Raw genomic sequence first — 72,089 nt, forward strand, 5'->3', positions numbered from 1 at the left:
TTTCGCGACTGTTCTTGAGTCCGAGCATTGTTTATTTTACAGCCAAAGATCAAGAACTCCAATTGGTCTAAAACGTTTACATGATATCTTTCTATAAATTAGCTTTCTTGTGCCTAAAGTAGAGCCTCAACCGACCTACGGTCTCTCCATAAGAACCCATGGCACAAGTGGGCCCTAGGCCACGGCCCTAGGCCTTGTGGGGCCCACGAGTACCACCTTGATTTGATTCTTTAGCCAGAAATTTAGATATATTCCAGAAAAAAATTTAAAAAAATTCCAGGTCATTCCGACTCCATGAATTTTCGACCTATATTTCCAAAACACTAGAAAATAGGAACTGACCTTTGACACTGGATTAATATGTCAGCCAAATACAAATAATATAAATTGTTGCTAAAAATATATAAAGGTGATATGATAATAGAATTAAACAATAAAAAATTATAGATATGTTTGAGGTGTTTAGGATAAAAATAAAAAATTGACATCGATATGAATAATAAATAAATAATTTGTATATAGATAAGTGGGTGATGTTTCCTTGTGACACCATGATCAACTATCTCCGAATCAAAAACTGAATTTTCCAACCTTGTCCCTAATCCATCTTGCGGGGTTATATCGTTTATTAAGGAAATACCAGACTAATGTGTTTAGTTAATGTATCGTTGTCCCCCAAAGAATTGGTTTCAGCTACCATACTAGCCTTACTGTCATTGGTGTTTGGCATAATCTTCCACTCTTCCTTGCACGTTGCCTCTCCTTGTGCCATTCTTTAATTAGTGCCCCGGGTAATGATGAATCCTAGGATCAAGGAGGCAAGAGACACACCATTGTGCAAACATATAAAGGAAATCATACTGTCGATCCCTGAAGTGCGAGTATACGGGGTTACCAAGCTAAGCCTCGACCCTTGGCCCAAGGGGATTACTCATAGATCACAATTCAATCACAAGCATAATACACTGTACAATGGCTAACTTGAAGATGGATGCTTGATAGTCTTAGAATGTTGCTGGCTGCGATGTGATCTCGATTATAAGTGGAATCTAATGTAGTATGGAGATGGTGGCTATGGCGGCGGTGGTGAATATGACGGCTGCTAACAGTGGATGCAAGATAAAGATTATGAGAGCCCTTATCCTTTATATAATGTAGATGGGTAGGATAGGGTTTCAGATACCTTCTTATGCAAATTGGAGCTGGGCCCCCTTCACGGAAGTCCTTTTGCGTATGTCACATACGTGGTGGTGCCACTGTTGGTCGTCTTCTGCTTTGTTAACTTTGTTGATGCCCAATTTTATATGGAATCATTCCTCTTCTTGGGTACATTCCATATATGCTTTTATTTACACCTAAATATGTCCATATATGTAAGAAATAGAATAAACAAGGAGAGTTGCCCATCTTTGCAGTTATAAGTGATTAGCAAACAAGTTGCAGAGATAAACATAAAATATATGATAATGTGCAGTTAAAATGAGGGTAAAATGAATGTAAAATCCACTCATCAACCGCCTAATCTGGCCCACATCCACCTCTATGCAGCTACTAGTGGCATTAGCGTGTGTGTCCCATAGATGTGGAAGGGAGCAGCCACCTTGCCTGCCAGATCTAACTCACCACTTCACCTCCAGTAGGACGACGTCGGAGCTACCGCTTGGCCAAGATAGAGGTGGAGCACCCACCCACTAGAGACGTCGTTAGGACATTGCCACCACAATCTGCACTGCTAGGGGAGGAGTGAGCCTCCCTCCACAATGAAGGTGTACTGCTACACGAGGCCACCAACCACCACGTAATTAGGGACACACGAGGGCGCTGCACTGACAGCCCCTGCAACATCGAGAGACACCAGCTGCAATCTTCAAGACCTCACTACTCCGTGGGCCATGCCTCGAGAGAAAAACCACACCGTCGCAGACACCGCACAACCTTCACCAAGTCATGGCCTCTGGTGTTGGTGAGGGGTGGAGAAAAAAGTGGTGGCGCGATGAGCGTAGTCACCCATGTGGTTTGATGTTAAAGGAGAGAATGCGCCTCACCATGATTCAGACTGGACCATGTAGTGCCCTTTTCTCTCTTTTTTCTTGTTCTTGGAAGCCTGATTGGTCCTTTTCGGTGCTGTTACAGTCTCTATAATCTGGACACGATTTTTCCTCTTCTACAATGCATCAGCAGTACAACTGATGCATTCCTGGAAACAAAACAAATAAACTATGCCTAGTTGAAGCTAATTTTAGTTTCTTATGTCCTACCTTGTGCCTCATCAATTTATAATGAAAATATGTGGGTTCCAAGGCGGTATCCCAAGTATATTGGAAGCCTAGGGGTTCTCACTTTTGGGCTGGTCTAATGGCTACAAAGAAATATTTCTTCCGCTGTGGACCCTTCTCGATTAAGGAGACTCAGAAATTATATTGTGGGAGGATAAGTGGCTAGGCAATGCTACACTCCAGGAACAATATTCAGCTCTATGCAATATTATGAGTCACAAGGGTGATACTATCACCACGGTTTTGGAATATTTTCCACCAAATGTGACGTTCAAAAGAGATTTAATTGGACCCAGACTCCAATCGTGTAATATCCTGCTCCAATGATTGTCCATGGTGCAATTGTCACATGAGTCTGATGTATTTCGTTGGAACCTACATGAAAATGGACAATTCTCAGTGGTGTCGGCTTTGCTCCAGTATGATGTGCCAGTTGATAATAACAAGCAGATCTGCAAGATAAACATACATCTTAAGAATAAAATCTTAGCATGGTATCTTCATCGCGGAGCCATTCTTACTAAAGATAACCTTCTTAAGAGTAATTGTCATGGAAGTACACAATGTGTCTTTCGTCGGCATGATGAGACAATAAAACATTTGTTCTTCAAATGCAAATTGCCTCGTTCTATATATCAGCCATCCAAATAGTTTCTGACTTGTATCCTCCTTGTACTGTTGCTAATATATTTGGCAACTGATTACATGGGATTGATCGCAGGTTTAGAACTCTTCTCAGGGTGGGACCGCTTGTCGTTATTTGGTTGCTTTGGCTATGTAAAAATGATAAGGTTTATAATGATAAAATTACTTCTCTTATGCAGGTTATCTACAGATGAATGTTTTAATGATAAAAGTGAATTGTTTTGTTTTGGGAGAGCCAAAGATGAACACGATGCTTATAATCAAATGTTCGGATGTGAACTGGGTACCCTACCGTTTAGTTATCTGGGCATACCAATTCACTATCGCAAGCTCTCTAACAGGGAGTGGAAGAGTATTGAAGATTGATTTGAAAAGAAACTAAACTGCTGGAAGGGTAAGCTTATGTCATATGCATGTCGGCTAGTACTAATAAATTCAGTACTCACGAGTATGCCGTTGTTCCTTTTGTCCTTCTTTGAAGTATCTGTAGGGGTACATAAAAGGTTGGGCTTTTATTGATCATGATTCTTTTGGCAGAGTGATGAAATAAAGAGGAAATGTAGGCTTACTAAACGGGGCATCATTTGTAGGCCGAAGGAGCAGGGTGGTCTTGGGATTGAGAATTTAGAGGTGAAGAACAGATGTATGCTCAATAAATGGCTGTACAGGCTTTCTGTTGAGACCAAAGGCACGTGGGTACAAATTTTACATAATAAGTTCCTACAATCTAAGACCTTGGCCCAAGTTGCCATTAGATCCAATGATTCACCTTTTTGGGAGGGGTTGATGAGAACGAAGACAACTTTATTCCATAGAACTAAATTCATCATTGGAAACAGTAATTCGACGAGATTATGGAAGGATATATGGTTAGGGGAGATGCCTTTAGCCACTTAATATCCATATAATATTGTAAAACATAAGGAGGCTTATGTTGCTGCAGTATTACAGTCCAATCCTCTAAATATTCAATTCAGAGATCTTTAGTAGGAGACCGATGGGAAGCATGGCTACAGCTTGTCAGAAGGTTGATGGATGTTAACATCTCTGATGAGTCGGATAGTATTCACTGGAGATTAACTATGAATGGCATCTTCTCAATGAAACATATGTATATGGACCTAATTGATTCTGGTCCAATTCCGATATCAATACATATTTGGAAGATCAAAGTCCCACTAAAAATCAAAGTCTTCATGTGGTTTGTTCACAAGGAGGTGGTTTTGACTAAGGATAACTTTGCAAAATATAATTGGGAGGGTAGTCAACGATGTACCTTTTGTGATCAACCATCAAACACTTCTTTCTTGATTGTCAGCTGGCCAAGCTTTTATGGCATTCAGTTCATATAGCCTTTAATATCACCCCTTCAAATAGTATTCACACGTTATTTGGTACGTGGCTAAATGGAGTAGAGACATATTTAGATAGAAGTATTTGCACTACTTTGGGTTATATGGAACTGTAGAAATGATATTGTTTTGAACAGACAAACCCGCATAATTTTTTTACAGGTTATCTTCATGGCCACTGCTTGGATCCATGCGTGTATTGATTCTTTTGGAAGCTAGGGAGCCTTTGGTTACTGGGTCTACCCATGGGAGATGGTATTTTGGGATATCTAGAACCGGTTTGGGTAGCGGTCCAGTAATAGGATAGGAGGTTAGTCATCTCGTCGTATTTTCGCCGATTGTGGCAGATTTTACTTTGTTTTTTATATTATTTCAGCTCTATTTGAGCTTGTTCTGAATCACGGATTTTTCAGATACTTTGCTTAATAAAGGGGCCGCATGCGTCATTCTGATGCAAAGGCCGGGGGTAATCCTCTTTAAAAAAGGTTATCTACATATGTATCGGGACTCTTCGTTTATGTCCTTGTCTACAACATGTGGAGAATAGAGACTTGTTTACAGAGGTGTGTAAACGATTGAAGACTATGGCAAGGGATACTTTTACCCAATATGGGTGACAGCATGGTCTTAGGATTGGCCCCCCTCTAGTTTAGGCGTTATACAGACTCTACATGTTTCTTCGTATTTCGCCTCCTTTTTATTTTTGATTTTGTGAGAGGACTTTGTTTGGTTGTGTGCATCTTAGTAATATAGAGTCCGGGTGTAATGCATAAACTTTTTAATTAATAAAACGCCCCTTATCGAAAAAATATTTGAAGCACTTAATATGGCTAGTATACAATACATTATTTTTCGTGTAATTTTAAGTTTGAAGTTTTAACAAAATCGAGGGTTGACATGAACTTGCTAGTGCTGCACGGTATATGTTTTTTTAGAGCCGAGGCTCAAGACAAAACCCTTCTTTGAAACATAGCCATCAATCGACTAGAATTACAACTAACCACAACTTATAAACCAAAGAAAACCAAGGATGCAACCCAAAACGACTGATTAAAACTGCTGAAGGAAAGCTAACAGGCAACGAACAAAGAAGCAAAAGCTACAACATCGATTGCCCTGTCCACCATCGTAATCGTACTAGAGGGAGGGGCAAAGTCTCGAGTAAAAGTTATGGCACAATGAAAATATCCCACCCTTGTTGTCTCCTAGTTGGCGAGACCACATCACAATGCCATTCGCCACCACCGCCGAAGAATGCCCCTGCTTTCTTGCGCTGGATCAAAGGGTGCCGCATTGTCGGCAAGGTAGAGCTGCTCACCCGAGAGCAAGCACGGACACAGATTGGCTGCCAAGGACACACAACAATGAGCACGACCACCTCACCAAACAAAAGCTCGCGGACAAACATCGTCGCCCACAACACGAATCACGCAGAAGACTCAAGCAACCATCGTCGGCCAAATCAGGAGGACCCCGATCCGCCGCACGCTCCGCCAAATGGACCTCTTAGAGACTCGGGGAAAGGGTCGCCACGTCGCGGCTGGGGTTAACTGCCGCCCCCACCAAGGAATATCCTGAATGCTACTAGTGACCCATGTAGTTTCGATGGTTAGATTTGTTGTGGTGGAACCAACCATCGGTGTTCAAATTCTAGGCCTGGCGCTGGTTCTTGTATTTTTTTGAATTTATTCCGGACGTTTTGATGATGTCCATTTAGTGAAACGAGAGGTTTCCATCGACTACGAGGCACCTGACTTTGTCAATCACAAGATATTGTACCGGCTCAGTATCTCAAAGATGTATGTGTGCTTTCATATAATGATTGTATGTGCATGTATGTGAGCATTTGCCTTTTTTGAAAAGGGTTTATATTAATATCAAAAAGAGACCTATTACACCCAATATTTGCACCACCAAGATGCCTAAAAATATCTGGAATGCACACAGCCAAAAAAGAAAAAAAAACTGCCCGATCAATTACCCTTAGTAGCAGCATTCTAACCACCATCAAAGACAGCACCCGGGCAAGAAGTAAGGTTTTCCAAAAGCAACTCCTCTAGAAAGAAAACAATGTACAAGCATTGTCGTTGCCCGATCAAAAATCGTAGGTTTTCACCCTAAAGAAATACCGCGTTCCCAAAACAACGCCTTCAATAAGGTCACTGTCAGGGACAACCAATAAAGACCAGACCTTGGGTTTTCACCCTGAAAATCACGCCTCGTTACTCAAACGAGTATCACCAACAAAGAAGTCCTCCAATGTTGTCACCCCATCTTGCGGAGGCTACTACTGCAAGTCATGTGAGCATTTGCGGATGTATAGTGTTAAAAAAAACTATCATACTAGGTACACATGTATACATGACTGTTTACTTTTCAAAAGAGTCAATTACACCACTGGTGCCACAACTTGGCGTGAAAAGTCTTTAGTGCTAAAACTTGCAGCATACATTGAACTGGTGCCACAACTTGGCTTTCGCGCGCATATATGGTGCAAATTACGTTTCTATATGAAGAGGGTGTTGATTAGGCGCGCCAATGTGGCCTGAGGCCCAGCGAGGCAAACATGACGTGTGGCCTGCTATTTTGCACAAAAAAGACCTCGGAATTTTTTCCTCACCAAAAAGCTCTTGCCACGGCCGTAAGGTTCCACTTGTGAGCGTCTCAAAAATAATTGAAAAAATGGCACCGGCAAGGATTCAAACCGCTGTCCTGTAGCTCATAGCTGCGCGCGCCTTTACTGCCTAAGCGAGAACAAATTCATGTAAGAGCATCTTTAATAGGTGCATAAAAATTTCGCACCCAATAAAAGTTATAGCGCATCACTATAGCATTTTTAATGCGCCCGGACTAACATTGCTTTAGCAGACGTCCAAAAACGTGCGTCCAAAAAAGCCCGCAATGCAAATTGTGAAGCGCGCAATCCAGAGCCCAAAATATACTACACGCGATAGCGTTTTTCAGCGCGTGCCCAAAACTTTGTAGCGCGCACAGTATTTTACAGCATCTGTTAGAGCTATTCGGCGCCCAAAAAACGAATTTTTAGCGCCCGGAGCTCTTTTTGGGCGCGTGTTGGAGATGCTCTAACAACTGGATGCTGCCCCTATATATTCTTTGAATATCATGCAGGCTACAGTCCCTACAACACATTTTACACTGTTCTTTTACGAATTTATAGGATATATGTAAATTATAATCATGGGTTATAAATAATATACATATTCATAAATAAAATTATAAAATAATCATGTGTTAATTTAACATTATCCAAATAATAATCAATTCATAGAAAAAATGTTCATGTAATAATTTGCATAGTGAATAAAAACATATATTCAACAAATGCTTATATAAGTTTAATTTTGGTTACAGTTTTAAAGAAATATTAATTTAATATACAAATGTGTTAATGCTTTCAGAAAGTGTTTATTTTTTATACTCCCTCCGTTCAAAAATATAGTGTACCCGCGCTATCCGAGGTTTGGCTTTGACCATAAATTGAACTAACAAGACCGACTGTGATGGGAGCAAAAATTATACTAATGAATTCGTATTTGAAAGAAGTTTTCAATTTTAATTTTTTTTCTCCCGCCGCAGTTTGGCTCGTTGGTCCAATTTACGGTCAAACTTGAAGCACCGGAACCGAGGACGCACTATATTTTGGAATGGAGGAAGTATATTTTAGTGATATAAGTTTAAAAATGTTCACAGTTTAAAAGAAATCATGTAAGTATATAAAAGTATTCATGCTTTAAGAAAGTTTTTAGTTTTCTATATATTTTCATAAATTCTTATATAAAATTTAAATATTCACAGTTTTAACAAACTATTCATGCAGTATATGGAAGTGTTCATGCTTTAAAAAATATATATCCGTATAGTGTAAATTTTTTTACACGTATATATAGTATAAAAATAGTTGGCTGGGATTCGAAGCGGCAATATCTGGGCATCAGGTGTGAGTGGCCACCGCACCACCCAGCCGTGTTACTTTTTGTAGGAATTTATAAAATATATGTAAATTATTTTTATGTGATAAATAATAATAATAATATAGAATAATATTATGTTATAAAAATATTTATGTAATATATAAAAGTGTTCATTGTTACTTTGAAATTATTTTATTTATAGCACATGGTTACAAGATTCATGTATTTATAAAGTTTTCTTAAATAACAGTGCAAAATGGGCTGGTGTGACTCCATTCCTCTTAAGATAGAAAGTTTATATATGTTACGTATCAATTTTATCATAAGGAACGTTGACGATTTTACTGGTGTGGCATTTGCTCCTGCAAGTCACGGGATCGAATCCCAATTTTTGCAAAATGCTGTGCGTTGCTGACAGATGGACCCCGCACAGCTCCATCTGTGAGAAAAATAAAAAAGAATTCTGAGTTTTTTATTTTTGCAAGATAAGCAGGCACACCTCCTTCACGTCACGCTGTCCCTGATAGTGGGCCCATGCCACGTTGGCGTGCTTAATCAGCACTGTGTTCGTATAGAAACGTGATTTGCATCGTATATGCACGTGAAAGCAAGTTGTGCCACCAGTTCAATGTATGCCTTGTGACACCATTGGTGTAATTGACTCTTTTTTTTTAAAAAAAAGCCACGTGACACGCAAAGACTTCGATTCCTAGTAGACTAGTATCTCTAGTCACGATCAGTCTAAACAGTGTGCTCTCGCGCATTCTATCCTTCGATCCTAAGCCTGAAACCCAACGGTTCTCACCTTGTCCTGTTATGTGGTTTGGGGTAGACTGATAAATAGGATTTTAAGTTGAGGAGAACTCTGCAGACGAGAGAAACGCAAGGAGGCTGCCACAAGTTCGAAATTCCTAAAAGGGTAGCTTCAACATCGAAGAAACCAGGTGACTCCTTTCAATTTCATGGCGATCCTCATATCTTGTGTTACTTCCAAAGCCTTGGCTCTACACACATCAGAGGATTTTCGGCAACAGCGGAGCACTGGTATATCTGTATCATCTGTTCGCCGGCCAATCCATATCGGCTTAACCACGAAGCCTCGGGGTATCAGCCTGCCGATAAGAAGAGCAACCCAGTATGTGGATACCGATGTTCTCTCCCTCTCTAATCTTCTTGTTCTTGGATGCATGAACATATCATTTTCCCATCCTCTCCTCTCTAACCATCTCGTTCTTGTCACGCATGAACTAGCATATAGCATTTGCCCATCTTATTAACTTGTAGTACATCGATGATAGCATGCGTGATTGAGAAGTATCAACAAACTTCATGCTAATCTACAGTACAAGGTTGTTAAGATCACATATTTACATGTTTTTTTAAGAATCCCAGCGGTCGGTGGAGACCCCGGAGAACTGCTAGTGCTAGGAGCCAATCTCCCAACACCCGACTTTTCTTCATGGTAAGTGCAGACAAGTCGCACCTTTGCCCGTGTTTCATCAATTTCCTTTTCTCGCGTTCACAAGCTGTGAGCTTCTCAGGGTCACGTGGCTTGTTGGTGCCTTCTTCCTTGCAGCGCCTGCTTACTGGCGATTCAGAGCACTGGAAGGTAAACCCAAATCAGATAATATTCCTACTTGTAACAAGTTAATCTTAGCGCCCGTATTTTGTTTCAACTTCTCTCCTTGTGCATAAATCACACACGATAGATAAGGCGGAGCAAACAGCAGAGGCGACAATCGAGATGGTCGAGAAGGTGGCGGAGGCGGCGGAGAGAATCGCCGACGACGTCTCTGAAGCGTTTCCCGGTAATGAAAGACTCAAGAAGGCAGCATCCAGTGTCAAAGCCGTGGCAGATGAGATCGAAAAGGATGTGGACAAAGCCGAGGCACTACTCCATAAGGTTAGGCCAAGTCAACTGCCAACTAGTAGTAATTTGTTACTTGCACGTTTGTCCTTCCGTTATTCCGTGGTACCTCCGCGCTCAAATTATGGCAGTTAATGGTGTCACTGTACTGGCTTAACTAGCTCATGGTACACGTTGCCTGTTGTTCATTGCTTTATGCAAGAATGGCAGGCCAAGCATGTCAGTATCATAGAGCTAGAGATAGGCATGTTAGGGCATCTCCAACGCCGACCCCAAATCGAACATCGTATATGTCCACGGACCAATAAAGATCTGTCCGCAGACACTGATGTAGGAGCCGGTCATCCAAAACTTGCCACAAACACCCACCTCTTTTTTTAAAGTCTGCAAGCTCAAAATAACCGCCGCATACCAAATCGTAGTTTATCTATAAATGCTCAAATACGGCAGTACTTCTAATTTAAATATTACAATCCAACAAAATTTTCAAATTAAAGTAGTTTAAACTTGAATTCAATTAGCACATATGTATTAGTTGTCCCCTTTAACTGCCTACCCATGTCCAATCAAATATTCCTTCGGATGCTCATGAATTACTCGATGTCGAATTTATTGATGCATTTAAACAAACTCATCAAACGTGTCTGGATTCTGCTATGAAAGTTCGATAGGATCACCCATATTATCAAATTCAAGAGTTGCGTCAGCTCCTTCATGATCATGCCGTGCATGATCACACAACATGTCATCATCTCCCACAAGGTCTCTGGATCCAATTATTTAGCAGGTTCATGAACACTGGCAAAACGAGTCTGGAGAACTCCAAATGCTCTCTCAACATCCTTTCTAGTTGCTTCTTGTCTTTGGGCAAAGTGAGACCTTTTTGACCAAGTGGGTCATTGATAGTCTTAACAAAGATAGCCCACGAAGGATAGATACCATCAACCAGATAGTAGTTCATGTTGTATTCATGTCAAATGACAGTATAGTTACAAGGAGAAGCTTTTCCTTCAGTCAGCCTAGCAAACAATGGATATGGTTGCAGCACATTGATGTCATTGTCAGACCCGGGCATGCCAAAGAAAGCGTGCCAAATTTAGAGACCATGTGATGCACCTGCTTCAAAACTGATGGTGGGCTTCTTAACATGGCCCTAATATTGCCCTTCTACAGCTTTTGGGTAGTTCTTCCATCTCCAATGCATGCAGTCAAGAGATCCGAGCAAACCTAGTCACCTTCTTGCTTCGGACATTGCCAAGAGCCTCTCGGTGTCTGCAACAGTTGTTTCTCTCAAGTAATGAGGTCCAAACACTGAGATCACGGTAGTAGCAAACCTGACCATGGCATTTCTACATGTGCTCTTATACATCAGTAGGTATTTGTCCCATGAACCAAAGGCCGTGCCATATGCAAGCATTCGCAATGCGGTCGTGCACTTCTGGTAACCAGAGAATCCAATCCTTCTTATAACATCCTTCTTCAAGATGAAGTAGTCATCAAAGGACCGAACACCATGGTAGAGACGGTCAAAGACATTTATTCGCATCCAAAAGCACCAGCAATTTTTTGTGTGAATAGGGCATCGGGGGAAAAGTAGTCATCCATCAGTGTCAAATGGCCACGTTCCCTATTTCGATTGAGCACTCAATGACTTTCAATCGATCCCTTGAAATTGAGAACATGCTCTTCTGCATGCTCCGCGTCTGCAAGGACCGCCTACATCATTGTCGTCTCATCCATGTAGTCCTCCACGTCGGACGAATTGTCGAGCAATTCAGTGTATTGCTCGTATATGTACTCCATATCTGAATCCATTGCCCCCAAAGAAGAAGGGGCATTTCACCAAACACTTGTCGGGCGTGGTGACTACCGTAGGGACGGCTGGTACCTACGCCATAGACGAATGAAAGGTGAGCACTGGTGGCGGAGGACAAGCAACATGGAGTCCGGTGTAGCGGTGGATGTCACGGAGGTCCGAGAAGGGTTTGGCGGGCGACCAGGGTGGTGGAGTAGCGGCAGTGGCGAGAGAGAAAATTGATGCAGAGAAAGAGGGAAGGATGGAGATGCGGGTCCAAGAGGGGTTTTGGGTGGGACTTTGGGTGGCCCAGGGGTGTCGGAGTTCTGCGTTGCTGCTATCCGAACACCTGCAAAGCCCCCTAGTTTGCTCCCGATTTGCGGGAAAAAGAACGTCTGGATCAGTCGACAGACGGATGCAGGGCCGTATTGGATGGCAAAAGATGTCTAGACTGCGTGGCCCAGATAGATGTGAGTGGTTTGAGGGTCCGCTTTGGAGGTGCCCTTAAACCGTATCGCTACTTGTGTAGGACACAAACAATGTAAAAAAAATGAACCCTTGCAATACCAGTGACGAGTGATGACTAGACCGATGTTTCATCCTTTCTACAACCCAAATACCTTTCCCAACATTGCATGGTCTACGGGCCACCATCGACCGACCTACTCCGCCATAGACACTACCGCCATCACTGCCACAATCGATGTCGTCGTCACAATCTACATCGTCCTTGATTCTCCATTGTTGTCTTTAGAAGGAGACTATCTCCTTGACAAGTGTGCCCCATATGTCATGTTGAGAATTGAGGGTGGTTTTATTGGGAGCTACAAAATCATCCCACCTAAAACCCCACATTTTCTTTGCGAGAATGCTAGGGTCATATATTAAAATTGTCCAATCCTTACAAGGCCATCCTTATAAAAATAGAAAATAACATATTGGTCCTTGGATATATCGATGTCGCTTTCCTCCTGCACTCGGTAATGGCGTGTCGTGAGCAAGGCTTGATGACCCTCTAGATCTATGAAACACCTTCAGATATAGGGTAACACTTGATGCAATGACTAGTAATTAAGTCGCCAGTCGGAGCTCGAAGAAGACGATGACACCGAACTAAGGATAAAATCATCGTTCCAGAGAAGAAAGCGGCAAGGAGGGTTGGACAACTATACATGACCTATCCAGACAGAACTTGGGAGGCATAACCTTGAAGACCACCTAGAAAAAGATAAACGGAAAGAGGGGCCCCAATCTGGCGCAGACCAAAGCACAACACACCCTCTGTTGGTGTCCTAGATTAGGGGGTGCTTGCCACGTCAGCCTGCCAATTATGGGTCGGGCCGATGACGCACCGAAGACTGATGAACGGGCCATGCTAGCCCTGGTCCACGGCGTAATCAAGATGAAGATCTCCTGGAGGCTTGTCGTACACTTCAAGCATATTTAGATGATCGTCATGCTTATCCCTAGATTGTAACTGACCATGTGTAAACCCTAGGTAACCCTGTCATCTATATAAGCCATGGGTTTAGTCTATAGAGGCACACTTACGCAATTTTAGAGATTAGAACATCTTCATACAATCTCGAGGTAGATCATCCTATACTTTGTACTCCATCACAATCAATATATAAGAAGTGGGGCTTAGGGTTTTACCTCATCAAGAGGGCCTAAACCTGGGTAAAACATTACCATGTAGCTCAGATCACAAACTTGGGACCCCCTACCCAAGATCTGCCGGTTTTAGAAGAGACACCCTCAACGGATGCCAATCGGCATCGTCGGAACGATTTCAAGATGGACATAACCTATTTCATGCCGCTAATGACGACATTGCCTCGCCACCACCGACAAGACACATAGAATGAACCCTAGCCAGGGCTAGAGCGACCCAGACTCCAAGATCAACGAGATCGGGGTTCCGCCACCTCGACGATGATGTAAGTCACCTAGAGACGATGATGGCTACATGGGACACCCTAGCTGCATATTTTTTATGAGGGGGATGAAAGAGTTCCCCAAGAAAATATCGGTAGAGCTCCACTAAGCACTTATTGGTGAACGGATGGAGATGTTCTAAGTGCTAACCTCTACCAAACACACGTCGCACCACACCTTAAGCCCCTCCACAACAACCCCACCCCAAACCCCCACCCAAAGCTCACCTAACCCCTCTATTTCACTCACTCTTTGACCCTCCTATCGCACTTCTCTCTATTATATCTCTGACTTAGATGCCCTACTTCTCTCCATCACCTCTTTAACCCTGTCGGCTTCTTTCCCTCAACTTTCTTCCATCTCAGCCGCAAACATTGTCCCCCTCATCTTATATTTTGTATGTAATCACCTTCCTCCTCACATGTCCAAACCGCCACCCTCATACATGTAGTAGTGGAGTAGAGCCCCATCGAAGATAAATCTATCTATGGCATGGGATCTTCTCGGGGGATCTTCCCTATCAAATAAGAGCATCTCTAGCCCTTCCCCTATAATCCTTTAATCCCCTAAAAATATTAGGGAAGTAACTGATGTCTGCTAGACTACGTCGATATTTTCCCAAAGAGGACGGATGATGCAGCACAGCGACGGTAGGTATTTCCCTCAGTGATGAGACCAAGGTTATCGAACCAGTAGGAGAACCAAGCAACACTACGTAAACAACACCTGCACACAAATAAAAAATACTCGCAACCTGACGTGTTAAAGGGGTTGTCAATCCCTTTCGGGTAATGATGCCAGAAATTGGCAAACGGACGTGAGAGAGTTGTAATAATTTGATAGGTTGAACGCCAAATAAAATAAAGTGCAGCAAGGTATTTTGTATTTTTGGTTTCATTAGTGGCTTCTCTTGAGAAAAATAGCAGACGGTGGGTGAACAAATTACTGTTGGGCAATTGATAGAACTTCAAATAATCATGATGATATCCAGGCAATGATCATTATATAGGCATCACGTCCAATATTAGTAGACCGACTCCTGCCTGCATCTGCTACTATTACTCCACACATCGACCACTATCCAACATGCATCTAGTGTATTAAGTTCATGGAGAAATGGAGTAATGCAATAAGAACGATGACATGATGTAGACAAGATCTATTTATGTAGAAATAGACCCCATCTTGTTATCCTTAATAGCAATGATACATACGTGTCGGTCCCCCTTCTGTCACTGGAATCAAGCACCGTAAGATCGAACCCATCACAAAGCACCTCTTCCCATTACAAGATAAATAGATCAAGTTGGCCAAACAAAACCCAAATATCGGAGAAGAAATACGAGGCTATAAGTAATCATGCATATAAGAGATCAAAGAAGACTCAAATAACTTTCATCGATAAAAACATAGATCTGATCATAAACTCAAAGTTTATCTGATCCCAACAAACACACTGCAAAAAGAGTTACATCATATGGATCTGCAAGAGACCATTGTATTGAGAATCAAATGAGAGAGAGAAAGCCATCTAGCTACTAACTACGGACCCGTAGGTCTACAAAGAACTGCTCACGCATTATCGGAGAGGCACCAATGGACATGATGAACCCCTCCGTGATGGTGTCTAGATTGGATCTGGTGGTTCTAGAACTTGCGGTGGCTGGAATTGATTTTCGTCGACTCTCCTAGGGTTTCTGGAATATTGGGGTATTTATAGAGCAAAGAGTTAGTTCGAGAGGCACCCGAGGTGGGCACAACCCTCCAGGCGCGCCCTGGTGGGTTGTGCTCCCCTCGGAGCACTCCCTCCAGGCGCTTCTCCGACCCACTGGATGTCTTCTGGTCCATAAAAAATCCACAAAAAGTTTCGCTGCGTTTGGACTCCGTTTGGTATTGATTTCCTGCGATGTAAAAACATGCAAAAAAACAGCAACTGGCACTTGGCACTATGTCAATAGGTTAGTACCAAAAAATGATATAAAATGATTATAAAACATCCAAGAATGATAATATAACAACATGGGACAATCAAAAATTATAGATACATTGGAGACGTATCAGTAACCCTCACCTAGTCCTTCTCATGTACCTTTAGTTCCTCAAAATTCTAGCTTTTCATCCCTCAAAACATACCTCTTCATCCTGATTTTGCTCTGAGAAGAGGAACTCTCAGTAAAAATAGAGCCAACCTCCTCGCCCCCAACACACATGCCAAAAAATAACCCCTCACCTGTTGGGGAACGTAGTAATTTCAAAAAAAAAATCCAACGCACACACAGGATCATGGTGATGCATAGCAATGAGAGGAGAAGAGTGTTGTCCATGTACCCTCGTAGACCGTAAGCGGAAGCGTTATGACAACGCGGTTGATGTAGTCGTACATCTTCATGATCGACCGATCCTAGTACCGAAAGTACGACACCTCCGCGATCTGCACATGTTCAGCTCGGTGACGTCTCACGAACTCACGATCCAACTAAGTGTCGAGGGAGAGCTTCGTCAGCACGACGGCGTGATGAAGGTGATGATGATGCTACCGGAACAGGGCTTCGTCTAAGCACCGCTATGATATGACTGAGGTGGATTATGGTGGAGGGGGGCACCGCACACGGCTGGAAACAATCAACTTGTGTGTTCTAGGGTGCCCCCTGCCCCCGTATATAAAGGAGCAAGGGGGGAGGTCGGTCGGCCCTTGGGGCGCGCTAGGAGAGGAGGAGTCCTCCTAGTAGGAGTAGGACTCCCCTTTCCTACTCCTACTAGGGGGAGGAAGAAGGAGAGTGAGAAGGAAAGGGGGGCACCCCCCCCCCTCCTTCCCTAGTCCAATTTAGACTAGAGGGGAAGGGGGCGCGTGGCCTGCCCTGGCCGGCCCTCTCTCTCTCTCCACTAAGGCCCATGTGGCCCATTAGTTCTCCTGGGGGGTTCCGGTAACCCTCCGGCACTCAGGTTTTCTCCAAAATCATCCAGAACACTTCCGATGTCTGAATATAGCCGTCCAATATATCAATATTTATGTCTCGACCATTTAGAAACTCCTCGTCATGTCCGTGATCAAATCCGGGACTCCGAACTACCTTCGGTACATCAAAACACAAAAACTCATAATACCGATCGTCACCGAACGTTAAGCATGCGGACCCTATGGGCTCGAGAACTATGTAGACATGACTGAGACGCGTCTCCGGTCAATAACCAATAGCGGAACCTGGATGTTCATATTGGCTCCCACATATTCTATTAAGATCTTTATTGGTCAAACCGCATAACAACATATGTTGTTCCCTTTGTCATCGGTATGTTACTTGCCCGAGATTCGATCGTCGGTATCTCAATACCTAGTTCAATCTCGTTACTGGCAAGTCTCTTTACTCATTCTGTAATGCATCATCCCACAACTAACTCATTAGTCACATTGCTTGCAAGGCTTATAGTGATGTGCATTATCGAGAGGGCCCAGAGATACCTCTCCGACAATCGGAGTGACAAATCCTAATCTCGATCTATGCCAACTCAACAAACACCATCGGAGACACCTGTATAGCACCTTTATAATCACCTAGTTACATTGTGATGTTTGGCAGCACACAAAGTGTTCCCCAGGTATTCAGGAGTTGCATGATCTCATAGTCATAGGAACATGTATAAGTTATGGACAAAGCAATAGCAACAAACTAGATGATCATCGTGCTAAGCTAATGGATGGGTTGAGTCAATCACATCATTCTCTAATTATGTGATCCCGTTAATCAAATGACAACTCATGTCTATGGTTAGGAAACATAACCATGATTGATTCAACGAGCTAGTCATGTAGAGGCATACTAGTGACATTCTGTTTGTCTATGTATTCGCACATGTACTAAGTTTCCGGTTAATACAATTCTAGCATGAGTAATAAACATTTATCATGATATAAGGAAATGTAAATAACAACTTTATTATTGCCTCTAGGGCATATTTCCTTTAGTCTCCCACTTGCACTAGAGTCAATAATCTAGATTACATTGTAATGATTCTAACACCCATGGAGTCTTGGTGCTGATCATGTTTTTCTCGTGAGAGAGGCTTAGTCAACGGGTCTGCAACATTCAGATCCGTATGTATCTTGCAAATCTGTATGTCTCCCTCCTTGACTTGATCACAGATGGAATTGAAGCGTCTCTTGATGTGCTTAGTTCTCTTGTGAAATTTGGATTCCTTTGCCAAGGAAATTGCACCAGTATTGTCACAAAAGATTTTCATTGGACCCGATGCACTAGGTATGACACCTAGATCGGATATGAACTCCTTCATCCAGACTCCTTCATTTGCTGCTTCCGAAGCAGCTATGTACTCCGCTTCACATGTAGATCCCGCCACGACGCTCTGCTTGGAACTGCACCAACTGACAACTCCACCATTTAATAAAAACATGTATCCGGTTTGTGACTTAGAGTCATCCGGATCAGTGTCAAAGCTTGCATCAACGTAACCATTTACGACGAGCTCTTTGTCACCTTCATATACGAGAAACAAATCCTTAGTCCTTTTAAGGTATTTCAGGATGTTCTTGACCGCTGTCCAGTGATCCACTCCTGGATTACTTTGATACCTCCCTGCTAAACTGATAGCAAGGCACACATCAGGTCTGGTACATAGCATTGCATACATGATAGAGCCTATGGCTGACGCATAGGGAACACCTTTCATTTTCTCTCTATCTTCTGCAGTGGTCGGGCATTGAGTCTGACTCAACTTCACACCTTGTAACACAGGCAAGAACCCTTTCTTTGCTTGATTGCTACCTCTTGATCACTGCGTTGGTTTTCCCCAAAGAGGAAGGGATGATGCAGCAAAGTAGCGTAAGTATTTCCCTCAGTTTTTGAGAACCAAGGTATCAATCCAGTAGGAGGCTACGCGCGAGTCCCTCGTACCTGCACAAAACAAATAAATCATCGCAACCAATGAGAATAGGGGTTGTCAATCCCTACACGGCCACTTGCGAGAGTGAGATCTGATAGATATGATAAGATAATTTTTTGGTATTTTTGTGATAAAGATGCAAAATAAAATAAAGGCAAAGGAAATAACTAAGTAGGAGGAGATTAATATGATGAAGATAGACCCGGGGGCCATAGGTTTAACTAGTGGCTTCTCTTGAGAGCATAGGTATTCTACGGTGGGTGAACAAATTACTGTTGAGCAATTGACAGAATTGAGCATAGTTATGAGAATATCTAGGTATAATCATGTATATAGGCATCATGTCCGAGACAAGTAGACTGACTCCTGCCTGCATCTACTACTATTACTCCACTCATCGACCGCTATCCAGCATGCATCTAGAGTATTAAGTTAAAAATAGAGTAACACATTAAGCAAGATGACATGATGTAGAGGGATAAACTGATGCAATATGATGAAAACCCCATCTTGTTATCCTCAATGGCAACAATACAATACGTGCCTTGCTGCCCCTACTGTCACTGGGAAAGGACACCACAAGATTGAACCCAAAGCTAAGCACTTCTCCCATTGCAAGAAAGATCAAACTAGTAGGCCAAACCAAACTGATAATTCGAAGAGACTTGCAAAGATAACCAATCATACATAAAAGAATTCAGAGAAGATTCAAATATTGCCCATAGATAGACTTGATCATAAACTCACAATTCATCGGTCTCAACAAACACACCGCAAAAAGAAGATTACATCGAATAGTTCTCCACAAGAGAGGGGGAGAACAATGTATTGAGATCCAAAAAGAGAGAAGAAGCCATCTAGCTAATAACTAAGGAACCGTAGGTCTGAGGTAAACTACTCACACTTCATCGGAGGGGCTATAGTGTTGATGTAGAAGCCCTCCGTGATCGATGCCCCCTCCGGCGGAGCTCCGGAATAGGCCCCAAGATAGGATCTCGTGGATACAGAAAGTTGCGGCGGTGGAATTAGGTTTTTGGCTCTGTATCTGATCGTTTGGGGGTACGTAGGTATATATAGGAGGAAGGAGTACGTCGTGGAGCAACAGGGGGCCCATGAGGGTGGAGGGCGCGCCTGGGGGGTAGGCGCGCCCCCTACCTCGTGGCCTCCTCTTTTGTGTCTTGACGTAGGGTCGAAGTCTCATGGGTCTTGTTCGTTGAGAAAATCACGTTCCCGAAGGTTTCATTCCGTTTGGACTCCGTTTGATATTCATTTTATTCGAAACCCTAAAACAGGCAAAAAATAACAATTCTGGGCTGGACCTCCGGTTAATAGGTTAGTCCCAAAAATAATATAAAAGTGGATAATAAAGCCCAATAATATGCAAAACAGTAGATAATATAGCATGGAGCAATCAAAAATTATAGATACATTGGAGACGTATCATTGATCCATTTTGAACTTCTTCAAAAACTTTATCAAGGTATGTGCTTTGTGAAAGTCCAATTAAGCGTCTTGATCTATCTCTATAGATCTTGATGCCCAATATATAAGCAGCTTCACTGAGGTCTTTCATTGAAAAATTGTTATTCAAGTATCCTTTTATGCTATTCAGAAATTCAGTATCATTTCCGATCAACAATATGTCATCTACATATAATATCATAAATGCTACAGAGCTCCCACTCACTTTCTTGTAAATACAGGCTTCTCCAAAAGTCCGTATAAAACCATATGCTTTGATCACACTATCAAAGCGTATATTCCAACTCCGAGAGGCTTGCACCAGTCCATAAATGGATTGCTGGACCTTGCACACTTTGTTAGTACCTTTTGGATTGGCAAAACCTTCTGGTTGCATCATATTCAACTCTTCTTTAAGATATCCATTAAGGAATGCAGTTTTGATATCCATTTGCCAAATTTCGGCAATTGCTAACATGATTTGGACGAACTTAAGCATCGCTATGGGTGAGAAGGTCTCATCGTAGTCAACTCCTTGAACTTGTCGAAAACCTTTTGCAACAAGTCAAGCTTTGTAGACAATAATATTATCGTCAGTGTCAGTCTTCTTCTTGAAGATCCATTTATTCTCTATGGCATGCCGATCATCGGGCAAGTCAACCAAACTCCACACTTTGTTCTCATACATGGATCCCATCTCAGATTTCATGGCCTCAAGCCATTTTGTGGAATCTGGGCTCATCATCGCTTCCTCATAGTTTGTAGGTTCGTCATGGTCAAGTAACATGACTTCCAGAACAGGATTACCATACCACTCTGGTGCGGATCTTACTCTGATTGACCCATGAGGTTCGGTAGTAACTTGATCAAAAGTTTCATGATCATCATCATTAGCTTCCTCACTTGCTGGTGTAGGAATCACTGGAACTGATTTCAGTGATGAACTACTTTCCAATAAGGGAGAAGGTACAATTACCTGTCAAGTTCTACTTTCCTCCCACTCACTTCTTTCGAGAGAAACTCCTTCTCTAGAAAGGATCCATTCTTAGCAACGAATATCTTGCCTTCGGATCTGTGATAGAAGGTGTACCCAATAGTCTCCTTTGGGTATCCTATGAAGACACATTTCTCCGATTTGGGTTCGAGCTTATCAGGTTGAAGCTTTTTCACATAAGCATCGCAGCCCCAAACTTTAAGAAACGACAACTTGGGTTTCTTTCCAAACCACAGTTCATAAGGTGTCGTCTCAACGGATTTAGATGGTTCCCTATTTAACGTGAATGCAGTCGTCTCTAAAGCATAACCCCAAAATGATAGTGGTAAATCAGTGAGAGACATCATAGATCGCACCATATCTAATAAAGTGCGGTTACGATGTTTGGACACACTATTACGTTGTGGTGTTCCAGGTGGCGTGAGTTGCGAAACTATTCCGCATTGTTTCAAATGAAGTCCAAACTCATAACTCAAATATTCACCTCCACGATCAGATCGTAGAAACTTGATTTTCTTATTACGATGATTTTACACTTCACTCTGAAATTCTTTGAACTTTTCAAATGTTTCAGACTTGTGTTTCATTAAGTAGATATACCCATATCTTCTCAAATCATCTGTGAAGGTGAGAAAATAACGATATCCGTCGCGAGCTTCAATGTTCATTGGACCACATACATCACTATCTATGATTTCTAATAACTCTGTTGCTCGCTCCATTGTTCTGGAGAACGGAGTTTTAGTCATCTTTCCCATGAGGCATGGTTCGCAAGTACTAAGTGATTCATAATCAAGTGATTCCAGAAGTCCATCAGAATGAAGTTTCTTCATGCGCTTTACACCAATATGACCTAAATGGTAGTGCCACAAATAAGTTGCACTATCATTATCAACTCTGCATCTTTTGGCTTCAATATTATGAACATGTGTATCACTACTATCAAGATTTAGTAAAAATAGACCACTCATCAAGGGTGCATGACCATAAAATATATTACTCATATAAATAGAACAACCATTATTCTCTGATTTAAATGAATAATCGTCTCGCATCAAACAAGATCCAGATATAATGTTCATGCTCAACGCTGGCACCAAATAACAATTATTTAGGTCTAAAACTAATCCCGAAGGTAGATGATGAGGTAGCGTGCCGACGGCGGTCACATCGATTTTGGAACCATTTCCCACGCGCATCGTCACATCGTCCTTAGCCAATCTTCGCTTAATCCTTAGCCCCTGTTTCAAGTTGCAAATGTTAGCAACTGAACCAGTATCAAATACCCAGGCACTACTGTGAGCATTAGTAAGGTACGCATCAATAACATGTATATCAAATATACCTTTCACTTTGCCATCCTTCTTCTCCGCCAAATATTTGGGGCAGTTCCGCTTCCAGTGACCAGTTCCTTTGCAGTAGAAGCACTCAGTCTTAGGCTTAGGTCTAGACTTGGGTTTCTTCACTTGAGCAGCAATTGGCTTGATGTTCTTCTTGAAGTTCCCCTTCTTCCCTTTACCCTTTTTCTTGAAACTGGTGGTCTTGTTTACCATCAACACTTGATGCTCCTTCTTGATTTCTACCTCCGTAGTCTTTAGCATTGCGAAGAGCTCAGGAATCGTCTTATCCATCCCTTGCATATTATAGTTCATCATGAAGCTCTTATAGCTTGGTGGCAGTGATTGAAGAACTCTGTCAATGACACTATCATCAGGAAGATTAACTCCCAGTTGAGTCAAGTGGTTGTGGTACTCGGACATTCTGAGTATATGTTCACTGACAGAACTATTCTCCTCCATCTTGCAGCTGTAGAACTTATTGGAGACTTCATATCTCTTTATCCGGGCATTTGCTTGAAATATTAACTTCAACTCCTGGAACATCTCATATGCTCCATGACGTTCAAAATGTCGTTGAAGTCCCGGTTCTAAGCCATAAAGCATGGCACACTGAACTATCGAGTAGTCATCAGCTTTGCTCTGCCAGGTGTTCACAACATCTGGCGTTGCTCCTGCAGCGGGTTTGTCACCTAGCGGTGCTTCCAGGACGTAATTCTTCTGTGCAGTAGTGAGGATAACCCTCAAGTAACAGACCCAGTTTGTATAGTTTCTACCATCATCTTTCAACTTAGCTTTCTCTAGGAACGCATTAAAATTCAACGGAACAACAAGACGGGCCATCTATCTACAACAACATCGACATGCAAAATACTATCAGGTACTAAGTTCATGATAAATTAAAGTTCAATTAATCAAATTACTTAAGAACTCCCACTTAGATAGACATCTCTCTAATCATCTAAGTGATCACGTGATCCATATCAACTAAACCATGTCCGATCATCACGTGAGATGGAGTAGTTTTCAATGGTGAACATCACTATGTTGATCATATCTACTATATGATTCATGTTCGACCTTTCGGTCTCAATGTTTTGAGGCCATATCTGCATATGCTAGGCTCATCAAGTTTAACCCGAGTATTCTGCGTGTGCAAAACTGGCTTGCACCCGTTGTATGTGAACGTAGAGCTTATCACACCCGATCATTGTTGGGTTTCGTAGTAATTTCAAAAAATTTCCTACGCACACGCAAGATCATGGTGATGCATAGCAACGAGAGGGGGAGAGTGTGATCTACGTACCCTTGTAGATCGACAACGGAAGCGTTAACTTGGTTGATGTAGTCGTACGTCTTCACGGCCCGACCGATCAAGCACCGAAACTACGGCACCTCCGAGTTCTAGCACACGTTCAGCTCGATGACGATCCCTGGACTCTGATCCAGCAAAGTTTCGGGGAAGAGTTCCGTCAGCACGACGGCGTGGTGACGATCTTGATGTACTACTGTCGCAGGGCTTCGCCTAAGCACCGCTACAATATTATCGAGGACTTATGGTGGAAGGGGGCACCGCACACGGCTAAGAATATGATCACGTGGATCAACTTGTGTCTCTAGGGGTGCCCCTTGCCTCCGTATATAAAGGTTCAAAGGGGGGGGGCGGCCAAGAGGAGGCACGCCAGGAGGAGTCCTACTCCCTCTGGGAGTAGGACTCCCCCCTTTTCCTAGTTGGAATAGGATTCGTGGAGGGGGGAAAACAGGAGAGAGAGGAGGAAGGGGGGCCGGCCCCCTCTCCTTGTCCTATTCGGACCAAGGGGGGAGGGGCGCGCGGCCCATCTCTGGCCACCTCTCCTCTCTTCCACTAAGGCCCACTAAGGCCCATATACCTCCCAGGGGGTTCCGGTAACCTCCTGGTAATCCGGTAAAATCCTGATTTCACCCGGAACACTTCCGATATCCAAACATAGGCTTCCAATATATCAATCTTTATGTATCGACCATTTCGAGACTCCTCGTCATGTCCGTGATCACATCCGGGACTCCGAACAACCTTCAGTACATCAAAATGCATAAACTCATAATATAACTGTCATCGTAACCTTAAGCGTGCGGACCCTACGGGTTCAAGAACAGTGTAGACATGACCGAGACACGTCTCCGGTCAATAACCAATAGCGGGACCTGGATGCCCATATTGGTTCCTACATATTCTACGAAGATCTTTTATCGGTCAGACCGCATAACAACATACGTTGTTCCCTTTGTCATCGGTATGTTACTTGCCCGAGATTCGATCGTCGGTATCCTATACCTAGTTCAATCTCGTTACCGGCAAGTCTCTTTACTCGTTCGTAATACATCATCCCGCAACTAACTCATTAGTTGCAATGCTTGCAAGGCTTAAGTGATGTGCATTACCGAGAGGGCCCAGAGATACCTCTCCGACAATCGGAGTGACAAATCCTAATCTCGAAATACGCCAACCCAACATGTACCTTTGGAGACACCTGTAGAGCTCCTTTATAATCACCCAGTTACGTTGTGACGTTTGGTAGCACACAAAGTGTTCCTCTGGCAAACGGGAGTTGCATAATCTCATAGTCATAGGAACATGTATAAGTCATGAAGAAAGCAATAGCAACATACTAAACGATCGGGTGCTAAGCTAATGGAATGGGTCATGTCAATCAGATCATTCAACTAATGATGTGATCCCGTTAATCAAATAACAACTCTTTGTCCATGGTTAGGAAACATAACCATCTTTGATTAACGAGCTAGTCAAGTAGAGGCATACTAGTGACACTCTGTTTGTCTATGTATTCACACATGTATTATGTTTCCGGTTAATACAATTCTAGCATGAATAATAAACTTTTATCATGATATAAGGAAATAAATAATAACTTTATTATTGCCTCTAGGGCATATTTCCTTCAGTCTCCCACTTGCACTAGAGTCAATAATCTAGATTACACAGTAATGATTCTAACACCCATGGAGCCTTGGTGCTGATCATGTTTTGCTCGTGGAAGAGGCTTAGTCAACGGGTCTGCAACATTCAGATCCGTATGTATCTTGCAAATCTCTATGTCTCCCACCTGGACTAGATCCCGGATGGAATTGAAGCGTCTCTTGATGTGCTTGGTTCTCTTGTGAAATCTGGATTCCTTCGCCAAGGCAATTGCACCAGTATTGTCACAAAAGATTTTCATTGGACCCGATGCACTAGGTATGACACCTAGATCGGATATGAACTCCTTCATCCAGACTCCTTCATTCGCTGCTTCCGAAGCAGCTATGTATTCCGCTTCACACGTAGATCCCGCCACGACGCTCTGTTTAGAACTGCACCAACTGACAGCTCCACCGTTTAATGTAAACACGTATCCGGTTTGCGATTTAGAATCGTCCGGATCAGTGTCAAAGCTTGCATCAACGTAACCGTTTACGATGAGCTCTTTGTCACCTCCATATACGAGAAACATATCCTTAGTCCTTTTCAGGTACTTCAGGATGTTCTTGACCGCTGTCCAGTGATCCACTCCTGGATTACTTTGGTACCTCCCTGCTAGACTTATAGCAAGGCACACATCAGGTCTGGTACACAGCATTGCATACATGATAGAGCCTATGGCTGAAGCATAGGGAACATCTTTCATTTTCTCTCTATCTTCTGCAGTGGTCGGGCATTGAGTCTGACTCAACTTCACACCTTGTAACACAGGCAAGAACCCTTTCTTTGCTTGATCCATTTTGAACTTCTTCAAAATCTTGTCAAGGTATGTGCTTTGTGAAAGTCCAATTAAACGTCTTGATCTATCTCTATAGATCTTTATGCCTAATATGTAAGCAGCTTCACCGAGGTCTTTCATTGAAAAACTCTTATTCAAGTATCCCTTTATGCTATCCAGAAATTCTATATCATTTCCAATCAGTAATATGTCATCCACATATAATATCAGAAATGCTACAGAGCTCCCACTCACTTTCTTGTAAATACAGGCTTCTCCAAAAGTCTGTATAAAACCAAATGCTTTGATCACACTATCAAAGCGTTTATTCCAACTCCGAGAGGCTTGCACCAGTCCATAAATGGATCGCTGGAGCTTGCACACTTTGTTAGCTCCCTTTGGATCGACAAAACCTTCCGGTTGCATCATATACAACTCTTCTTCCAGAAATCCATTCAGGAATGCAGTTTTGACATCCATCTGCCAAATTTCATAATCATAAAATGCGGCAATTGCTAACATGATTCGGACAGACTTAAGCATCGCTACGGGTGAGAAGGTCTCATCGTAGTCAACCCCTTGAACTTGCCGAAACCCTTTTGCGACAAGTCGAGCTTTGTAGACAGTAATATTACCGTCGGCGTCAGTCTTCTTCTTGAAGATCCATTTATTCTCAATTGCTTGCCGATCATTGGGCAAGTCAACCAAAGTCCACACTTTGTTCTCATACATGGATCCCATCTCAGATTTCATGGCTTCAAGCCATTTTGCGGAATCTGGGCTTACCATCGCTTCTTCATAGTTCGTAGGTTCATCATGATCTAGTAGCATGACTTCCAGAACTGGATTACCGTACCACTCTGGCGCGGATCTCACTCTGGTTGATCTACGAGGTTCAGTAGTATCTTGTTCTGAAGTTTCATGATCATTATCATTAGCTTCCTCACTAATTGGTGTAGGTGTCACAGAAACAGTTTTCTGTGATGCACTACTTTCCAATAAGGGAGCAGGTACAGTTACCTCGTCAAGTTCTACTTTCCTCCCACTCACTTCTTTCGAGAGAAACTCCTTCTCCAGAAAGTTTCCGAACTTAGCAACAAAAGTCTTGCCTTCGGATCTGTGATAGAAGGTGTATCCAATAGTCTCCTTTGGATATCCTATGAAGACACATTTCTCCGATTTGGGTTCGAGCTTATCAGGTTGAAGCTTTTTCACATAAGCATCGCAGCCCCAAACTTTCAGAAACGACAACTTTGGTTTCTTGCCAAACCATAGTTCATAAGGCGTCGTCTCAACGGATTTTGATGGTGCCCTATTTAACGTGAATGCGGCCGTCTCCAAAGCATAACCCCAAAACGATAGCGGTAAATCAGTAAGAGACATCATAGATCGCACCATATCTAGTAAAGTACGATTACGACGTTCGGACACACCATTACGCTGTGGTGTTCCGGGTGGCGTGAGTTGCGAAACTATTCCGCATTGTTTCAAATGTACACCAAACTCGTAACTCAAATATTCTCCTCCACGATCAGATCGTAGAAACTTTATTTTCTTGTTACGATGATTTTCAACTTCACTCTGAAATTCTTTGAACTTTTCAAACGTTTCAGACTTATGTTTCATTAAGTAGATATACCCATATCTGCTTAAGTCATCTGTGAAGGTGAGAAAATAACGATATCCGCCACGAGCCTCAATATTCATCGGACCACATACATCAGTATGTATGATTTCCAACAAATCTGTTGCTCTCTCCATAGTACCGGAGAACGGCGTTTTAGTCATCTTGCCCATGAGGCACGGTTCGCAAGTACCAAGTGATTCATAATCAAGTGGTTCCAAAAGTCCATCAGTATGGAGTTTCTTCATGCGCTTTACACCGATATGACCTAAACGGCAGTGCCACAAATAAGTTGCACTATCATTATCAACTCTGCATCTTTTGGCTTCAACATTATGAATATGTGTGTCACTACTATCGAGATTCAATAAGAATAGACCATTCTTCAAGGGTGCATGACCATAAAAGATATTACTCATATAAATAGAACAACCATTATTCTCTGATTTAAATGAATAACCGTCTCGCATCAAACAAGATCCAGATATAATGTTCATGCTCAACGCTGGCACCAAATAACAATTATTTAGGTCTAATATTAATCCCGAAGGTAGATGTAGAGGTAGCGCGCCGACTGCGATCACATCGACTTTGGAACCGTTTCCCACGCGCATCGTCACCTCGTCCTTAGCCAATCTTCGCTTAATCCGTAGTCCCTGTTTCGAGTTGCAAATATTAGCAACAGAACCAGTATCAAATACCCAGGTGCTACTGCGAGCATTAGTAAGGTACACATCAATAACATGTATATCACATATACCTTTGTTCACCTTGCCATCCTTCTTATCCGCCAAATACTTGGGGCAGTTCCGCTTCCAGTGACCAGTCTGCTTGCAGTAGAAGCACTCAGTTTCAGGCTTAGGTCCAGACTTGGGTTTCTTCTCTTGAGCAGCAACTTGCTTGCTGTTCTTCTTGAAGTTCCCCTTCTTCTTCCCTTTGCCCTTTTTCTTGAAACTAGTGGTCTTGTTGACCATCAACACTTGATGCTCCTTTTTGATTTCTACCTCCGCAGCTTTCAGCATTGCGAAGAGCTCGGGAATAGTCTTATTCATCCCTTGCATATTATAGTTCATCACGAAGCTCTTGTAGCTTGGTGGCAGTGATTGGAGAATTCTGTCAATGACGCAATCATCTGGAAGATTAACTCCCATTTGAATCAAGTGATTATTATACCCAGACATTTTGAGTATATGCTCACTGACAGAACTGTTCTCCTCCATCTTGCAGCTATAGAACTTATTGGAGACTTCATATCTCTCAATCCGGGCATTTGCTTGAAATATTAACTTCAACTCCTGGAACATCTCATATGCTCCATGACGTTCAAAACGTCGTTGAAGTCCCGGTTCTAAGCCGTAAAGCATGGCACACTGAACTATCGAGTAGTCATCAGCTTTGCTCTGCCAGACGTTCACAACATCTGGTGTTGCTCCAGCAGCAGGCCTGGCACCCAGCGGTGCTTCCAGGACGTAATTCTTCTGTGCAGCAATGAGGATAATCCTCAAGTTACGGACCCAGTCCGTGTAATTGCTACCATCATCTTTCAACTTTGCTTTCTCAAGGAACGCATTAAAATTCAACGGAACAACAGCACGGGCCATCTATCTACAATCAACATACATAAGCAAGATACTATCAGGTACTAAGTTCATGATAAATTTAGGTTCAATTAATCATATTACTTAAAGAACTCCCACTTAGATAGACATCCCTCTAATCCTCTAAGTGATTACGTGATCCAAGTCAACTAAACCATGTCCGATCATCACGTGAGATGGAGTAGTTTCATTGGTGAACATCACTATGTTGATCATATCTACTATATGATTCACGCTCGACCTTTCGGTCTCCGTGTTCCGAGGCCATATCTGTATATGCTTGGCTCGTCAAGTATAACCTGAGTATTCCGCGTGTGCAACTGTTTTGCACCCGTTGTATTTGAACGTAGAGCCTATCACACCCGATCATCACGTGGTGTCTCAGCACGAAGAACTTTCGCAACGGTGCATACTCAGGGAGAACACTTCTTGATAATTAGTGAGAGATCATCTTATAATGCTACCGTCAATCAAAGCAAGATAAGATGCATAAAAGATAAACATCACATGCAATCAATATAAGTGATATGATATGGCCATCATCATCGTGTGCTTGTGATCTCCATCTCCGAAGCACCGTCATGATCACCATCGTCACCGGCGCGACACCTTGATCTCCATCGTAGCATCGTTGTCATCTCGCCAATCTTATGCTTCCACGACTATCGCTACCGCTTAGTGATAAAGTAAAGCATTACAGCGCGATTGCATTGCATACAATAAAGCGACAACCATATGGCTCCTGCCAGTTGCCGATAACTCAGTTACAAAACATGATCATCTCATACAATAAAATTTAGCATCATGTCTTGACCATATCACATCACAACATGCCCTGCAAAAATAAGTTAGACGTCCTCTACTTTGTTGTTGCATGTTTTACGTGGCTGCTACGGGCTTAAGCAAGAACCAATCTTACCTACGCATCAAAACCACAACGATAGTTTGTCAAGTTGGTGCTGTTTTAACCTTCACAAGGACCGGGCGTAGCCACACTCGGTTCAACTAAAGTTGGAGAAACTGTCACCCGCAAGCCACCTATGTGCAAAGCACGTCGGGAGAACCGGTCTCGCGTAAGCGTAAGCGTAGTGTCGGTCCGGACCGCTTCGTCCAACAATACTGCCGAACCAAAGTATGACATGCTGGTAAGTAGTATGACTTATATCGCCCACAACTCACTTGTGTTCTACTCGTGCATATAACATCAACCTATAAAACCTAGGCTCGGATGCCACTGTTGGGTTTCGTAGTAATTTCAAAAAATTTCCTACGCACACGCAAGATCATGGTGATGCATAGCAACGAGAGGGGGAGAGTGTGATCTACGTACCCTTGTAGATCGACAACGGAAGCATTAACTTGGTTGATGTAGTCGTACGTCTTCACGGCCCGACCGATCAAGCACCGAAACTACGGCACCTCTGAGTTATAGCACACGTTCAGCTCGATGATGATCCCCGGACTCCGATCCAGCAAAGTGTCGGGGAAGAGTTCCGTCAGCACGACGGCGTGGTGACGATCTTGATGTACTACTGTCGCAGGGCTTCGCCTAAGTACCGCTACAATATTATCGAGGACTTATGGTGGAAGGGGGCACCGCACACGGCTAAGAATATGATCACGTGGATCAACTTGTGTCACTAGGGGTGCCCCTTGCCTCCGTATATAAAGGTTCAAAGGGGGGGCGGCCAAGAGGAGGCGCGCCAGGAGGAGTCCTACTCCCTCTGGGAGTAGGACTCCCCCCCCCCCCTTTCCTAGTTGGAATAGGATTCATGGAGGGGGGAAAAGAGGAGAGAGAGGAGGATTAATCAAGTATCCATTTATTCATGTGAAGTCACTTCACTCTTCTCAATCTATGTTCTAATCCGGTGATCCCTCGTGAAGATGCTCACGAGCTTCAAGTTCATCGTCCTTCATTGTTGTTTCTTCTCCAGTGGATTAATTCAAGCTTTCAGTGTTGATCATATTCTTTTCCTCATTTCAAATGCTATCCCATGCCGGTGCACCTCTTAATCTTTCACTTCTCGCTATTCATTTGTTCTGGAGTGCTGAAGATATCTTGGAAGACCCTACGGGTTCGAGAACAATGTAGACATGACCGAGACACGTCTCCGGTCAATAACCAATAGCGGGACCTGAATGCCCATATTGGTTCCTACATATTCTACGAAGATCTTTTATCGGTCAGACCGCATAACAACATACGTTGTTCCCTTTGTCATCGGTATGTTACTTGCCCGAGATTCGATCGTCGGTATCCTATACCTAGTTCAATCTCGTTACCGGCAAGTCTCTTTACTCGTTCCATAATACATCATCCCGCAACTAACTCATTAGTTGCAATGCTTGCAAGGCTTAAGTGATGTGCATTACGGAGAGGGCCCAGAGATACCTCTCCGACAATCGGAGTGACAAATCCTAATCTCGAAATACGCCAACCCAACATGTACCTTTGGAGACACCTGTAGAGCTCCTTTATAATCACCCAGTTACGTTGTGACGTTTGGTAGCACACAAAGTGCTCCTCTGGCAAACGGGAGTTGCATAATCTCATAGTCATAGGAACATGTATAAGTCATGAAGAAAGCAATAGCAACATACTAAACGATCGGGTGCTAAGCTAATGGAATGGGTCATGTCAATCAGATCATTCAACTAATGATGTGATCCCGTTAATCAAATAACAACTCTTTGTCCATGGTTAGGAAACATAACCATCTTTGATTAACGAGCTAGTCAAGTAGAGGCATACTAGTGACACTCTGTTTGTCTATGTATTCACACATGTATTATGTTTCCGGTTAATACAATTCTAGCATGAATAATAAATTTTTATCATGATATAAGGAAATAAATAATAACTTTATTATTGCCTCTAGGGCATATTTCCTTCAATCATCACGTGGTATCTCGGCACGACAAACTGTAGCAACGGTGCATACTCAGGAAGAACACTTATACCTTGAAATTTAGTGAGAGATCATCTTATAGTACTACCATCGAACTAAGCAAAATAAGATGCATAAAGGATAAACATCACATGCAATCAATATAAGTGATATGATATGGCCATCATCATCTTGTGCCTTTGATCTCCATCTCCAAAGCACTGTCATGATCACCATCGTCACCGGCTTGACGCCTTGATCTCCATCGAAGCATCGTTGTCGTCTCGCCAACTATTGCTTCTACGACTATCGCTACCGCTTAGTGACAAAGTAAAGCAATTACATGGCGATTGCATTTCATACAATAAAGCGACAACCATATGGCTCATGCCAGTTGCCGATAACTGTGTTACAAAACATGATTATCTCATACAATAAAATTGAGCATCATGTCTTGACCATATCACATCACAACATGCCCTGTAAAAACAAGTTAGACGTCCTCTACTTTGTTGTTGCAAGTTTTACGTGGCTGCTATGGGCCGATCCAGAACCGTTCTTACCTACGCATCAAAAACCACAACATGGTATAGTGATTGCTTTTTTATCTTCAAAAAGAATCATGTTCATTGAATCCGATTCAACTAAAGTTGGAGAAACTGACACCCACCAGCTACATGTGTGCGAAGCACGTAGGTAGAACCAGTCTCGCATAAGCATACGCGTAATGTCGGTCTGGACCGCTTCATCCAACAATACCACCGAATCAAGAATCAACTAGTGACGGCAAGCAATATGTATATACCCACGCCCACAACTCCTTTGTGTTCTACTCGTGCATATAACATCTACGCATAAACCTGGCTCTGATATCACTGTTGGGGAATGCAATAATTTCAAAAAAATTCCTACGCACACTCAGGATCATGGTGATGCATAGCAACGAGAGGGGAAGAGTGTTGTCCACGTACCCTTGTAGACCGTAAGCGGAAAAGTTATGACAACGTGGTTGATGTAGTCGTACGTCTTCACGATCGACCGATCCTAGTACCGAAAGTACGGCACCTCCGCGATCTACACACGTTCAGCTCGGTGACGTCCCACGAACTCACGATCCAGCAGAGTGTCGAGGGAGAGCTTCGTCAGCACGACGGCGTGATGAAGGTGATGATGATGCTACTGGAACAGGGCTTCGCCTAAGCACCGCTACGATATGACCTAGGAGAATTATGGTGGAGGGGGGCACCGCACACGGCTGGAAACAATCAACTTTCGTGTTCTAGTGTGCCCCTGCCCCCGTATATAAAGGAGCAAGGGGGAGGCCGGTCGGCCCTTGGGACGCGCCGGGAGAGGAGGAGTCCTCTTCCTAGTAGGAGTAGGACTCCCCTTTCCTACTCCTACTAGGAGGGGGAAAGGAAGGAGGAGAGGGAGAAGGAAAGGGGCGCCCACCCCCTTCCCTAGTCCAATTAGGACCAGAGGGGGAGGGGGTGCATGGCCTGCCCTGGCCGGTCCTCTCTCTCTCCACTAAGGCCCATGTGGCCCATTAGTTCTCCTCGGGGGTTCCGCTAACCCTCTGGCACTCCGGTTTTCTCCGGAATCATCCGGAACACTTTTGGTGTCTGAATATAGCCGTCCAATATATCAATCTTTATGTCTAGACCATTTTGAGACTCCTCGTCATGTCCGTGATCAAATCCGGGACTCCGAACTACCTTCGGTACATCAAAACACATAAATGCATAATACCGATCGTCACCGAATGTTAAGCGTGCGGACCCTACGGGTTCGAGAACTATGTAGACATGACCGAGAAGCGTCTCGAGTCAATAACCAATAGCGGAACTTGGATGTTCATATTGGCTCCCACATATTCTACGAAGATCTTTATCGGTCAAACCGCATAACAACATACGTTGTTCCCTTTGTTATCGGTATGTTACTTGCCCGAGATTCGATCGTCGATATCTCAATACCTAGTTCAATCTCGTTACCGGCAAGTCTCTTTACTCGTTCCGTAATGCATCCTCCCGCAACTAACTCATTAGTCACATTGCTTGCAAGGCTTATAGTGATGTGCATTACCGAGAGGGCCCAGAGATACCTCTCCAACAATCGGAGTGACAAATCCTAATCTCGATCTATGCCAACTCAACAAACACCATCGAAGACACCTGTAGAGCACCTTTATAATCACCCAATTATGTTGTGATGTTTGGTAGCACACAAAGTGTTCCCCCGGTATTTGGGAGTTGCATGATCTCATAGTCATAGGAACATGTATAAGTTATGGAGAAAGCAATAGCAACAAACTAAACGATCATCGTGCTAAGCTAATGGATGGGTCAAGTCAATCACATCATACTGTAATGATGTGATCCCGTTAATCAAATGACAACTCATGTCTATGGTTAGGAAACATAATCATCATTGATTCAACGAGCTAGTCAAGTAGAGGCATACTAGTGACATTATGTTTGTCTATGTATTCACACATGTACTAAGTTTCTGGTTAATACAATTCTAGCATGAATAATAAACATTTATCATGATATAAGGAAATATAAATAACAACTTTATTATTTCCTCTAGGGCATATTTCCTTCATCACCCACATTCATAGCGCGCCAGCTGATGTGTTGCCTGATTGGCCAGCCACGGGTTATAAATCGACATTGGCTCTCCTCCAAACCCTACTCCCTAGCCGCCACCACCATTTCCACTCTTTCCCCACAGGATTCCCATTTCCATCGTCATATCCGAGCTTGCCGCTATCATGCCTAAATCGTGCCACCCTACACTCATTGTTGCACCCTCACAATATTGTGTCATCGCCCAATATAGTATACCGTGCTCTCATCTGAGCGGCGCGCCCAACTTGTGCAGAGGACCGCGCATATATGACAACGGGTGAGGCATCAAAAGCCGTTGATAGAAATCCGATCTCAGAGGAGGGGGAGAACGATGACAGTATGGAGGTGGAGGAGGAGCTCATCGTCGCTGGATTCAAGGTCACTGGCATGGGAATCCGCCTCCTCTTGTGGGAGGAGGCAGAGACACAGTACCATGCCGCCCTTGTCAAGGAGGCGAGGCACCACACAGCGGAGGCGCAAGTCAAAGTCAAGTGTGTCACTATCGTCATCATGGTCGAGCTCCTTGCCAACCTAGACCTCGTCATCAAGAACAGTGCCGACCTTGGGGTTGTTAATGATGAGGGAGCAAATGTTCACCTAGATTGACGATGTGGACTCTAACTCTGATGACATGTCATGAATTTTCCCAGTCGCCAATGCCACAAGACCGGTGGCTCCGGCACCACGGTGATAGAGATCTCGTCCGACAAGGAGTAGTAGTAGTTTATTTATCTTGTTTTAGATCATTTTAGTGTTTAAGTATGATATGCTTATGTTCAATGTGATAGTATTGCGTAATTATGCAATGTATCCCGTCTAAATTTATATGAAAATTTGAGCATTTTGGTGGGTCATAGATGGGGTTGTCTACGGTAGTGTAAAAGTAAAGTAGAACTGTTTTGGGCTGACTGGCATTTGATGGCAACTAGTAATTAGTAACGGTACATTGAGTACAACATGAGGTGATTGTTGTGTGAAGACATTTGGTTCATATTTTGATGAAACTAATTATAATTCTCTTGATTCAACACAGATAGATGCGATGGAGGAAGAGGTGGATTCCGTAGTGGAGTCTTTTACGAAGAAAGGGTCAGGAAAGAATAAGTAGCAGGTGTATATGGAGAGTAGCAATTCGGTGCCCAGGCTCATCAGCACCTTCGATGATTTTTTAAAACAAATACTAGAAAAAAGTTAATAAATTCCAATTTTCTTTGCATGGTAGATAATTTGGTGTGTGAGGTGCGTTCCAAATTTCTGATCATTTGGACATCTAAGTAGCTCTCGGCAAAAAATAAAAATTTGGGGTCTTTAAAAAAGTTTACTATTCATGTATTGTTGTGGCCCAATTTGTCTTTTTTATGGTTGGTTGACGGTCATTCATATTGTTGTATGTTGGAAATATGCCCTAGAGGCAATCAAGTCGAATGATTTTTTGTGTGTGTTTACGATGTTACTAATATAGTCCTTAAACACTATCAATAATATATATTGACAAGTGCGTGACTTGTATGTGAGACTATGCATTGTATGGTGTGTTCCAAATGGTCCCTGGTCAGTAGAAGGATGAGACCAAACTCGCACCCAACTAGACTGGCATACAACACAATAGATATCTTGATCTCACTCACCATGTAGCACTAGATTCTAGCCGAATAGCATGGACTCAGTGGGATTTGAGTTCAGCTCCTGGAAGTCCGAACCGGGCTCAGATAACTTGTCATGTCAGATAGGCCCAATGATGGGACCCAGCAAAAGGTCATCTATTAGTCTCAAGTATGACATGTGTTATGTGTCCAAGAACTAAGGTCGGTGCATGGACTCAGGACGATGACCGGCCTACTTAGGGTCAACCAAATGTTACTCCGTTACTGAGCAGTTATAAATTTTGGTTTTGCACTAGTCCAAACTCATGCCATGAGATATGGTGAACTAAGAAATGATTTTCCCTCTCCGACTTGGGGAGGTATAATATGGACGCCTCATGTGATCCTACTCGAATAAGCATGGCCATGTGACATGGATTAAGTGTTAATCCGGTTTCGGGTGTCGGCATCTCATGACGAAAAAGAAGTTGGGCTGCACAAGAATGATCGATTCACCTTGAGCCTGGCAACATATCATGAGGCAAAAGGAACACACGTTGTACTAGTTCACCAGATCGGGTTCATCGAACACTTGGAGTTTACATGTCTTGCTAGAAGCAGCTACCAACTAGCCGAGTTGGATGTGAATCTGACTCGTGGCCATGTCTATATGAACCTAAGGGGTTGTGTGCTTAAAGAAAGGAACCCATGAGGTCAGATCCAACTTTGCAGGTCGGATGTGATCTAACCTAAACTTGGGTCTTGGGATGAGTAGATCCTGGGTCGTGGAGTCCTAGTGGGACTCATGTGTTGACTATCCTAGTGAGACCAACACTGTCTTTGAATCTCATGTGGTAGTGTTTGATGTCGCTCTTTTCCTAAGATGGTCTCAGAACCTATATTAGAAGGCATTCGCAAGTATTTTTCATTCATAGTTTGTGTTTGGACATTGAGTGCTTTAACCTCTTATCTAACATTTGTTGGGCAGCCCTTTCTGAAATACACCAAAGACTTACTATTATTAATGATTTGTCCGGAAGCCTAAGAGTAAGACTGAAGAAGGTTTGACACCTCTGTTTCCCCTGAACATTTGCCTTGAAAAACAACAGGCTATCATCTGCAAACAACAAATGGTTAACAGGCGGCGCCGATGGAGCCACTTGGATTTTATTGAGCCGAGACAATTGATGTCTGGATTTGAGGAGGCCTGAGAGGCCCTCTGCTACTAACAAGAAAAGGTAGGGTGAAATTGGTCTCCCTGCCGAATACCTCTGGTGGGTTTGAACTCATCAAGCTTCTTGCCATTGAATAAAAATGAACAAGTGATGGAGTTAACCATACTCATTACTATAGAAGCCTAAATGTTAGAGAAACCATGCTTGAGCATTATTGCTTCCAAATATGGTCACTCAATTCTATCATATGCCTTTATCATGTCCAACTTAAACGCACAATGGCGGTGTTTCAGAGCTTTGTTCTGCTTCATAAAATGCAAACACTCATAGGCCACAATTATGTTATCTGTGATGAGACGCTCAGGAACAAAAGCGGACTGTTGCGATGAGATGGTCTCAGGAAGTACCACTTTCAACCGATTAGCAACAACTTTGGAAGCAATTTTATAGAGCGTGTTGCAAAGACTAATGGGGCGAAACTTGATCAATGAGGTGGGATTTCTTACCTTTGGTATAAGAACCAAATAAGTTTTGTTAATGCTCTAAGCACTCTCTTCCCCTTCCACAGTACGCAGGACTGCCTTCATCACCCCATCTCCACAAATACCCTAGTGCTTCTGGAAGAAGTGAGCTGGGAAGGCATTAGGACCCGGGGCCTTCGTAGAAAAAATTTGAAACAGTGCAATCTTTTCCTTCTTTTTTAGAGATGGACTACTCGAATGTTGGACAGGTGAAGCACTAATGGACCAGAGGGTATCCTCATGTCATGTTCCATTAGTGGGGATAGAACTAATGGACCGGAGGGTATCCCCATGCCCTGTATCTTTCGGGGATTGGATGGAGGAGAGATTTTAGGCAAGTGCACGAGCGATGTATTAGAAATGTATTAAAAATTATTCTGCATGTATTATATTCATCATGTATAAAAATGTTCTTCATGTTTTTCTAACGATGTTTATTGTGTATTGAAAAAATGTTAGTCAGTTGTTTAGAAAATGTTCATTGTGTATTCAAAATGTACCAAAAATCATTCCTAGTGTATTATAAAATATTCATCATGTTTTTCTAACGATGTTTATTGTGTATTCGAAAAATGTTAGTCGGTTGTTTAGAAAATATTCATTGTGTATTCAACATGTATCAAAAATTATTCCTAGTGTATTACAAAATATTCATCATGTATTAAAAATGTTCATCATGTTTTTCTAACTATGTTTATTGTGTATATAAAAATGTTAGTCAATTGTTTAGAAAATATTCATTGTGTATTAGAAATGTTCGTTAAACCATAAGGAATTTGGAAAATTTACATGAACAAGTTCTGTCTTATTGATATCATTTGCATCATTTCCAGAAGCGATATGAAAAAAAAAACACAAAATATGCTCTATGCGACTCGATGGGGTTCACGCCACTTTCAAAACTATTCCTTAAACTAAAGGAATGTAAAAAATTGGTCTAAAAGAAAAAGTTTCGCCTAATTCATATCTTTCCAATGGCATAAGAGCATCTCCAACATGCACACAAAAACTGCTCCGCGCGCTAAAATTCGGGTTTTTTGGGCGCCAAACAGAATTCCGACGAAAAAGCACAAAATAATTCATCCAACGAGCAGTTCACAACTTTCTACGTTATACAATTTCAGGCTAGTGCTGCCGTTCTAAACCAGCGTACAAAATAGTTATTCTACAATACGTGTGTGTGAACTCTTTTCAGAATTTTTTGAAGTGCGGAAAAAATATTTTTGATGATAAAAAAATAATAAAGGTCTCCCTTTTCGCTTGCTAGCGATCGGCGGAAGAAAAGCAGCCGCACATTTTTCCACAGACCATTCTCGCTTGTTTGGAGGCTGCATAAGGAGTCTTTTTTTTTTTGAGAACCACATAAGGAGTCAATTTTAGAATAAAAGGAGATACAACATGGTACCACCTTCAGATGATGGACAACAAAAAGCGGCCAATTCCATGCATGCACAGAAACCAAACTAATGAACCTAGTCGGATATCACACTCGTTCGCTGGGACCCATTTCTCTCCATGACAGCCGATCATCATACTGAACGCACCCACTTGGCCTGTAAACAGTTTTAGCTCTAAGAGCATATATGCTCCAAGAAATCATCGTCAGTCAAATATCTCCTGGGCTTCAATTTTGCTGTGTTGTCTGCAAGGTTCGGTCAAAGGTACACCATTAGCACAGAAAACCAAATACTGTGAGATTGAATATCTTCATCTTATTCTACTCCACAGGCCAATTTTTTAGATCCAGCACCCATTTATGAATATTCGAGGTAAGAAACCAAATAATGTCGACAGGTATGCGTGCACCCTCTGGTCCACACGATTCTGAACAAAAATGCAAAAAATACGGAATTGCAATGTCATGCAAACATTTTGAATCCTACAGAATTGAATTTGAAGAAATGCTTGTTTGATTGTATCATAGACTGGGGGATGAGGGTGGGGAGGTGGGGAGTATGATTCTTCCCAAGAAGTTTGAGTCAATGGTATTTTTTCTATCAAATGTAGTGCAGTGGAATGCTTAGGAAAAATCCTATGGTGTACAATCCTACAAATCAAAGAACCATCATTAGGAGAATTTCCCAAGGATTTCAACTGTCCAGAATTCCGACTAACATCCTTTGAAATTTGAATCAAAGAGGACTTGCTTGCACGAAAGCGCAAACATTGGAAGTCCAGAAGCATGAAAAAGATTCAAGAAAAAACTGTGTGAACTCACTGCTCATCCTTAGAAACTCGGTAGTACTTCTCGGCAAGCTGCCTCTGACCAATAAGCTGAACAAACCGCTCATCATGGGTGATTACAATCAGCTGGAAGTTCTCCTGGCCTTTTCTGCTTTCCATTATTCTATGGCACACACAAGAGACTCAGTTAATGGTAGAATAAGCTCCAAAATGATAATATAATTGCCATGCCTAAGGTTTACCTCAATAGGGCAGCAGCTAGGCTCTCCGCATTCGGCCCGTCAAGATTGGTGGTTGGCTCATCCAGAGCTAATATGCCACAATTCAGACAGAATGTCTCTGCCAGTGCCAGTCTGATTATGAGAGAAGCAAGAACCTGAACAGCAGTGGAGATAACTTTGAGATATGATTCTCCATGTTCAACAGATTCATAAGGTCATGCTACCACAGTTATTGGTTCAAACAAGACTGCAAAGAAGATGTTACTACAGCAACCGAAGTTTACCACGACAAAAGAAACAAAAAAAAAGTTCACCTTCTGACCAGCACTGCATCGTCCTCGCATTTCCAGCTCAGCACCACCATTTTGCATGACAACCTACAAGATGGTTCAAACAGGCAAATGTAACAGCACTCCAAGCAACTCGGTTAGTCAAACGTGTAGCTAATTTAACTTACACGATAGCTATATGGTCGAGTGCCTGCACCCTCAGAGTCAGAACTGATGCTTATGCAATCAATATCTTGGCCTCTGTATGTCTGCTGCCACAGTTCCTTTATTATTTTATTTATCTCCTCCATTTTCATGGTATGGAACCGCATAAGAGCCCTACAGAAATACAAGTGTGCCATCGTAAAGAAAGTTTAAGATGAAGCGCTGAAAGGCTAAAGAAGGATTTACTAGCAGAAGGGAGCATCCATATATTCTGGAAGGGGTCATTTTTGCCTCAACTTTCAGTGAAAGGTCAGATTTGCCGTTTTGCCGTGAAAGGGTACTCACTTATCCAAAGCAGTATAGTATCGGTCCAAGTCCTTATTTGCCATCTCAGTTGTCTGCGACCACATCAGTTTTCTTATCAAGTAAAAAGATCAGAAAGTTGGAGAAACTGAACCTGGAATATCATGCCACCTACCTTAAGTTGGAGAAGTTGGTTAAAATATCTCTTCTCAATATCCTTATATTGTGTCTGTTTAAGCTCAAGTTTGTGCTTTGAAATATTACTTTGGTAAACAGGAATTGTTCCTTCACACCTACTCCCTCCGTTCCAAATTACTTGCCGCGGGTATGTATGTATCTAGATGTATTTTAGTTCTAGATACATCCATTTCTGCGACGAGTAATTTGAAACGGAGGGAGTATTATACCGTAAGGATTGCCAAAAAAAATCAAATATCAAGGTGTCAGCCATATGTGATACAGTTTCACACTAAGAAATAGAGTAAAATGCATGGCGTGTCCTTGAACTTCCAAATTGTGTCACTTAGATGCTTGTACTATGAAATTGCTCGTTTTAGATATTTTGTGCATTACGCAAGTCAATTAGGTGTGAGGAGGAGGAGGAGGTTAGCCTTGATGGCAAGGCGGTACCCCAGAAGGACACCTTCGGTATTTGGGGTCAATGCTGCAGGAGGATGGGGGTATTGATGAAGATGTGAACCATCGAATCAAAGCTGGATGGATGAAGTGGCGCCAAGCTTCTGGCATTCTCTATGACAAGAGAGTGCCACAAAAGCTAAAAGGCAAGATCTACAGGACGGCGGTTCGACCCGCAATGTTGTATGGCGCTGAGTGTAGGCTGACTAAAAGGCGACATGTTCAACAGTTAGTGTGGCAGAGATGCGTATGTTGAGATGGATGTGTGGCCACACGAGGAAGGATCGAGTCCGGAATGATGATATACGAGATAGAGTTGGGGTAGCACCAAGTGGAGAGAAGCTTGTCCAACATCGTCTGAGATGGTTTGGGCATATTCAGCGCAGGCCTCCAGAAGCTTCAGTGCATAGCGGACGGCTAAAGCGTGCGGAGAATGTCAAGAGAGGGCGGGGTAGACCGAATTAGACATGGGAGGAGTCCGTTAAGAGAGACCTGAAGGATTGGAGTATCACCAAAGAGCTAGCTATGGACAGGGGTGCGTGGAAGCTTGCTATCCATGTGCCAGAGCCAGATCTTATGGGTTTCACCTCTAGCCTACCCCAACTTGTTTGGGACTAAAGGCTTTGTTGTTATTGTTGTTGTTGTTGCACGCAAGTCAATTAGGCCAGGACATCTGATGACTCATTAATTTACCATAAGGACTATCACATGCATTTTCATATTACCAGGACCTAGGTGACACACCTCTGAAAGTTGAAGATTGGACATGCATTTTTACTCTTCAGAAATGTATAATATATGTACTATCTGGTCAAATGTATGTTCATGAGTCCCTAAATAGGTATAAGAAAAGAATGGCATTTATTACATGCAACTTTGTCAATTATTTGGAACGAGAGAAACACAATACCTCTGAAAGAAGCCTCTCCTTCTCTTGAGCATGCCGCTTATGATCAGCTCCTATAGTGGATTTGCTGCCGATAGAAAGCACATTTTCTTCAAGTAACTCGATATCATGAGCAAGTCGATCCACTTCAGCCTTTGTTTTCCTGTAGTTCAGATTGTCATCGATGTTTCTTTTCAATTGATCTTGGCTCCGCAATAGCTGTTTGCTCTTGTCAAGCTCAACCGAGATGTCTTGCTTTCTTGCCTCACATTTCTGTAACTGAGACAGGGATAGGGTATGCCTTTCCTGCAGTTCATTAAGCTTCTCTACTTTCTTTGCATCCAGGTACCTGAGAGGGATTTTTTTAGTCAAAGTAAGTGGGAAAGGTGGGACAAATTGAAAGAGAAGGAGTGGAAAAAATATATACTCTTTGATGCGTGTGTTAAGGGTTCCAAGTGCATCTATTTCTTGCTGGAATCCCCTTTTTCTTTCAGCCAGCTGATCATACTCCTGATCAAGCCTTTCCTTCAAAGCTTTATGCTCTTGCAACAAGCTTTCTCTCTCTTTTGACAATGGAACAAGAGCCTCTTCTAAATGCTGCATCCATAAGAAATAAACATTTAGCATGAATTAGATCATCGTGCACAGGTGCAACAGTTACAGTGTCATTGATGCACAAAACTAGAGATATTTACCCAAAACCACCATAGTTGGGGCTAGGTAACAACTTGGTACAACATTTGAGCCAAGGTACGAGGAACCACCATATCTACGTCTAACGAATAACGAAGAGCACTGATTGTCTGGTAAGCTCACGAAAACAGCGAAACTGACATGTTGGGACCCACCTGCCAGGCTGACGTGGCAAAGACCAAGCACAAAAAAAGTGTTGACCAGGTGAGGTGGCAGATGATTTCTATGGCATTGCATCGAGCAGCTTGTGGGCGGCCGACCCATCTCTGCCCATGCGAGCCGAGAGCTCCATGGACATGGCAGCCGAGCCCCTGCTCAAGCTAGCCCAGGGCCGCCTCAGCCTGTTCCCCGCACGCCATGAACCCTCGAAGCCCACTGGCGCCCCCGCCGGCATGGACGGCCGAGCCGAGAGCTCCATGGCCACCATGGCCACGGCAGCCGAGCCCTGCTCGAGCTAGTCCATGTCAGGATCTCCTTGGGTCTGACAGCCCAGGGCCGCCTCACGCCTGGTGTCGGCGTGCTGGCCTGCCAGCAGGGCCAGCGAGGAGGCGCAGCTCCCACGCTGCCTCCTGGACACGGCGACGGCGGCGGGCGGCGCGACGGAGTTCGCTGGCGAGTCCGCCATGGATGACGACGGTCATCTTCTTCACGCCTGGCGTCGGTGCGTCCGAGCACGCATGCGTGCTCAAGGTGAGCCACTCGCCCCTTCCCCACTTGCCCGCGCCGCCGCGTATGCCAGCTTCGGCAAGGTGGTCACCGCCTTGGTAGGAGGACATGAAGAGCTGTGTGAGCTGGCGGACGGGATGGAGGCGTCCGGCCCGCCGTTCCTCTGGTCACTGCTCCGGCGTGCCCATGGCATGCGTGCCTTCCTCAGTGACCAGAGGATGAACGCACAAAAGGTGCTCGATGGAATGCTCCATAGAAAAAATGTTGTGAAGAAGATGACCGTCTAGTCATTGACAGGTGGGGCCTGCATCTCATTTGACACATCGGCCGGTCAAACTTATTTGTCTTCACCATGTCAGCCCGACAGGTGGGGCCAACTTGTTAGTTTTGTTGTTTTCACGAGTTTATCAGACAATCAGTGCTCATGCCCTGATTGAAATGTGGTATCAAGTTGGTACCCTAGCCCAACTGTGGTGGTTTTGGGTAAATATCTCGCAAAACTACAGTACATAGGAGTGCAACAACAAGAATAATGAGATCATGCCTTCAGGGTTAAAATCTAGACCATCTGTCACAAGTATAATTTGCATGCACCCAGTACTTCTCAAAGTTGGTAAGTGAGCTATAAACTGATCAAACTAGTGGGTGGCCCTTAATATTACCCAGTTCCATATGAAAAAACATTTGGAATTGAGTCCAGTATTAATGCTCCCCAATTCACAAGTCATCCAAACAACAGAAATAGAATTGTGGACAAATCCATTTCAACCTGAAATTGAATGGAAGACCCAATACCATTGACCTAATTCAGTCCCAACATCCAGACAGACCCAGAGACTTCACTCCGGTACAGTATTTCAGTAGAGAAACTATTAACCAGAGAAATGGAAGTTCAGTGAATGACGAATACCTTCTGATCTATGATCAGTTGCTCTTTTTCCTCGGCAAAAAGTACCAAATCTTCTTCAGCCTTTTTGAACTTCAGCAATACACTTGAGGCTCTTAGTTTTTCTTCCCTAAGAGCATGCCACCGCATCTGAGCATTTGACAGATCCTCGCTAAGTATTTTTTGCTGATCCCTGAGATCGTCCACTTCACTAATCAATGTGTCCCTGCCAGACAGATGTGTAAGCAGACCAGCATACTTGAGCCTCCAAGAGCAAGTCATAAAAGAAGTAAGAAGAATAAGCTAATTCAATTGTTTCATGGTTGACAGATTGAATATTTAACATTTGAACGCACTTCGCATATGTTTGATTGATCACCAAAGCCAACCCTGAGGTCATTCGAGCTTTTCCTGGGAGTATGGCATCGGTTACATACTTCAGCGCCGTAGCGCCTGGTATGAGCCTCGTGGAACCAATATTTCGTCAATGACCAATGTCTTGGCTCTGGCTTGCATAGTGTCAAACATACATGCCAAATTGCCAATGCTCTTTAGCCAACTCTAGTTCATTTTTCTCGCCAGCATTGACCAATAAATGGATATACATGGAAATGGAAAGGAGAACACAAAAAGGCAACGATACACTACATGGCAAGTTTGGTCGGATAATGTGGGGTGGTTGGGATGGATCATGGGTAATAATTTCAGTGTTCCTATTAATTTCCAAAGGTTACTAGAATTAAGTTGTCTGAAGAACTATTTTCTCAATTCCCAGGCAGAGGATCTTATAATTCTGGGGTAAATCGAAAACCATTACCTTGCCCTCTGCACAGAGTTCAGCTCCAACTGGATTTCCTCGACAGATTTAACACCTTGGCCACGAGAATCAAGCTTATACTCAAGATCTTTGACTTGTGGTTCTAACTCCTGTATTTCTTGCACATGCCTGTTGATAGTATCAACTGGATGTAACAAGACTTCGACTCCATCCCTGTCCATTTTAACTTGAGCAAGAGCACTCACAAGCTGCAACGTATCAATCATACAAGTCACAGCAGAGCAAAATAGAGAATACGTCATAAATTATGTTTATAAATAGATCCTACATTTACTGTTGGGTAACTAAAAGTGAATATCCATGATTTCTCAGGAGACAGCGGACCTGAACTGTGTTTGCAAAAGGTTCAAGTAAGTTTCTCAAATGATAATGCTCCTATCAACCAGACCATTATATCAATTACCCAAAGTAACACAAGTGGACTTGTACATCCGTATTACTCCCTCCGGTTCTTTTTACTCCGCGTATTAGATTTGTCTGAAGTCAAAGTCTTTGAAGTTTGACCATGTTTATACAAGAAACTATTAACATTCAAAATACAAAATCAATATCCTTAGATCCATCATAGAATATATTTTCATATTATATTCATTTGATACAGTAAATGTTGATAATTTTTTAATATAAATTTGGTCAAAGTTTATGAAGTTTGACTTCTGAGAAAATAATATGCAGAGTAAAAAGGATCGGAGGGAGTATAAACCAATTTACTACAACTTGACACTTGACGTAGAGAGAGGATAGCTAGAATTATGCCTCAGGAGTGGAGAATCTTTATTAGGACACATAGTAGAGCTAAGAAACACAGGTCATCTAAGGTATTATGTTTGACTGTCTCTATCTTTATTTTGCGTATGAGAATAAATAAATAAAGTGGTGTCGATAGTGATGACTAACGTCTTCGAATATCTGCGCCTTCTCACTTTCATCTGCCAAAAGTTGTTCCAAATCCTTCTCTGCTAAAGGTATGGTCTCTTTCCCCAGTTTCACATATTCATCATAAACCACATGGAGATTATCCAATTGATCGAAAAACTCTTCAGCATTTGATAATTCGATTGCCAGTACATTCAGGCGCTCTGCGGTACTTGTACCTGTAGTCCTTTGCTGAAAGATGCACCAGACAACAACATCAACAGAAAGAAATCATCCAGCACAAAGTAACTCTAAATCAAACGAAAAAGGTAGCTATGTTTACTAGATCATCCACCTTCTTTACAAAGAGGTCCTCTTCATCAGGTGTGAAAGCACGATCACAGCAAGGACACTTGTGCTGCTGGCGGGCCACTTTTTCAAAAGGTTCATACATTTGCCGCATTCCCTTTGCATAATTGTACGTACTGCAAATAGGAAGAAAGCTTTGAATCTGGGCATCGAAAGAAGATGTGGCTTAAAGAGATAGCTACAATTATGGATACCTACTTTGTTTGTTTATCTCTGTCGTCCATGGCATCTTTCAGAATCTTGGGGTAAGTGTTGATGTCAACAGATACCTTAGTAATGGGTTGAAGTTTCGAATTCAGATGGTTTCTTTTTGCTGCATGAAAGGTAACATTTATGGAATTCAGATGGTTACCCTTGATCCCTATGTAGTGCTAGTTGGAACAACTAGAAGGTCCATACTACACCATGAGACAAAATCAAGCATGCCCAATAGTCCAGTGTGGTGCATTGTCCAATACATTGATAATCAAAATGGATCTTTCACATACTTTGTTTACTTTCACTTTATTCTGGATAAGAATGTAACCGTAGGTCAGGGAAATTATGTCTAAGGAACAATTTCAACTGCATACACTCTACTTAGTTGGCAGTGAACCCGTCATTGTCCCAGCGTACCAACTCAAAATGATGGAATGATAATACATCTTAAAAGGAAAAGGCGAGATATAGTGTGCACCTCTCAGATTTTGATTTTCTAAATTTCATACATAGTGGAGCTTTTACATGTCAAAAAAAGCATCATCAACTTTTTATGAAATAAGCAAAGCATGCAGCGGTTGTATCCAAATTTACCGTCCAAATCTTTTTGGAGCTTTGACAAGTGGCTTCTAGCAGCAGAAATTTTCATTTGTGCCAATTTCAACTGCTGTTCCGCTTCCAGAGATTTTGAGCTCAAATCATTGTATTCCGCGTCTACAAACCTGAGCCAAGCAGAGTTTCGTGGTACCATTAACAAACAGTAGCAAAAAATACAAAGTTCCACATGTGGTATAATCTGTAAGGCAGCATGAAAGCATGACAAATTACTAGATTGCTAGTTGGGTGTGCCGAGTCAAATGCAACATTTTTGTGTTCCCCGTATCAGGATGGAGTCTTGAAAGAATGGGATGCGGAGGCCTAGACGCCACATTAACAGACTAGGCCCTTGAAATACACATCCATGTGAATGTTTACAGCAAACCTGTATGCTTAAACTGGATACATACACATGCGTACATGATTGATTAAACTGTACCTGATTAGAGATACTACTACTGTTTTCACTAACCACCAATGGCTTGAACAGAAAAGATCAATTGCATCGAAGAAAGTCAATATATTACATCTTTACATAAGTAAATTCATTTTGATCATACGGGCCGAAATAGGACATGTCATGTACTAGGAAATCACTGAGAAAGACGAGTAAGCATATCAATAAGGCACTGTGACACGAACCCAAAAGCTTGAGTAATCTCCTTCTTGACATCCTTCTCATAAGGAAGCCTCCCCTTAAGAACACTTCTAAATTTGTCCTTGTGTTCATCATATCTGCATTTTATAATCATGTTATTTCAATCTTCGTAATGGAAGAATTGGTATTGGAATATAACCAACTGTAGAACCATAATACAGATAGAAATTAAAAGGGGAAAGGAAAGAAGTACATCTTTTTAAGTTTCTTCTTGCACTTTTCCAATTCATCCTTCTTCAGTTCTAATTTTACTCTGTCATCAGCATCAGTAGTTATGTTATCTTTCTCCCGGTGAAGTGCTTTTATCTTGTGGTCCAAGGCATATATCTCTGGGCGCTTCTGACTTATAATCAAATCGTAGTCTCTTTCTCCCAAGGCAATTGTCCTCTTCTCGACCTCAATTTGCTATTCAAATCACAATGGGACAACTTACTTATTTAGAATTAAGAGTGTTAAACTTAGAGAGAGAACAAATTAACCTTGCAGACCAGCCAAGTACAGCTATACATCGATAGATATATCCAATGGACAACGATAGTTAGGTCAACTAAATACCAAATGCCGATCTCTTTCATCAATACGGGCCAGATTATGCTTTGAAAGCTCCATCTCTGCAGCATCTCGTTCAGTCTCTTTATCTTTCATACGCCTTAAAACACCTATCTGGAAAGTGTTTAATATATCATATCAAAAAATGGTATCTGATATATCAGTTACAGAATATCATATGCGTGCAAGTCCTCCATTACTAACCTTAGATTCTTTCTTAGATTGTATCTGGCCATCAACTTCAGAGTAGCGAGCATTTACTTTGAGATAACGTCCCCAAAGAAACTCTAACTGTGTCTCATTAGATTTCTGCTTAAGAAAAGGAACTTGATTACTAAGGGACATACTTGATAAGAATGCACGTTTTCAGCATTGACTAATTCCTAATTTATTGCCTTGGGTGTGTGTGTGCGTTTGTGGTGGGTGAGTGCGGTTGTACCGGGCACTGTTGGTCTATGCTTTATATATAAGGCGGGGCGAAAGCCTTTTTCGGTATAAAGTATGCTAAAGCAAGCAACCTTGCATGAGCATATCAGACGGTCATGGAACTGCTGAAACGCCAAACAAAAATAGGCAGCGAAATGACTCCCTAGAAAATGTTTGGTACTATTAAAAAAATCAGAAAGTTCTAATGGAAGTGTTTACTTTTGCGACTAAATTCCAAAAAATATGAAGAATAGGCATTATAACCTTCTTTTCCTGCAAATCGTCCTCGAGATTCGATAGTCTTGCTTTAGTCCTGTATGTAAGGTTCGCAGCAATATCATTAGTAAAAGGAGCATCAGGAATTGGCCCGAGATTATATTTATTGAATATCTTTCTGATGGCTGAGTCTCGTTCGTGCTTGACCGACACGTGAGCCTGAAAACAACATATTTCTATTTAACCTCGTACCACAGTGCCCACTATTATTAAAGAAATGGTCAAGCCATTCAGAAAAGAAAAGGATTGCAGCATTACATCAGCTTCTGCCTGGAGCTTCCCTATTTGACGTGTTGAATCATTGATGGTCTCAGATAGCAGAGAGATTTTTGTATATTCATCATTCATCTCTCGTTCAAGTTTACCGATTTTCGTATACAGTATCGTAATTTTTTCTTCAAATGTTGTTTGCCACTCCCTCAGTTCCTCATCGGTATCTAAATGAAGCAAGGTAAACTGTCGCTATGCTGTGAAGGAGCCATTAGAATTACTGGCATGATGAGGAATTGCTGACCTTCATTTTCCTCAGAAAGGGCAGCATACTGTTGCTGCTGAAGTGTTAAATATGTACTTCTAGCTGTTGCCTTGGTGCTAATTTGCTCCTGAAGTCTCCTCAAGTCCATGATACTTGTTTCGGTACGACGGATTTTGTTTTCGACAGCCTGGATGTTTGTTTTCAGGTCCTCCATTTGAGTTTTTAAGGCATCTGACTTCTCTTGATCTTGCGCAATACTGTCCCGAAGCTGTGAAAGTAAGGGAACTAAACTAGCATTAAAAGCAGCATACCCTTTAAAAAATTAAACTAAACTGCAGCGGAAGTGTAGAACAGATAGATCTTCAGTGCACAGTTCAGTGTGGCTGCACATGAATACTGACATGAGCTGGGAAATGCAGTAATTAGAAAATGAGCTGGGAAGTATGACAACGAAAGAGTAAAGGCAACAGAAATGAAGTAGTCTACTAGGGTAATGTGAATTGTGAAGTGTTGTAATGAATCGCTGTCACCTTATGACAGGGATGTTATTTGTATATCACATATATATCCCCCATGGCAGTAAGCCAGTAACACAACAAAAATTAGAATTCTACAATCATGAAGATACAAATTACCATGTATGATACGCATGCTTGTGCGTATTCTAGAAAAAGATAAAAATTACCCTGTATACTTGATCTTTAAGAGTTTGAAGGTTCTCCAGCTTTAACCTAAAAGTCTTGATTTCTTGTGCTTGGTCCTTCTGAAGTTTCTTTATGACTTCGAGAGCTTTGGTATAGCTGTACATTAGATTTGGAAATTAAGGTAGTGAGAAGCTAGTTTTGACATCAGCCCCACACTCCCACAGAAACATTAACCTCCATAAAGGTGGAGACTACACCATCTTAAACATATTGCAACAATCAAATAAGATGGCCTTCACCGGAGCTTCCAAATTACTGAGTAAATAGTAATGCATTCATGTACCGGGTAGCAGAAAAGATGTCGTCAAACTTTTTCTTAAGTGTTGACGGGTCCTGTAACGGCCAATTGGATTCGTCTTGGTGCACAAATATAACATTATCCAATATAGCCTTCGAAACACCCATTAAGGCTGGAATCTCCCTATCCATATCAGCACATTTGTAGCTGAGACAAACCTTCTGAGCTCAACAAGAAAAAACAATCAGTGAGGATATGAGTTTATATCAGCAGTATTCTCTAAAAGCTGATAGCCTTCTAGTGATACACAACTTAAGTACCCTACTATACCGGTACCACTTGGAATCAATCAAAGAACAGCTGTGAAAAATCTATTGTGCAGATTCAAAATTTCCGTTCTCAAGATTCTAATGAATTGATTTTTTTTAATGTGTATATCTATCAGTCTACTTGAAGTTGTGGATGAATATAATGTGTAAAAAGCAGAGGAGTGTTCTAGAGAAGACTTTCTATGACCAGACGCAAGCACAGCAAGGAACAGAGTAAATCGTATGCCCTTTCAGGTATTGGAAAATTTACATGGTTCACAGGACATGTCAATGGTCTAATCCTTTTGATATACCTCTGTCCAAATGGGGTAAAATATTATTTAGTTTCTCCTTCAGTATACAGAGACATGTACAGCAATAGCAAGTATCAACTACAATAGCCAAGAGGTGCTTGGTATGTTCAGTAACTCATACTCCCTCCGCAAAGAAATATAAGGGTGTTTAGATCACTACTTTAATTATCTAAATGCTCTTATATTTCTTTACAGAGAGAGTATCATATTAATGATACTCGAGTTAGAAACAGGAGCAGATGCAAGATTACTTTTTTAGATTGCACCTAGTGTCATGAGCCGTATTTAAGTACATTATGGCAATATAAATAATAAACATCATCTTTATAGTTAGAAAAGGGGACCTCGCCCGTGTGTGGATTTATGGTCTGGAGGACGCTCTCGATTGCCTTAAACTCCATCTTTGACGCCTTGTGGGTAAACTCCATCTTAAGATAGTGCTGTATTACCTTGGGGTCATGGACGAAGGTGTGGCCGGAGCGGGAGTTGGGGGGCAACTCGCCGGTGCAGGACAGCTTCAGGCACTCGATGATCGTCTGCGGGAATCCAAAAGAACCCAAGCCATGAATGTGCTACGCCACACAGTGGAATATACTACTAGGATGCAGTAGATTGGATTGGTGGGCATTACAGTTTTGCCGGCTCCGTTGGATTCCTTTGGATTCTGTATGGACTTTGGGGATTTTGGCCTCTTGGGGTTTAGGGTTTGGATTTTGCGCCGGTTGCTTCGCGTAATCGCGTGTCTTGCCCTGCGATTTATTTATTTTCTTGATTGAGATGGCGCCATTTCATCGTGCGAAGGAAGATTCACTTATTTTATTTATTTTTTAAACAGAGGCAAAAACTTTGCCTCATCTCATGATTAGAGGAGAAGAGGAATAAGATAACGGACCCTAAAAAAATGGAAGCAAAAAAGCCTACTCTCGCGACATGATTGAGCTCAAATATTTTGCCACGTGGAGAACACAATTTTTGATCTCCCCTTTAATGTTATCAACGACAATATAGGGCATCTTTATTATGGAAGACCCTAGCATGTCTCTCTTTTCCAAACCTCCTATGCCACCAGCATGAGCAACGACGAGACCGTCTTCCTCCTGTGGCCACGGCGATGAACCATCGCGTTCCACCAATCTTGGACCGAATTTAGCACTCCTAGAATAGCAATGGGAACCGATTTTTTCACGTTGTTTTTTTACTTCAAATAGTTTATTTTAATAAAAATATTCACTTATTTTAAAAAGATTGGAAATTGGAAAATTGTTGACGAATAAAAGATGTCCGTTAACTCAAAAAATATCCACGAATTCAAAAGGTGTTAAAAATATTTGCGAATTCCAGAAACGTTCATGACTCAAAAAATGTTCACGTACTGAAAAGAATGTCCATGGATTCCAAAAATACACACGAATTCAAGAAAAATTGTTCATGGTGAATTAAAAAAATCTTCATGGATTCCCAAAATGTTCATGAATTCAAAATATGATTGTGGTAAGAAAATGGTCACGAATTCAGAAATGTTTGTGTATTTGAAAAATGTTTCCGAATTCACAAAATGTTCACGAACTTGAAATATATTCGCGGTGAATGAAAAAAATGTTCACAGATTAAAAACAATATTTGCGCATTCAGAAAATGTTTGTGCATTCCAAAAATGCTCGCGAATTGAAAATACCATCCTGGCTGATTCAAATACATATTCACGAATTCAAAAAAATGTTCACGGATTCAAAAAACACAAAATCATAAAAATGTCCATGAACTCAAAAAATGACTGCTAAGTCAATACATTTTTGTAACTTAAAAGGTATTCAAGAATTTAAAATATTTTTAGTTTTTTTTTTCATTTTTTGTAAAGCATTAATGAATTGGAAAAGAAAATGAAAGAAAAAGGAGAAGAAAGCACAACGAAATTAGAAAATAGAGTCGAAAAACCGATAAAAAAAAGCCTGGAAAACTGGCTGTGAAAACAGAAAGAAAAGAAAAAATAACGAAGCTTCCCTAAACCGATGCTGGAAACATTAAAAATATGTTTATGGATTCAAAAAATGTTCGCGGAATCATTTTTTTTTTGCAAACTAGCAAAATGTCCACAAAGTCAAAAAAAAAGTTTGTGAACTTAAAAAATATTTCCGAATTTAAAATATTGTTTTCCAACAAGTATTAATGAATTTTGAAAGAAATAGAGAAGAAAGGGAAACGAAATGAAGAAGAAACAAAAAAACAGATAATAAAATACCGATCAAGAAACCCTGAAAAACATGTTTAGGAAACACAAAGAATAAAAAAGTAAAAACCATCTAGAAGCTTCCAAATGCGTAGTGTAGGTATGATATGTGGGTTTTTTCTTCCCTTTTTTCACACTGCACAAAAATCCCAAAGATGCCCAAAACATGTTTACAATTTTTTTAAAATTCAAAAATTCAAAATGTTTGTGAATTTTGAAAGTGTTGAGGAATTTGAGAAACTAGTCATAAATTTAGAAAATGTTCATGAATTTAAAAGAAACCACGATTTTGAAAAATGAAGGTGAATTTGAATAATGTTTTTTGAATTTTTAAAAAATCACGAATTTGAAAAAAAATTGAATTGGAGAATATTCACAAATTTTGAAAAAATGTGGTTTTAAAGAATGTCCAAGGCTCTAAAAATGATTAAAAAATGGAAAATTGTTCTTGGATTTGAAAATGTTCATCAAATTCAAAAATAAGAAAGGACAAGAAAAATGGGATAAAAAGAAAAGGAAAGAGAAATCTGAAAATAAAATTCCTAAACAGAAAAATGATGAAGAGAAAAATAGAACAAAAATAAAGAACGAAACCTTCGACAACCTTTACCGAAAATGGCTTTCGCCCTGTTTTATTGATAAAGCAAACCACCACAGCCACAATGTCCAACACAAGTTCAAACCGCACGCGCGCGCACACACACACACACACACGAAGGCTCAGTACAGACGAACACACAGAGAGTATAAGAGGGTTCTGCTGAGGGCACAACTCAACAAGCACTAAAAAAGAAAACACAAGTTGTAGCACATGCCACAAGGGTCTAATCCCACTCCGAGGGTGGTGAGGGGAGCGGCGGCGCCAAGCGGAGAGACATCAAGCGGAGATTTGCAATGATGATATTGATGGCATCTCGGTCCGGGGGGTGGCTAAGCGACCGCCAAACCTACGAGCAACGACACATTTTGAAAATCGCGTCAGTGGCATGGCGCAGGGGAACGTGTTGGATGACAAGACGATTGCGGACGGTCCAGAGCGTCCGTGCTAGGACCCCTGTGGCCAGCCACGCTATGTGGTGTGCGCGGTGGGGAGTGGCCTTGATTTTCTCGAAGAGGTCGGGGAAGTTGGTGTTGCACCAACGCCCACCCACGACATCTCTGAAGCAGCTCCACAAGAATTGTGCCAACATACACGTGAAGAAGATGTGGTTCGAGTCCTCCTCTGTCCCACATAGAGGGCATAGGCCGTCTCCAGGGCCATTTCGCTTGAGCACCTTCACGCCAGAGGGAGTACGGCCTCGGATCCATTGCCACAGGAATATCTGAATCTTCAGGGGGAGTCTAATCTCCCAAACCTGCGCAAAGGGCGCCGGGGTAGGCGTTGGCGCAATGGCCGGGTAGAGCGACTTGATGGAGAACCGTCTGAAGGGATCCAAGCGCCAAGAGATTATACGAGTCTCTATCAAAAGAGTCTCATGCCCCGCTTTATATATAAAGCAACGATCATACAAATACATCCATACAACACTACAATACAATACACGCACACAAGGCTAGATACAAGGGTGTTAATGAACAAGTACACTACCCATAACACTCCAAGCAAACTACACGAGGAAGCCGCTTAAAGTCTCCGGAGCTCTCAACCACCGCAAAGAGACGGAGTCGAGTACTCCAAAGTGGCGCCGTCAAGAAGGGCACGACACAGGAACGCCGCCACCGTCTGATCCAAGGACCAAGATTTCCCTCAAAGCAATATGAAGGACGAAGAGTAACTACGACGACGCCTTCAAGAAGGAAATGACGTCCATAGGCGCCGCCATCGTGGCGACCGAGAGGGGGAGGCCTTTGGAGTGCAAGTATTTTCTGGCACAGAGGTGTCAGAAGTAACGTTTCATTTATTCAATCTTTTTTTTTGGAAAAACATTTTTTCCAATCTTACTTCACAGTCAACCTCTGTCGTGCAACCCAATATAAGGAACCAGGTAAGCGCGTGTCTCTGTGTATACTAAAGCAGTTTTATAGATATCCTGGTGATGTGCACTGATTGTCGCTTTCACGTTTGAATGGTCGGTGCAGACTGATAAGATCTAAGCTGAGCACAACTCTGCAGAAGAAAGCAACACAAGCAGGTTGCCACAAGTTATGTTCCGTAGGAACCCATAAAGAGTAGCTTCGACGTCGAAGAAACCTTCTTCCTTCAGATCTCACGCCATGGCGGTCCTCATATCCTCCGTTGCCTCCAAAGCCTTGGCGCTCTACACTCCGGGGATTTCTCGGCATCGAAGGAGCACAGTTTCATTTGCATCGTCTCATCGCCCGCGGATCCTTGCCATGAACTTCTGGGGCGCCAACCATAACCTGCCGATCAGGAGAGCAACACAGTAAGTGCCTTCTTGTTCTTAGGATGCGGTTACTGTACAAGATCGTTCAGTATATTTCACGTGTTGTTTTCAGAATCCCTGCAGCTGTTCCAGGCCCAGAAAGTTTGCCAAGAGTAAATCTCCCTATGTCCAACATGCCTTCATGGTGAGTGCAGAGGGGTTACGGTTGCTCTTGTTTCGTCGATTTCCTTCTCACGTTCACAGGCTATGTGGTTCTCTCAGGATGACCTTGGTCGTTGGTGCAGTCCTTGTTGCGATACCTATTTACAGAAAGATAAGAGCATTGGAAGGTAAAATCTGAATCAGATATGCACGACTTCTGTACATGTTACCTGTCGATCTTAGCGTGCATTTTCATCTCAACTTGTGTCTGTGGTTGTAATTATAAATCGCATTTGTAGATAAGGTGGAGAAGACGGCAGAGGTGGCGGTCGAGGTAATGGACACGGTGGCCGAAGCTGCCGAGAAAGTCGCCGGCGAGGTGGCCGAGGCGTTCCCCGAAAATGAAGGCCTCAAGGAGGCAGCGTCCAGGATCAAGACCGTCGCCGATGCGATCGAGGAGGATGCCGAGTTAGCCGAGGCCCTAATCCATAAGGTTAGGTTGATTGCCTAGTTTATTACTTGCACGTTTTGGCTTCCTGTGAATCCAAAGCTGAAAGTTCCTCAACGTTTACACTACGGCAGCTGCTGATGTTCAGTAGTGTTGCTTAACTAGGTCATGGCGCAGCCGTGCAAGTTACCGGCCGTTCCATGCTATATCCGCAAGTTAGAGATGCGTGTTGACTTCTAGAGTTATAGGGACAAGCATGTTTTTTTTGCGGGTAATAGGGACAAGCATGTTAAGCAGCGTTGCTACACTACTTGTGTAGCGGATATCCAATTCGGCTCCGGATAGCATTTGCTCCTGCGTGTTAAAAATGTTTCTGCAAATATTAAAAGACCACGAAGAAAAATTAGACATGTACATGTCCATGTCTAAATGTTATCTGCAAATGCCCAGGGAAAAAGCCCAATCATTTTTAACTTGTGCAGAAAATCAGGCTGAGTGCCCCATTTTTGGCACTTCTAGACCACTGAATCTTGTTTTTTTGGCCGACCAAACAAAATTGTCCAGTTTCGCGTGAAAAATGTCAAGCACGCATTGGACACTACAAGAAGATGTAGAAACATCAGACTTCTTTAAATTTGTTTGACATTCATTCTGAATTTACTGTTCATTTGCTCCGGAGGGCTAAAACGTCATGCTAATAGCATTAGATGGAAGCTAGTAAATGTGATGATATTTGTTTTTATGTAGAGGGTATAAATGAAACTCTCTCTATCTTTCCTGGTTAACGCAGGTTGATGAGTTAACGAAAGAGATGGATTCCGTGGTCGGTCCTATCATCGACGTGGTCATAAAGGAGAGTGGAGAAAGAGGAGTCGTAGATGAAGAACCCAAGAGTAAAGAATCGGACAACATATAAGAAACATGTCTTACCGGCAAACAAATATAACTAGTCGTCAACCGTGCATCCGCATGGGTGTATATAACTATATATACAATGTCGATAAATAACCAGTAACAGCTCAAGTTCATCATTATCATTTGGCCCTTGTCTCATAGTCATGAGTTTTTGTTTCAGTACAGAATTCTAGAAAACGTATATATTGAACTGATTGTGTTTACAAAGAGGTAAATACACGAGATACGTTAGAGCATGTTGGTTTGATGCCAAAAATTGGCATGTCAATATTTGACAAATGCCAAATGTTGGCTAGTAATTGGTTGACTACCAATTTTGCTTGCTAAGAGCATCTTCAGCCGTTGCCCCCCCCTCCCCACAGGAGGCATAAAAATCGTCGCTTAGGGGCGAGCCGGCGGTATAATCGGTTCTGAGGGCGGTTGGGCACCCTGCCGTCGCCCCCAGGCGCCGATGTCGGCCCAGTTTTCGGCCTACTTTCGGCGAAAATTGACCCGGTATCGGCGAGAATCGACCCATATTCAGCATGGTACGGCATGAATTCTCAACATAAATAATTTTTTATCACGTAGTTCATCACAGAAAATCAATAGAAATCAAATAGTTCAAAAAATAGTGCAACAAAAAATAGTTCAATACAAATTATATAGTTCAACAAATAAAAACTCATATTTCATCACACGTCGAGTTAGGCGTCGCCCTTGATTCTTCATAGATGCTCCACCAGATTCTGCTATAATTGTTGATGCACCCGTGGGTTTCGGATCTCCAGACGCATATTGAGGTAGGCAGTCCAGGTTGCCGGTAGCTGGTGATCAACTTGGGCAAAAGGACCCTGCTTGTAGTATGGTTCGGTGTCAAACGCTGGCTCTTCCTGCTCGCTCTCAATGATTATATTGTGCAAGATGACACAACAAGTCACGATCTCCCACATTTGATCTTTCGACCAAGTCTTAGCAGGGTACCAGACAACAGCAAATCGAGATTGGAGCACACCAAATGATCGCTCGACATCCTTCCTGCAAGCCTCCTGAACCTTGGCAAAATGGGACTTCTTGCCTCCTGGCACAGCGTTTGAGATAATCTTCACAAATGTCGACCATCTTGGATAGATGCCATCAGCTAGGTAGTACCCCTTGTTGTACTGCCGCCTATTGACCTCGAAGTTCACCGGAGGAGAATGACCTTCGACAAGCTTGGCAAAGATAGGGGAGCACTGCAGCACACTGATGTCATTGTGAGTTCCTGACATACCAAAAAGGAGTGCCAAATCCAGAGGTCCTGTGTGGCCACCGCCTCAAGTACCACACTGCAACTGTATTTGGCGCCTTTGTACATCCCCTGCCAAGCAAATGGGCAGTTCTTACATTTCCAATGCATGCAGTCGATGCTTCCAAGCATCCCAGGAATTCCTCTTGCTGCATTCTGTGCTAGGATTCGAGCAGTGTCTTCCGCATTGGGGGTTCGCAAGTATTGCGGTCCAAACACTACCACCACTGCCCAACAGAATTTGTAGAAACACTCAATGGTGGTGGACTCAGCCATGCGCCCATAGTCGTCGAGTGAATCATCGGGAGCTCCGTATGCAAGCATCCTCATCGCCGTCGTGCACTTCTGGATTGAGGTGAATCCAAGTTTGTCGGTGCAATCCTTCTTGCACTTGAAGTAGTTGTCGAACTCCCGGATGGAATTCACAATCCTGAGGAAAAAGCTTTCGGCTCATTTGATAACGACGCCGAAATACTTTGTCGCCGTGCAGTGGAGCGTCGGCGAAGTAGTCGGGGTAGAGCATGCAGTAGCCTTCGAGACGATGCTGGTTCTTTGCTTTCATCCGCCCTGACGCCGAGCCATCTCGCCGCGGCTTTTCATTGCTCACCAGCAGGTCGGCGAGGGCGGCGAGGACCATGCGATGTTCCTCTTCCTGAACGTCGGCATCGGCTTCCTCCTCCAGCAGCGCGGCGAGCGCCTCCTCGTCGTCCGAGTCCATTGCCGAGGCAGGCAAATCGCCAAACACCTTGCGGGCGAGGTGGGCGCACACCCGCCGGTACACTACCCCTCCGTGGCCGAAACGCCGAAAAAATCGCCCAAACGGTGGTGGAGAGGCTGCCTTGGCGAAACCTCTACTCTTTTTCCGGCGGGGAATGGCCTATCTAGCGGTGATGGGAGGTGGGCGACGCCTGGATCAGCCGGGTGGCGGCCGAGCGCGCGGGGGTGGGAGACGAATCTGGACGATAGGCTTGACTTTTTGCCCAACGGTGTGGGGCAGGCATGCTTTTCCCTTGCTCCAGAGCCCCCGAGCGCCCCTAGTGCGCCGGGTTCGGCTTGCGATCGCGCCCAAAAATAGGCCGAGCCGGCAGATTTCGACGTCCTGAGACGCGACTAGGACGTTTTTTCGGCGCCGGAGGGGAAAAAATCGCATGAGGGCCTATTGAGGACACGGCTGGAGATACTCTAACCTCATAAAAACTTGCCAACTTTTCATTTTTGTCAAATGTTGACTTGTCAAATATTGGCAATGCCAGATATTTGTATCAAACCAATTATCTTAGAACTTGCGTGTGGCGATTAGTTTGGTACACAAACTTGTAAAATGTGTGATTCTAGTTCTTAAACTTGTGTGGGCGTGCAAATATGATCACATTTCGCATTTGTGGATGTATCCGCTGCCTGCGTGGCACACCAGCGTGACCAGGGCCCACTGTCAGTGGCTGATAGCGGTGCATGTGATGTCTATTTTTTTTCAGAAAGACCTATGGATTTTTTTTAACTGGTCATTGGCTGAGTTCCACACCACTGTACTGTGTAAATAAAATTAGGCAGGAAAAATAGGCCGGGTGATAATTCAACCAGTTTTTTTTAGCAAAGATAATTCAACCAGATGACCTGATGCACTAGCGCGGGCATCCTAACCACCACACCTGACAATTCTTCATGCCTAATACTGAACTATCGAGATATACTCCTTCCGTCCCATAATATAAGAACGTTTTGCCATTAGTCTCACTAGACTAATGGCAAAATGTTCTTATATTATGAGACGGAGGGAGGAGTATATTCTTTAGTGTAAAAGTACACAGTAAAAATGCATTTTATGAATGAATAAAAGAAGAGCCGGGTTAACCACCAGACAAGATGACAGTTGATGTCTTAAATGAGATAAATTTACTTTTTAAACGAGGCTGGGCGAATTTTTTTCAATTCATTCAATAAATTAGGTTACATTCATTCTGAACTATATTTTCTTTTATCTAGGTTTACAAATTCAAAAATATTTGAATTCAACAAAAACTCTATTGATTTGTCCAAAAGAAACTTACCTTTACATTCATTTTGAACAATATTTTCTTTTATCTAGATTATTAAATATAAAACTATTCAAATTCAAAACAAAATCATTGATTTGTCCGGAAAATTTACATACGTTCATTCTGACCTATATTTTCATTTATCTAGATTTTTAAATTTTAAATTACTTGAATTCATACAAAAACTTTATTGATTTGTCTGAATCAATTTACGCACATTCATTCTACACTATATTTTCTTTTATATAGATTTTTAATTTAAAATTATTCTAGCTCAAACAAAAAATTTCTGATTTGTACTAAAGAAATTATGAAACTTTGATCATTTCAAGGGTGAGTGATTTTTTTTGGATGGTACAAAACTTTCTTTTAAACTAAAAGAACATTTTTGTAGATTGTATATTTTTTTCAAAATGTTACAAACATTTTTCTGAAATACGTGAACATTTTCAAAATGCAACATACATGTTTCTAATTACACAAAAATATTTTTTTATAATGTTTATACATTTTTTAAAAAGATTACGTACATTTTTTGTAATGCATGATCCTTTTTAAATGCAACAACCATCATAATATAAGTTCTTTTCTTATATAGAACAAAAGATATGGCAACAAAAGAATGTTTATCCCGATATGATATTGGGTTGCCTTAGAGCAACTCTAGCAGACCCCGCAAAGCGCCCGGCCTGCAAAAATTCCGGCGAGTATACGGGCTCGGGCCAATTTTGCGGCCAGAACAGACCCCGCATACTCGCCCGGCCCGCAAAAACTTTTGCCGCAGCCCGCAAACCGCCCCCCCCCCTCCGAGCGTTATAAGTGCGGTTCCGCGACCCTTTTGCGGGTCCAAACCCTATCCCCCGCCGCCGCGAGCCACCCGATTCCCCTTTCTCCTCTCCCAATTTCTCGCCGCCGGCGACCCTCCGCCCCGCCTCCAGCCGCCATGTGGGGGTGAATGTGGAGCTCCGGACACGGCTCCGGCAGCAGATCCGGCCGGGAGAGGGACCCGGAGCGCGAGCGGCACGTCCGGTCCGACGGTGCGAGGAAGCGCGGCGCGCGGAAGTGGACCAACCGCGGGCTTTCGCCGCCGAAGAGCTTCGACCATCGCGAGACGGTGGAGTAAGACCGCCGGCGTGCATCGTTCTCCTCCGCGCGTTCTTCGTACGCCGGATCCTCCTCCTCCTCGGCCGCGGGCTTCCTCCCCGTGAAGAGGGAGCGGTCGGACGAGGAGGAGGAACCGGAGCCGCTGGCGCCGTTCGCCTTCGTCCCGGTGAAGGAGGAGCCCGAGGAGCCCGCTCTGCTCGGCCGCCATGGAGTCATCGGGCCCGAGGACTACGTCGTGGAGTTCGACACCGTCGTCGCCACCATCGCCGAGCGAAGCGTGCGCGAGGAGGAGGAGCGCCGACGCCATGCCGAGGAGCTCGAAGCCCTCGAGTGGCGGTAGGCGGTCGCCGACAACGTCGCTGCCAACGAGAAGGCGGACGGCGCCGCATCCGCAAGGAGCAGTCGGAGAAGTACATCGATCTCTACAGCTCCGGCGAGGAGGATTGAGCGTCCGGCTTCTCTCCGGCGTCGTCCAGTTGTCGCGACCTCGCCGCCGTCAGATCCGACCCCCTAGTACTAGTTTAACGTAGTATGTAGTATAACTAGGCTTGTAGTTTGTGATCAACTATGTAGTATGCCATGAACAATGTAGTATGTGATGAACTCGGTTCGTGCAATTTCTCCCGCGAAACAATTTTTTCAAATTATGCAGATTTAGATACGGGTTCTGCTCGGCCGCGTATGTTTTTGACCCGCAAAAACGATTTTCGTGAACCCGCAAACACGTTTTGCGGGTCGTATTTTTGCGGGGTCTGCTAGAGTTGCTCTTAGACTGTTTGTTAGCTCAGGTACGAGGGACCACGAGGTCACAGGATAGAACCAGGGAGCTATAAGCGTGCAAAATGAACATTAATTATCATTGGTCTAGAAACCTTGTGTCATAAAAATAAATATATCTTGAATCATTTTGCATGGATAAACTTGGAAGAAACCAACTTTTGAATTGAAACTTCACATATCAAAAAATAGTGACTAAACTGTATAAAAGTTTAAGTTGCCTATAATTAGAGGATCCCAACTTTTACATTTTTGTATTTCAAAAAACAAAATAGTGTGAGAAGCATAAAATAGCTTAAGGGTCTCTTTGATTCAAAGGATTTTTAAAGGAATTATGTTGAATATTGAAAAAAATGAATTTTGAAGGATTCTAATCCTTAAGATTTTTCCTACGTGGATTATTTAATTTATAGGATTATAATTCATAGGAATTTTCCTAAGGATTCACCTATACTGGTATTCATATGAAACATTCCATCAATTTCAACCTTATGCAAAAAATTAATGCTATTTCCTCGTACTAGTAACCTTAATATTTGCATGTATGCAGTCATAATGACACTAGCTACTTCCTTCACTCAGTTTCCTTGCATGCATGTTGCATATTAATGATCCGGTAAACATAAAGAAAAGTTGGCTTGTCAAGTATGCATTAAATTTTACCTTGATACCTGTAATTTGAGTTTGTGACCTTCTATATAAAAATGGAGGGAATACATTTTTTTTGCATACAATCAAACGCCCATACAGATCATGTAGTATTGAAGATGGCATGCCACTCGATTCCAATGATTTTCTTATTCTTAGGGCCTCTTTGGATTACAGGAATATGAAACCATGGGAATATGAAAAACGTAGGATTGATATGTCACGTATCATGAAATCCTACAGGATTTCAAAACATAGGAATCCTGCAATGAGTGCCTTTGAATGGTGCACAAGAAATAAACACATAGGTTTTAGAGGTGAGAGAGAGGGAGAGAGGGAGAGAGAGAGTGTGAGTGAGAGAGAGAGAGTAGATAGAGATGGTGTGAATGTGTATTGGAAAATTAGATGATGTTTGACCTCATGCTGGAATTCCTATAGAATAAAGCGCATAGGAAAGGATTCCATTGGATTAGGAAACCCCAATCCTATGATCCAAAGGACTTTCGTAGGCAAAAATTCATAGGATTCAAACTGACTGAAATTTCTACAAAATCCTTCAATCCAAAGAAGTCATTATGTTTTAAAGATCGTGTGAATCAAAATGGCTGTAAATTGTAATATCTCTTTGAGATCTAACAAAAGTTATTTGAAGGAAACAATGCTCTAGCAGTATGTGCGAAAGATGGCGAAGTAACAAGGGGTTCACATGGACCTATAAAACACCGTTCAAGAAAAACATCTACCTAGCAACCACTACCGCTGAAATTTTTTGCAGTTGCCGCCAACCTTTGTTGGGGAACACAGTAATTTAAAAAAAAATCCTACGCACACGCAAGATCCATCTAGGTGATGCATAGCAACGAGAGGGGAAGAGTGTTGTCTACGTACCCCCATAGACCATAAGTGGAAGCGTTATGACAACGCAGTTGATGTAGTCGTATGTCTTCACGATCCGACCGATCCTAACATCGAAGGTATGGCACCTCCGCGATCTGCACACGTTCAGCTCGGTGACGTCCCATGAACTCTAGATCCAGCTGAGTGTCGGGGAGAGTTTCGTCAGCACGACAACGTAATGACTGTGATGATGAAACTATCGGCGCAGGGCTTCACCTAAGCACTGCTACGATATGACCGAGGTGGATTATGGTGGAGGGGGGCACCGCACACGGCTAAACAATGTCAACTTATGTGTCTATGGGGTGCCCCCTTCCCCCGTATATAAAGGAGTGGAGGAGGGGGAGGGCCGACTGAAGGAAATATGCCCTAAAGGCAATAATAAAGTTATTATTTATTTCCTTATTTCATGATAAATGTTTATTATTCATGCTAGAATTGTATTAACCGGAAACATAATACATGTGTGAATACATAGACAAACAGAGTGTCACTAGTATGCCTCTACTTGACTAGCTCGTTGAATCAAAGATGGTTAAGTTTTCTAGCCATAGACATGAGTTGTCATTTGATTAATGGACTTGACCCATTCCGTTAGCATATCACTTGATCGTTTAGTTTGTTGCTATTGCTTTCTTCATGACTTATACATGTTCCTATGACTATGAGATTATGCAACTCCCGTTTACCGGAGGAACACTTTGTGTGCTACCAAATGTCACAACGTAACTGGGTGATTATAAAGGTGCTCTACAGGTGTCTCCAAAGGTACTTGTTGGGTTGGCGTATTTCGAGATTAGGATTTGTCACTCCGATTTTCGAAGAGGTATCTCTGGGCCCTCTCGGTAATGCACATCACTTAAAGCCTTGCAAGCATTGCAACTAATGAGTTAGTTGCGAGATGATATATTACGGAACGAGTAAAGAGACTTGCCGGTAACGAGATTGAACTAGGTATTGAGATACCGACGGTCGAATCTCGGGCAAGTAACATACCGATGACAAAGGGAACAATGTATGTTGTTATGCGGTTTGACTGATAAAGATTTTCGTAGAATATGTGGGAGCCAATATGAGCATCCAGGTTCCGCTATTGGTTATTGGCCGGAGACGTGTCTCGTTCATGTCTACATAGTTCTCGAACCCGTAGGGTCCGCACGCTTAAAGTTTCGGTGATGATTGTATTATGAGTTTATGTGATTTGATGTACCGAAGGTAGTTCGGAGTCCCGTATGAGATCGGGGACATGACGAGGAGTCTTGAAATGGTCAAGACGTAAAGATCGATATATTGTACGACTATATTCGGACATCGGAAAGGTTTCGAGTGATTCGGGTATTTTCGGGGGGACCAGGGAGTTACGGGAATACGAGGAAGAAGTAATGGGCCTCATGGGCCAAGTGGTGGAAGAGAGGAGGCAGGGCGCGCGCCCCCCTAGACCAAACCGAATTGGACTAGGGGGCCAGCCCCCCTTTCCTCCTTTTCCTCCCTCTCCTTCCTTCTCCTTCTCCTCCTTCCTTTCCTCCTCCTAGTAGGAGTAGGAAAGGGGGAGTCCTACTCCTACTAGGAGGAGGACTCCTCCTCTGGCGCGCCCATAGAGGGCCGGCCGGCCTCCCCCCTTGCTCCTTTATATACGGGGGCAGGGAGCACCTCTAGACACACAAGTTGATCTGTTGATCTCTCCCAGCCGTGTGCGGTGCCCCCCTCCACCATATTCCACCTCGGTCATATCGTAGCGGTGCTTAGGCGAAGCCCTGCGTCGGTAGCAACATCATCACCGTCATCACGCCGTTGTGCTGACGGAACTCTCCCGTGAAGCTATGCTGGATCGGAGTTCGCGGGACGTCATCGAGCTGAACTTGTGCTGAACTCAGAGGTGCCGTGCGTTCGGTACTTGGATCGGTCGGATCGTGAAGACGTACGACTAATCAACCGCGTTGTGCTAACGCTTCCGCTTACGGTCTACGAGGGTACATGGACAACACTCTCCCCTCTCGTTGCTATGCATCACCATGATCTTGCGTGTGCGTAGGAAATTTTTGAAATTACTACGTTCCCCAACAGTGGCATCCGAGCCAGGTTTTATGCCTAGATGTCATATGCACGAGTAGAACACAAGTGAGTTGTGGACGATATAAGTAATACTGCTTACCAGCATGTCATACTTTGGTTTGATGGTTTTGTTGGATGAAGCAGCCCAGACCGACATTATGCATACGCTTACGCGAGACTGGTTCTACCGACGTGCTTTGCACACAGGTGGCTGGCGGGTGTCAGTTTCTCCAACTTTAGTTGAACCGAGTGTGGCTACGCTCGGTCCTTGAGAAGGTTAAAACAACACTAACTTGACAAACTATCGTTGTGGTTTTGACGCGTAGGTAAGAACGGTTCTTGCTCAACCCGTAGCAGCCACGTAAAACTTGCAACAACAAAGTAGAGGACGTCTAACTTGTTTTTGCAGGGCATGTTGTGATGTGATATGGTCAAGACGTGATCAGATATAAGTTGTTGTATAAGATGATCATGTTTTGTTGAAGTTATCGGCAACTGGCAGAAGCCTTATGGTTGTCTCTTTATTGCATAAGATGCAAGTGCCAAATAATTGCTTTACTTTATCGCTATGCGATAGCAATAGTTGCAAGAGCAATAGTTGGCGAGACGACCATGTGACGACACATTGATATAGATCAAGATGATGGAGATCATGGTGTCATGCCGGTGACGATGGAAATCATGACGATGCTTCGGAGATGGAGATCAAAGGCACAAGATGATGATGGCCATATCATGTCACGTATTTTGATTGCATGTGATGTTTATCTTTTATACATCTTATTTTGCTTAGTTCGACGGTAGCTTTATAAGATGATCTCTCACTAATTATCAAGGTACAAGTGTTCTCCCTGAGTATGCACCATTGCGAAAGTTCTTCGTGCTGAGACACCACGTGATGATCGGGTGTGATAGGCTCTACGTTCAAATACAACGGGTGCAAAACAGTTGCACACGCAGAATACTCAGGTTAAACTTGACGAGCCTAGCATATAACAGATATGGCCTCGGAACACTGGAGACCGAAAGGTCGAGCGTGAATCATATAGTAGATATGATCAACATAGTGATGTTCACCATTGAAACTACTCCATCTCACGTGATGATCGGACATGGTTTAGTTGATATGGATCACGTGATCACTTAGAGGACTAGAGGGATGTCTATATAAGTGGGAGTTCTTAAGTAATATGATTAATTGAACTTAAATTTATCATGAACTTAGTCCTGGTAGTATTTGCATATCTATGTTGTAGATCAATAGCTCGCGTTATTGCTTCCCTATGTTTTATATGTGTTCCTAGAGAAAACTAAGTTGAAAGATGATAGTAGCAATGATGCGGACTGGGTCCGTGATCTGAGGTTTATCCTCATTGCTGCACAGAAGAATTATGTCCTTGATGCACCGCTAGGTGACTGACCTATTGCAGGAGCAGATGCAAACGTTATGAACGTTTGGCTAGCTCAATATGATGACTACTTGATAGTTTAGTGCACCATGCTTAACAGCTTAGAATCGGGATTTCAAAGACGTTTTGAACGTCATGGACCATATGAGATGTTCCAGGAGTTCAAATTAATATTTCAAGCAAATACCCGAGTTGAGAGATATGAAGTCTCCAACAAGTCCTATAGCTAAAAGATGGAGGAAAATAGCTCAAGCAGTAAGCATGTGCTCAGATTGTCTGGGTACTACAATCGCTTGAATCAAGTGGGAGTTAATCTTCCAGATAAAATAGTGATTGACAGAATTCTCTAGTCACCATCACCAAGTTAGTAGAACTTAGTGATGAACTATAATATGCAAGGGATGACGAAAAACAATTCCCAAGCTCTTCGCGATGCAAAAATTGGCGAAGGTAGAAATCAAGAAAAACATCAAGTGTTGATGGTTGACAAGACCACTAGTTTCAAGAGAAAGGGCAAAGGGAAGAAGGGGAACTTCAAGAAGAACGGCAAACAAGTTGCTGCTCAAGTGAAGAAACCCAAGTCTGGACCTAAGCCTGAGACTAAGTGCTTCTACTGCAAAGGGACTGGTCACTAGAAGCGGAACTACCCCAAGTATTTGGTGGATAAGAAGGATGGCAAAGTGAACAAAGCTATATTTGATATACATGTTATTGATGTGTACTTTACTAGTGTTTATAGCAACCCCTCGGTATTTGATACTGGTTCAGTTGCTAAGAGTAGTAACTCGAAATGGGAGTTGCAAAATAAACAGAGACTAGTTAAGGGTGAAGTGACGATGTGTGTTGGAAGTGGTTCCAAGATTGATATGATCATCATCGCACACTCCCTATACTTTCGGGATTAGTGTTGAACCTAAATAAATGTTATTTGGTGTTTGCGTTGAGCATAAATATGATTGGATCATGTTTATTGCAATACGGTTATTCATGTAAGTTAGAGAATAATTGTTGTTCTGTTTACATGAATAAAACCTTCTATGGTCATACACCCAATGAAAATGGTTTGTTGGATCTCGATCGTGGTGATACACATTTTCATAATATTGAAGCCAAAAGATGCAAAGTTAATAATGATAGTGCAACTTATTTGTGGCACTGCCGTTTAGGTCATATTGGTGTAAAGCGCATGAAGAAAATCCATGCTGATGGGCTTTTGGAATCACTTGATTATGAATCAGTTGATGCTTGCGAACCATGCCTCATGGGCAAGATGACTAAGACTCCGTTCTCCGGAACAATGGAGCGAGCAACAGATTTGTTGGAAATCATACATACTGATGTATGTGGTCCGATGAATATTGAGGCTCGCGGCAGGTATCATTATTTTCTGATCTTCACAGATGATTTGAGCAGATATGAGTATATCTACTTGATGAAACACAAGTCTGAAATATTTGAAAAGTTCAAAGAATTTCAGAGTGAAGTGGAGAATCATCGTAACAAAAATAAAAGTTTCTACGATATGATCGCAGAAGTAAAATATTTGAGTTACGAGTTTGGCCTTCAGTTAAAACAATGTGAAATAGTTTCACTACTCACGCCACCTGGAACACCACAGTGTAATGGTGTGTCCGAACGTCGTAACCGTGCTTTATTAGATATGGTGCGATCTATGATGTCTCTTACCGATTACCACTATCGTTTTGGGGTTATGCATTAGAGACAGCTACATTCACTTTAAATAGGGCACCATCTAAATCCGTTGAGACGACACCGTATGAGCTGTGGTTTGGCGAGAAACCTAAGTTGTCGTTTCTTAAAGTTTGGGACTGCGATGCTTATGTGAAAAAGTTTCAGCATGATAAGCTCGAACCCAAATCGGAGAAGTAAATCTTCATAGGATACCCAAAAGAAAATGTTGGGTACACCTTCTATCACAGATCCGAAGGCAGGATATTCATTGCTGAGAATGGATCCTTTCTAGAGAAAGAGTTTCTCTCGAAAGAAGTGAGTGAGAGGAAAGTAGAACTTGATGAGGTAACTGTACCTGCTCCCTTATTGGAAAGTAGTTCATCACAGAAATCTGTTCCTGTGACTACTACACCAATTAGTGAGGAAGCTAATGATGATGATCATGTAACTTCAGATCAAGTTACTACCGAACCTCGTAGGTAAACCAGAGTGAGATCCGAACCAGAGTGGTACGGTAATCATGTTCTGGAGGTCATGTTACTTGACCATGACGAACCTACGAACTATGAGGAAGCGATGATGAGCCCAGATTCCGCGAAATGGCTTGAGGCCATGAAATCTGAGATGAGATCCATGTATGAGAGCAAAGTATGGACTTTGATTGACTTGCCCAATGATCGGCGAGCCATTGAGATTAAATGGATCTTCAAGAGGAAGACGAACGCTGATAGTAGTGTTACTATCTACAAAGCTAGAATTGTCGCAAAAAGGTTTTCGACAAGTTCAAGGTGTTGACTACGATGAGAGTTTCTCACTCGTATCTATGCTTAAGTCTGTCCGAATCATGTTAGCAATTGCCGCATTTTATGAAATCTGGCAAATGGATAAACAAAACTGCATTCCTTAATGGATTTATTAAAGAAGAGTTGTATATGATGCAACCAGAAGGTTTTGTCAATCCTAAAGGTGCTAACAAAATATGCAAGCTCCAGCGATCCATCTATGGACTGGTGCAAGCATCTCGGAGTTGGAATATACGCTTTGATAAGTTGATCAAAGCATATAGTTTTATACAGACTTGCGGTGAAGCCTGTATTTACAAGAAAGTGAGTGGGAGCACTACAACATTTCTGATAAGTATATGTGAATGACATATTGTTGATCGGAGATAATGTAGAATTATTCTGCAAAGCATAAAGGAATGTTTGAAAGGAGTTTTTCAAAGAAAGACCTCGGTGAAGCTGCTTACATATTGAGCATCAAGATCTATAGAGATAGATCAAGACGCTTGATAAGTTTTTCAATGAGTACATACCTTGACAAGATTTTGAAGTAGTTCAAAATGGAACAGTCAAAGAAGGAGTTCTTGCCTGTGTTACAAGGTGTGAAGTTGAGTAAGACTCAAAACCCGACCACGGCAGAAGATAGAGAGAGAATGAAAGTCATTCCCTATGCCTCAGCCATAGGTTCTATAAAGTATGCCATGCTGTGTACCAGACCTATTGTATACCCTGCCCTGAGTTTGGCAAGGAGTACAATAGTGATCTAGGAGTAGATCACTGGACATTGGTCAAAATTATCCTTAGTGGAATAAGGATATGTTTCTCGATTATGGAGGTGACAAAAGGTTCGTCGTAAAGGGTTACGTCGATGCAAGTTTTGACACTGATCCAGATGACTCTAAAGTCTCAATCTGGATACATATTGAAAGTGGGAGCAATTAGCTAGAGTAGCTCGTGCAGAGCATTGTTGACATAGAAATTTGCAAAATACTTACGGATCTGAATGTGGCAGACCCGTTGACTAAACTTCTCTCACAAGCAAAACATGATCACACCTTAGTACTCTTTGGGTGTTAATCACATAGCGATGTGAACTAGATTATTGACTCTAGTAAACCCTTTGGGTGTTGGTCACATGTCGATGTGAACTATGGGTGTTAATCACATGGTGATGTGAACTATTGATGTTAAATCACATGGCGATGTGAACTAGATTATTGACTCTAGTGCAAGTGGGAGACTGAAGGAAATATGCCCTAGAGGCAATAATAAAGTTATTATTTATTTCCTTATTTCATGATAAATGTTTATTATTCATGCTAGAATTGTATTAACCGGAAACATAATACATGTGTGAATACATAGACAAACAGAGTGTCACTA

At 42.6% G+C, this 72,089-nt stretch overlaps 3 protein-coding genes and 2 long non-coding RNA genes across 5 annotated transcripts; 3 read left to right on the forward strand and 2 right to left on the reverse strand.

Annotated features, from left to right (window-relative positions):
* Window positions 1-8,964: 8,964 nt before the first annotated feature.
* Window positions 8,965-36,418, forward strand: LOC123185534 (uncharacterized). The gene is made up of 5 exons (XM_044597405.1): window positions 8,965-9,340; window positions 9,590-9,667; window positions 9,747-9,814; window positions 9,915-10,108; window positions 36,007-36,418. Exons 1-5 carry the CDS (start codon window positions 9,168-9,170, stop codon window positions 36,079-36,081), a joined length of 588 nt encoding a protein of 195 aa, XP_044453340.1. The 5' UTR covers window positions 8,965-9,167; the 3' UTR covers window positions 36,082-36,418.
* A 1,434-nt stretch (window positions 36,419-37,852) lies between these two features.
* Window positions 37,853-38,683, forward strand: LOC123185535 (uncharacterized). The gene is made up of 2 exons (XR_006493424.1): window positions 37,853-38,223; window positions 38,307-38,683. It is a non-coding gene; the product is annotated as an uncharacterized lncRNA (long non-coding RNA).
* A 764-nt stretch (window positions 38,684-39,447) lies between these two features.
* LOC123191741 (DNA repair protein RAD50) lies at window positions 39,448-44,036 on the reverse strand. Its single transcript, XM_044604365.1, has 10 exons — window positions 43,986-44,036; window positions 43,765-43,920; window positions 43,344-43,513; window positions 42,941-43,265; window positions 41,437-41,489; window positions 41,115-41,265; window positions 40,972-41,034; window positions 40,679-40,812; window positions 40,471-40,599; window positions 39,448-39,894 (listed from the first exon to the last, which is right to left on the reverse strand). Exons 1-10 carry the CDS (start codon window positions 44,034-44,036, stop codon window positions 39,855-39,857), a joined length of 1,272 nt encoding a protein of 423 aa, XP_044460300.1. The 3' UTR covers window positions 39,448-39,854.
* Window positions 44,037-51,095: 7,059 nt separating this feature from the next.
* On the reverse strand, window positions 51,096-51,582 carry LOC123189367 (uncharacterized). The gene is made up of 2 exons (XR_006495711.1): window positions 51,390-51,582; window positions 51,096-51,202 (listed from the first exon to the last, which is right to left on the reverse strand). It is a non-coding gene; the product is annotated as an uncharacterized lncRNA (long non-coding RNA).
* A 4,706-nt stretch (window positions 51,583-56,288) lies between these two features.
* LOC123185536 (uncharacterized) lies at window positions 56,289-58,164 on the forward strand. The gene is made up of 5 exons (XM_044597406.1): window positions 56,289-56,577; window positions 56,651-56,722; window positions 56,800-56,867; window positions 56,979-57,172; window positions 57,918-58,164. The coding sequence occupies exons 1-5, from the start codon at window positions 56,408-56,410 to the stop codon at window positions 58,041-58,043; spliced, it is 630 nt and encodes a 209-aa protein (XP_044453341.1). The 5' UTR covers window positions 56,289-56,407; the 3' UTR covers window positions 58,044-58,164.
* The last annotated feature ends 13,925 nt before the right edge of the window (window positions 58,165-72,089 follow it).

This window comes from Triticum aestivum, chromosome 2A (assembly GCF_018294505.1).
Source record: "Triticum aestivum cultivar Chinese Spring chromosome 2A, IWGSC CS RefSeq v2.1, whole genome shotgun sequence".
Lineage (NCBI taxonomy): Eukaryota > Viridiplantae > Streptophyta > Magnoliopsida > Poales > Poaceae > Triticum > Triticum aestivum.

Bases quoted from the DNA above. Each gene is read 5' to 3' on its own strand.
- LOC123185534 (XM_044597405.1), top strand. From the start codon at position 9,168: ATGGCGATCCTCATATCTTGTGTTACTTCCAAAGCCTTGGCTCTACAC. The intron at 9,815-9,914 runs GTAAACCCAAAT...CACACACGATAG, and splicing joins GCGATTCAGAGCACTGGAAG to ATAAGGCGGAGCAAACAGCA. The intron at 10,109-36,006 runs GTTAGGCCAAGT...GATTCAACACAG, and splicing joins CCGAGGCACTACTCCATAAG to ATAGATGCGATGGAGGAAGA.
- LOC123191741 (XM_044604365.1), bottom strand. From the start codon at position 44,036: ATGGTGGCCATGGAGCTCTCGGCTCGGCCGTCCATGCCGGCGGGGGCG. The intron at 41,490-42,940 runs GTATTGTGTTTC...ATGTGGTCGCAG, and splicing joins AGGAGAGGCTTCTTTCAGAG to ACAACTGAGATGGCAAATAA. The intron at 39,895-40,470 runs GTGAGTTCACAC...CGAACCTTGCAG, and splicing joins CGAGTTTCTAAGGATGAGCA to ACAACACAGCAAAATTGAAG.
- LOC123185536 (XM_044597406.1), top strand. From the start codon at position 56,408: ATGGCGGTCCTCATATCCTCCGTTGCCTCCAAAGCCTTGGCGCTCTAC. The intron at 56,578-56,650 runs GTAAGTGCCTTC...TGTTGTTTTCAG, and splicing joins CCGATCAGGAGAGCAACACA to AATCCCTGCAGCTGTTCCAG. The intron at 57,173-57,917 runs GTTAGGTTGATT...TGGTTAACGCAG, and splicing joins CCGAGGCCCTAATCCATAAG to GTTGATGAGTTAACGAAAGA.